Below are 72,089 nucleotides of genomic sequence, written 5' to 3' on the forward strand. Positions count from 1 at the left end.
TTTGAAGTTTTTTAACCTCAAATTCTTTTCAAATAAAATGTATATTCAAACACAATTTCAACTTTCAAAAATTATTTTTCTCCTAACTTTAACAACTCATTTTTTCAAGTTTCAACCAATTCTATCTCTGCTACTTCTAGATACAAAACTTTCTAAGATGGTAAATTGATAATCAAAATCGAAAACGATTCAGTAGAAGAAATTAGCCATACAAATATATTACAATTAGACCACCAAAAAAAAAGGTAAAAGCAACTCTACTTGCAATTTCCCCTCATTCTCCTTTCATCATTTTGAAGTTCAGAGGAGGGGAACAATGCCATTTACTATCTCACAGTAGAAGCAACAGTATGAGCCCAAAACCTAAGCTGATCTTTAATTTCCATTTCATTTCCTAAAACTGGATTAATCTTCCAACTTTTGAGTGGATTTTTCTCCATTTTTTTCTTTTCCTCCCAAACAGCCCATGCTTCAGAAAGATGAGGCCTTGAAACTGAAGCTTCTAATTCCTCAAATCTCATATTCTCTTCATTTTCCCTTCCCAATCTCCTCAATCCAGGAAGTATTGACACCAAACTTGAATCTTTATCTTTATCTGAAAACTCAAAACCAAGATCCATAAACCCTTTTAACTCCTCAAACTCTAACTCTGACAAACTTTTACTATTATTACTCTTCTTTTTTCTCCTTCTATAACTCTCTTTACTCTTAACACCTCCTTCAGCTGCCTCAGAGGAAAATACAGACTCATTATATTCTTTCCCAGAAAGAATTGGCTGAAGTTTAGGCTCAACCAGAACAGATTTTGGTGAGTTTTCTGAATGAAAAGTACTATCTTTAGAGCTCAAACATTGGTCACTTTGAGATCTGACTATAAAAGTTGGAACTTTTGAAAGTTTTGGCTGTTCAAGAATTTGTTTATTGGATTCAAGATTTGGGTTGCTGTTGGTTTTGGAAATTCCTGAAAAGGGTTGTTTGGGTTTGAGTATTTCAGATTCAAACCAGTAAGAATTGAAGAGGTTAAGCAATTCTTCAACGTCCATTAATGTCGGCCAAAAAAAAAAGAGAGGTTTAGAGATAGGTTAGAGGTGTAGAGAGATATTCTGAAATGATAAATTACTAGTAGGGAGCAATATATAGGTCTTATTTCAAACTTTAGCAATTATGTTTATGTTATTAAAGTAATACACGTTTATCTTTTAAACTGTTCTTTTGAAAAGCTCCTCTCACCAAAATAAAGGCATTAGGGGAAAAGAGAAAAAAAAGAAAAACTATTTTTCTTTTATATTTTTATTCATTATTTTCAAACTCTTTAGAGGGAAAGAGGACTGAGGCGTCGGAGCTTTTGTCGTCACTAAGTTTGAGTGTAAAAGATACTTTTTCTTGTACAGTTGTACCTAATAAAAGGTAAAAGAAACCAATGTTGTTCTTAATTATTTTGTTTAATTTAAAGAAGGATTCTAATGTTATTCACTCCTTCATTTCAGAATTTTGTCCCATTTTACTGCTCAGAAGTTAATTTGACCTATTTTTGAATCTATGTCGGACATAAGTTAATTTAGTTTACTTTAAGACAATAGGCAAAAGTACTCAACACAGAGAAAGATCCAGAATTTAAATTTTATAGGTTCCTACAGTAATCTCAAATTAAAATACAATAATAATAGGACCAATGGACTGGATTTAGAGCTAAATATTCTTATGCATTTAATAAAAATTTTAATACAAAAATAAGATTAGGCAAAAATTATAAGGTTCACGTGAACTCCTGAATATTACACTTGATCTGCCCCTAAGGTAATTTTTCTAATTTGTTAAATATTTTGATAAAGAATTTCTTTCTTGACTATGGGAAAAATATTAGCAAAGGATTAAGGATTAATACTTGGTATTATTCCTCATGATATAGGTCATGAGTTCGAGTTATAGAAACAGTAATTAATGCTTGCATTAAGAAATTAAATATTCTTATGCATTTAATAAAAATTTTAATACAAAAATAAGATTAGGCAAAAATTATAAGGTTCACGTGAACTCCTGAATATTACACTTGATCCGCCCCTAAGGTAATTTTTCTAATTTGTTAAATATTTTGATAAAGAATTTCTTTCTTGACTATGGGAAAAATATTAGCAAAGGATTAAGGATTAATACTTGGTATTATTCCTCATGATATAGGTCATGAGTTCGAGTTATAGAAACAGTAATTAATGCTTGCATTAAGAAAGATTATTTATACAGTCAACTCTCTCTATAACAACCTTATTTATTCCGATATTTTTTGGCGTTTACAGTGAATGACTTTTATACACATATAACAATATTTGACGTTTAAATATATTTTGGCTGTTATAGATAAAAATTATTCAAAAATTAATAATATATTATTCCTTTTCTCATATTACATATAAAAGATAAGAAAATTATTCAAATTTAAAATCTCAAAGGATATACATATTTTACTAGTTAAATATTGAAGAAAGTTAATACATTATTAATAAATTCATAACTAAAAGTATAAAGATTTAAACTCTAGGGCAGATATTTTAAAGCTACCTAAAAAAATTCAAGACTGATGGAAGAACTTTATAATTATAGCTTGTTTCTTAGATTTAATTTTCTTACTAGCGATATAATGCTTGAATTGGCGAAGATTCGTGTCCAAATTTTCGGCAAAAAGGTATCCAATAGTTTTTCCTTGAAGACAATCTAACAGCTTAACAGCTAAATTTTCTATCTAAATATTTTTTGGAATTTGTCCAACGGAAAAAGATATTATGTGCAAATCTTCAAGACTTTTATCTTATGCAGGATAGAAACTTTATTTATTTAATGGAAAAGATTATGTGCATATTTTTAGAATTATTATTAGTAATCTTAAAGATTCTATTTGGTTGTTATAGAGGGGAGGAGTAATTTTACAAAGAACGTTCTGCTATAAATATGGTTGTTGTTGTTATAGGTAAAAAGTTGTTATAGAGAGGTAAAATAAAACTTTAAAACTCGGTTCTGAGGAAAATTCGATTTTTATAATGAATAATTAATATATAGAAATATTGTTATAGAGATATTTGACCGTACAACTCTTTCGGATACGATTTTTCAAATCTTGCATGAATACATAATATCTTGTATACCGGAGTGCCTTTAATGCTAACGGTGGTCTTCACGATGGAATATATAGATTTTCAAATGACAAATTGGCTGCTGTGATATGTGAAAAGCGAGATTCCACTCGGTCTTTGAATAATTTGTTAGACTACTACAAGGAGTATTTAAAAACAAGAAATTAAACAACTACTCGTATCAAAATATAATTGTCTTCCTCGCTGCTATCAATGCATGAAAAAACATGTCATTATTGGCATGGAACAACTCTGAGTCTCTAACCACTATATCGATAAACTTAAATTATTGCATTTTGCAATGTCACGGGTAGCATATGACTTCGTATATACATTTGACTGCCTTCTTATGTTCATTGGCTGCTTTCTTTTATATTCATTGGCTGTCTTCTTTTGCAATACATTTTATTTTTATTTTTTATGAGGAACCTTATTTTCTGTTCTTGTATTTAATCAGTCGTGACGTACTCATTTCAATCAATCAAGAACCAGACAAGAAAAGGGGAATAAAAAAAGCAAAACAAACAAACAAACAAACAAACAAATAATAAATACGAATAAGAGTAATTGATATTAATTGTTACGTTGATGTAAACTAAAAGTCTATATATAGAGAATCTGGTTCTCTATCAATTCCATAGAATATACATACACCGGTAAGTAAATGACACAATAGTATTTTACGTGAAAAACTATCACGACCTACACTCGTAGGATTGACCTACACTTATAGGATTTCAACTTCACTAATCGAGCAACTTTAGATTACAACATATTGTAACTTATGAATTAAACTCTTAATCCCTCACCTACTTGCAATAACTGTATTTGCAAGCCTCTTTGTAATAACTCTATTACAAAGCTCACCACTTTGACTAACTCTAAACAAACACAAACACACGGTTTATGGTTTACAAAAGATATCCGATAAGATGCTTCTAACTAAGCTGAGTAGGAATATCAAGTGAATAACATTAACAAAGATACAACAATACTAAGGACATACAATGAATACAGTGCTGGGATCTGGTCCTTTGTTCTGTTGCTACTTTGTTCTTCAAGCCTTAGAGTAAATGAAGGTGGCAATACACTTAAGAGAGACTTAATGATTTAGCGTTTGCAAGTGTGTGTGTTCCCTTGCCTCATGTTGGTAATATATAAGTGAGGTCAATGGGATAATGTAAGCAAGTATCCGGTACACAACATGCTCTATAAAGTGACTATCGCACTATTGTGTGTGCAGTGCAATAGTGTAGCAATTTTAATAGGTGTAAGGAGTTGATGTATACTGTGACCGGAGGAACTGATAGCCATCTATTCCCTCTGTCATTTTTTTGACTGATATTATTAAAACTTGTGCCAGACGTGTGACTTGTTGTTCTGAGTATTTTGAGGCTATGTATCAGGTTCCATATCTAGTTTTCATATGAAATTTGTTAAATCATCAAAATACAAAGGCATATAACTTATTAATTTTCCCCTTTTTGATGATGACAAATTTAGAATTGAAGTTCCCCCTAAGAACCAGATCTCCATACAATTCACCATGCAGATTAGTTATATTCCCCCTGAGAACCTGTTTCTCTTTCTCCCCTTCAATTTTCTTCCCCCTTTTGGCATCATAAAAAGAATATATGCAAGTAAACGCAAAAAGAAGTCCAGCTAAGTTAACTCATGCCTCTTGTGTGCATACATCATAGCTAAAAACAGAGCACAAGAATATAACATGCATAGCAAAAGACTGAGATACTCATTGATTAATTTGAGAAGAAAAACATAGGCAGTAGTACTATTGTTACAAAACAACCACACAAAAAACAAACTTAAAGTACCACACTCATAAAAGTAACAAGCCAAAATAGGACACTGGGGCTAAGACAAGCACAGTTAAACTAGGCACTGACAAGGGGACTGTTCAAGGGGCACTGGAAGAGGGAGGGTTGGATGAAGAGGCAAGGGCTTTGAGAGGAATATCCACTCGAGCATTTGCAGACCGTTGCTCGTTTATCAGTTGCTCTTCCAGGTTCTCAACATGTTCCTCAGATCTGCATTTTCAGCAGGCAACCTCTACATCCTGTGCACTGCTAGAACCAGGTTCCTCTTTTGCTTGACTGAGCTATCCCTCAAGAATGAAATTTCTAGCCTTCAGCCTCCTTATTTCCTCGTTAGCAACAGTCTGAGCATCGATCAGCTCAGAAATCATAGAATTGCTACCAATTCCCCCTCCTTGTCTATACACTCACACTTATCCAAGGTAGTCTTTGAGAAAGTTTGCTTTCGAGTTCCCACCATTGCTCTTCCCAAAGGGACTTTGAAATATTCAAAGTCTTTAGTGAGCAAGAACCCATAAGGCAAACCATGGTTCCCCTCCTTAAAGTCTGCCATTTTTTCATATGTTCAGTCATGATACCAGGAAGGTTGATGGTAGTGTATCCATCCAATGCTTCCATGAGGAATAGGTCCGCCATTAAGAAATGGAACATCTCTCTGTGCGAGGGAGCAGGACCTTGTTCACCATCTCAAACATGAGCTGATATTCTGGAAGTGGGGCCTTCTTGTGTACCTGTTCCCCTCTTTAAACAACCCGAGTCTTTAAAATTATCTTCCTAAAGTCAGGGGAGCAGGTCCCTTCAACAGACGAGAGCCCCTCAGTGGGCACACCCAAGATATTTTCCAGTCCAACTTCATCCATCACAAAATCCACTCCATTAACCTTTAGGCAAATATTGTCGTCTTCCATAGTGAACAGATACGCGTAGAAGTTACGAACCTCCTCTTCATAGACCTTGGGACTCTGAATGGTAAACAGATGAGTCCACTTCTGAAACTCGCAAATTGCAACCAACTATCTCATGCATGACATTTTAAGGATATCAACATCAAACACTCTGCCCCATAGCTCCCTTAGCTTCTTTAGGTTTTCTCTTTTGTCAACTTCAGACACTTCCACTTTGGCTTTCTTGGAGGAACCGGGTTCTTCTTTGTCACTTGCCTTCCTCTTCTAAGATTTCTTCACACTTTCCCCTTCTTTTCAGACGTACTTTTCTCACCAGACTCTTTTCTTCAACACTCTTCTCTTTATCAATCTCCACACCTTTCACAGATGATCCTCTTTTGGGCTTCACAAGCATAGACTTCTTAGAGGATTTACGAACAAGGGAAGCAGGTTCCTCATTTACCTCTTCATCCTCAATATCCTCAATGTTTTCCGGAGGCAGATCCTCCTCATTCACTAATTTTCCTCCTTTCACCAACCTTCTTCTTTTCTTTTTCTTCTTATTTCTCTTCAAAGCTCTCTCAAGTGCTTCTTTCTTCTGCTTCTTAGTAGTGGGTCTTTTAAGAGCAGGCTCTTTGGGGACTATCCTATAACTTCTAGCAATAATAAACTGTGCCACAAGCACATTAAATCCACCGACACTGCGGAACAATATGCTCAATTGTATATCAAAGAAATAGTAAGGCTTCATGGCACTCCAGTTTCCATCATTTTCGATCGAGGGTCCCAGTTCACAGCTAATTTCTGGAAGAAATTTCAGCAAGGTTTGGATACGCAGGTAAATCTTAGCATTACTTTCCAACTATAGACTGACGGGCAAGCAGAGCAGACTATTCAGATGCTTGAGTACATGTTGTGCTTGTGTGCTTGACTTGAAGGGCAGCTGGGACAATCATTTGCCGCTCATAGAATTTGCTTATAACAACAGCTTCCATGCCAGTATTCAGATGGCGCCGTTTGAGGCCTTGTATGGTGAAAGATGTAGATCGCCGATTGTGTGGTTCGAGGTTGGAGAAGCTGAACTAATAGGACCAAACCTTGTGCATCAGGCTATGAAAAAGGTTAAGATCGTAAAGGAGCGGTTGAGAACTGCTCAGAGTCATCAAAAATCCTATTCGGATGTTCGTCGCAGAGACTTAGAGTTCAAGGAAGATAATTGGGTGTTCTTGAAGGTATCTCCCATGAAGGGGATCATGCAGTTTGGAAGGAAAGGAAAATTAAGTCCGAGGTATGTCGGGCCGTATAGAATTACTCAAAGGATAGGTCAGGTGGCGTACAAGCTTAATCTACCACCTGAGATATCATTAGTGCACCCGGTATTCCATGTGTCCATGTTGAAGAAGGTAGTTGGAGATCCGTCCGCTATCGTGCCGGTTGAGACCATCGAGATTAGTGAAAAACTGTCATATGAAGAGATTCTGGTTGCTATTCTTGATAGACATGTCCGAAAGTTGAGGAACAAAGAAATTGCATCCGTAAAAGTATTATGGCGAAACCAACAAGTCGAAGAAGCTACTTGGGAAGCCGAGAGTGAAATGAAAAAGAAGTACCCTCATCTATTTAAATAGCCATGTAATAGCTCTATAAAATTGTCGTCCCCCCCCCCCCCCCCAAAAAAAAAAACAAAACAAAATTTGTATCACTTGTTTGGCTAATAGAAAAGCACTACTTTCTAGTTATATGTCTCCCCCATGAGGCATCGGTTGGTGTTATTTTGCATTCTGTTGGGTCATTTAATTCTATATATGTTGCTAAGGTGTGTTTCGGGGGCTCTTTGATAGGTGGTTAGGCCTAAATACAAAGGAAACTCTGGCGAAATTTTCAGAAAATTAGGAAGTTTGGCAAATTTGGGGTTGATGGTATGTGGTACAAATGAAATTGTGTTAAGCAAACCTTGATCCTCATTCGAGGACGAATGATCTTAAGTGGGGGAGGATGTAAGGACCCGCAAATCGATCGCATAATCCCTCTTGGGTTTTTGCGGAGGGAGTTCTGCGGTGCATTATGCGACCGCAGAACGAGTACGCGGACCGCATACTGGTCGCATACCTGAGCCGTAAGTTCAGGCCTCTGAGGGCCATTTCTGCGGTCACTTTGCGGACCGCATAACCGTTATGCGGTCGCATATGTGACCGCAGACCTGTGTCGGGGCACCCATTTTCTTAATTTAAAACCCGACCCCCATTCCGTTAAAACACCCCCTTTAGTCTATTTTGAGCTTATTTTCTGATACTATAGAGTGAGAGAGAGAGAGAGAGAGAGCCTTAGAGTTAGAAAGTAATCCTCATCAATTATTCTTCAATTATTGCTTGAAACTTTGAAGATTATCAAGGAAAGCAATCTAGTCCTCCATCCTAGAGGTAAGAATCTATACCCTAACCCTAAATTTTAGAAACTTATACTGAAAATGAGTAATTAATAAGATGGTCCATGGGTATGAGGGTTGTTTATCTTGCATGCATGTATGGTAAAAAGAGTGTGGAAAAGGGAACTAGAACCACGAATGTTTTCTTAATTTTGGATTCAATTTGTATATTGCTAAAATAGATTGAGGTTACTAAGGGTTCCGGATAATTGTAGAGTCTAAAGAAGCGCAATTGAGGTATGTATGGCTAACTCTCTTCTTCCTAGAATCAAACTTCTGGTGTCCGAATATTTGGTGTAAGTTCCGACTTGATCATACTAGAATTGTTTGCCTTAGTAGGTTGGGTTGGAAGATTCATGTTCCCTAATTGTTTTAGATGTTTACCATGTCATCCTGCTAACAAATGCCCCGGCAGCTTTCATGGATCTTATGAATCGAGTCTTCAAGCTGTTCCTCGACTCTTTTGTGATAATATTCATTGACGACATCTTTGTGTATTCACGAAGTCGAGAGGATCACGCCGATCGCCTCAAGGTAGTTCTGCAAACTCTTCACCAACACCAATTGTATGCAAAGTTCTCGAAATGTGAATTTTGGCTTAAATGTGTCACATTCATGGGTCATGTCGTCTCCGGAGAAGGAATTAAGGTTGATCCTCAAAATATTGCAGCGGTGAAGGATTGGCCTAGACCTACTACTCCAATAGAGATTCGCAGTTTCTTGGGTTTGGCCGGATATTATAGGAGGTTCGTGGAGGGATTCTCCACTCTTGCATGTCCATTGACTAAATTGACGTAGAAGGCGGTTAAGTTCCAGTGGTCCGATGCTTGTGAAAAGAATTTCCAGGAATTGAAATTAAGATTGACTTCGGCGCCAGTATTGACCCTACCAGAGGGTACCGAGGGGTTTGTGGTGTATTGCAATGCTTCAAGGACCGGTCTTGGGTATTTATTAATGCAACATGGTAAGGTAATAGCATATGCTTCAAGGCAACTTAAGAATCATGAAAAGAACTATCCAACGCATGACTTAGAGTTTGCAGCGGTATTTTTTGCATTAAAAATTTAGCGTCATTATTTGCATGGGGTCCATGTAGATGTATTCACGGACCACAAGAGTCTTCAATACATTTTCAAGCAAAAGGAATTGAACTTAAGGCAGAGAAGGTGGCTTGAGTTGCTTAAAGATTATGACATCGACATTTTTTTTTATCATCCGGGGAAAGCTAATGTGGTGGCGGATGCTCTTAGTCAGAAGTCTATGGGTAGTTTGGCTCACTTGGAGACATGTCAAAGGCCCTTGGCCTAGGAGGTTCACCAGTTGGCCAGTTTGGGAGTTCGTTTTGAGGATTCTAATGAGGGGGGGAGTGATTGTGCGGAATAGGGCAGAGTCATCGCTTGTGACGGAGGTCAAGAAGAAACAATACAATGATCCAGTGTTGGTGCAGCTGAAGGAGGGGATTCATAAACACAAGACTACGACCTTTTCTCTTGGCGTGGATGCCGGTATATTACGGTACCAAGGGCGACTATGTGTTCCAAACGTAGATGGTCTTCGGGAAAGAATCATGGCAGAAGCTCATACTTCTAGATATTCCGTGCACCCAGGTTCTACAAAAATGTATCATGACCTCAAGGAAGTTTACTGGTAGAATAACATGAAGAGGGGTGTGGCGACTTTATGGTAAAATGTTCAAACTGTCAACAAGTGAAGGCCGAGCATCAAAGGCCCGTGGGTTAGCTCAGAGTATAGAAATTCCAATGTGGAAATGGGAAATGATCAACATGAATTTTGTGGTAGGGTTACCACGCACTCCGCGTAAATTTGACTCAATTTGGGTGATCGTGGATCGACTCACAAAATCAGCATACTTTTTGCCGGTTAAATCCACCGACACTGCGGAACAATATGCTCAATTGTATATCAAAGAAATAGTCAGGCTTCATGGCACTCCAGTTTCCATCATTTTCGATCGAGGTTCCCAGTTCACAGCTAATTTCTGGAAGAAATTTCAGCAAGGTTTGGATACACAGGTAAATCTTAGCATTACTTTCCACCCATAGACTGACGGGCAAGCAGAGCAGACTATTCAGACGCTTGAGTACATGTTGTGCTTGTGTGCTTGACTTGAAGGGCAGCTGGGACAATCATTTGCCGCTCATAGAATTTGCTTATTACAACAACTTCCATGCCAGTATTCAGATGGTGCCATTTGAGGCCTTGTTTGGAAGAAGATGTAGATCGCCTATTGGGTGGTTCGAGGTTGGAGAAGCTGAACTAATAGGACTAAACCTTGTGCATCAGGCTATGGAAAAGTATCATAAAGGAGCGGTTGAGAACTGCTCAGAGTCATCAAAAATCCTATTCGGATGTTCGTCGCTGAGACATAGAGTTCAAGGAAGATAATTGGGTGTTCTTGAAGGTATCTCCCATGAAGGGGATCATGCAGTTTGGAAGAAAAGGGAAATTAAGTTCGAGGTATGTCGGGCCGTATAGAATTACTCAAAGGATAGGTCAGGTGGCGTACAAGCTTAATCTACCACATGAGATGTCATTAGTGCACCCGGTATGCCATGTGTCCATGTTGAAGAAGGTAGTTGGAGATCCGTTCGCTATCGTGCCGGTTGAGACCATCGAGATTAGTGAAGAACTATCATATGAAGAGATTCCAGTTGCTATTCTTGATAGACATGTCCGAAAGTTGAGAAACAAAGAAATTGCATCCGTAAAAGTATTATGGCGAAACCAGCAAGTCGAAGAAGCTACTTGGGAAGCCGAGAATGAAATGAAAAATAAGTACCCTCATTTATTTGAATAGCCATGTAATAGCTCTATAAAGTTGCCCCCCCCCCCCCCCCCAAAATTTTGTATCACTTGTTTGGCTAATATAAAGGCACTACTTTCTAGTTATATGCCCCCCTATGAGGCTTCGGTTGGTGTTATTTTGCATTCTGTTGTGTTATTTAATTCTATATATGTTGCTAAGGTGTGTTTCGGGGGATCTCTGAGAGGTGGTTAGGCCTAAATACAAAGGAAACTCTGGCGAAATATTTAGAAAATTAGGAAGTTTGGCAAATTTGGGGCTGATGGTATGTGGTACAAATGAAATTGTGTTAAGCAAACCTTGATCCTCATTCGAGGATGAATGATCTTAAGTGGGGGAGGATGTAAGGACCCGCAAAAATTTAAAATAAAAACTTGGGGTTTCGTGGTGCCAAACAAAAACTCGCAAGCTCGCCGCAGTTTGGACTTTTTGGATTGAACAGTACCTTACGGACTTAGAGAAAAATGTATCACAGAAGGACGTGTTTCTGCTACCCATTATGCGGCCACATAATCACTCTGCGGACCGCATATGGCCACAGAGTGAAGCAGTACGTTGGCTAGTTTGAGGTCAGCTTTGCGGTCAATTATGCGACCGCATAACAACTATGCGGACCGCATATCGATTGCATAATCCTTCTTGGGTTTTTGCGGAGGGAGTTCTGCGGTGCATTATGCGGCCGCAGAACGAGTATGCGGACCGCATAATGGTCGCATACCTGAGCCATAAGTTCAGGCCCCTGAGGGCCATTTCTGCGGTCACTTTGCGGACCGCATAACCGTTATGCGGTCGCATATGCGACCGCAGACCTGTGTCGGGGTACCCATTTTCTTAATTTAAAACCTGACCCCCATTCCGTTAAAACACCCCCTTTAGTCTATTTTGAGCTCATTTTCTAATACTATAGAGTGAGAGAGAGAGCTTTAGAGTGAGAAAGTAATCCTCATCAATTATTCTTCAATTCTTGCTTGAAACTTTGAAGATTATCAAGGAAAGCAATCTAGGCCTCCATCCTAGAGGTAAGAATCTATACCCTAGCCCTAAATTTTAGAAACTTATACTGAAAATGAGTAATTAATAAGATGGTCCATGGGTATGAGGGTTGTTTATCTTGCATGCTTGTGTGGTAAAAAGAGTGTGGAAAAGGGAACTAGAACCATGAATATTTTCCTAATTTTGGATTCAATTTATATATTGCTAAAATAAATTAAGGTTGCTAAGGGTTCCGGATAATTGTAGAGTCTAAAGAAGCGCAATTGAGGTATGTATGGCTAACTCTCTTCTTCCTAGAATCGAACTCCTGGTGTCCGAATATTTGGTGTAAGTTCCGACTTGATCATACTAGAATTGTTTGACTTAGTGTGTTGGGTTAGAAGATTCATGTTCCCTAATTGTTTTAGATGTTTACCATGTCATCATGCTAACAAATGCCCCGGCATCTTTCATGGATCTTATGAATCGAGTCTTCAAGCCGTTCCTCGACTCCTTTTTGATAATATTCATCGACGACATCCTTGTGTATTCACGAAGTCGAGAGGATCACGCCGATCACCTCAAGGCAGTTCTACAAACTCTTCACCAACACCAATTGTATGCAAAGTTCTCGAAATGAGAATTTTGGCTTAAATTTATCACATTTCTGGGTCATGTCGTCTCCGGAGAAGGAATTAAGGTTGATCCTCAAAAGATTGCAGCAGTGAAGGATTGGCCTAGACCTACTACTCCAACAGAGATTCGTAATTTTTTGGGTTTGACCGGGTATTATAGGAGGTTCGTGGAGGGGTTATCCACTCTTGCCTCTCTATTGACTAAATTGACGTAGAAGGCGGTTAAGTTCCATTGGTCCGATGCTTGTGAAAGGAATTTCCAGGAATTGAAATTAAGATTGACTTCGACGCCAATATTGACCCTACCATAGGGTACCGAGGGGTTTGTGGTGTATTGCGATGCTTCAAGGACCAGTCTTGCGTGTGTATTAATGTAACATGGTAAGGTAATAACATATGCTTCAAGGCAACTTAAGAATCATGAAAAGAATTATCCAACGCATGACTTAGAGCTTGCGGCGGAGCTTTTTGCATTAAAAATTTGGCGTCATTATTTGTATGGGGTCCATGTAGATGTATTCACGGACCACAAGAGTCTTCAATACATTTTCAAGCAAAAGGAATTGAATTTAAGGCAGAGAAGGTGGCTTGAGTTGCTCAAAGATTATGACATCGACATTTTTTTTAATCATCCGGGGAAAGCTAATGTGGTGGCGGATGCTCTTAGTCGGAAGTCTACGGGTAGTTTGGCTCACTTGGAGGCATGTCAAAGGCCCTTGGCCCGGGAGGTTCACCAGTTGGCCAGTTTGGGAGTTCGTTTTGAGGACTCTAATGAGGGGGGAGTGATTGTGCGGAATAGGGCAGAGTCATCGCTTGTGACGGAGGTCAAGGAGAAGCAATACAATGATCCAGTGTTGGTGCAACTGAAGGAGGGGATTCATAAACACAAGACTACGGTCTTTTCTCTTGGCTTGGATGACGGTACATTACGGTACCAAGGGCTACTATGTGTTCCAAACATAGCTGGTCTTTGGGAAAGAATCATGGCCGAAGCTCATACTTCTAGATATTCCGTGCACCTAGGTTCTACAAAAATGTATCATGACCTCAAGGAAGTTTACTGGTGGAATATCATGAAGAGGGTTGTGGTGGACTTTGTGGCAAAATGTTCAAACTGTCAACAAGTGAAGGCCGCGCATCAAAGGCCCGATGGGTTAGCTCAGAGTATAGAAATTCCAATGTCGAAATGGGTAATGATCAACATGGATTTTGTGGTAGGGTTACCATGCACTCCGCATAAATTTGACTCAATTTGGGTGATCGTGGATCAACTCATGAAATCAGCATACTTCTTGTCGGTTAAATCCACCGACACTGCGGAACAATATGCTCAATTGTATATCAAAGAAATAGCCAAGCTTCATGGCACTCCAGTTTACATCATATCCGATCGAGGGGACCAGTTCACAGCTAATTTCTGGAAGAAATTTCAGCAAGGTTTGGATACGCACGTAAATCTTAGCACGACTTTCCTCCCATCAACTGACGGGCAAGCATATCGGACTATTCAGACGCTTGAGGACATGTTGCGTGCTTGTGTGCTTGACTTGAAGGGCAGCTGGGACAATCATTTTCCGCTCATAGAATGTGCTTATAACAACAGCTTTCATGCCAGTATTCAGATGGAGCCGTTTGAGGCCTTGTTTAGTAGAAGATGTAGATCACCGATTGGGTGGTTCGAGGTTGGAGAAGCAGAACTAATAGGACCAAACCTTGTGCATCAGGCTATGAAAAAGGTTAAGATCATAAAGGAGTGGTTGAGAACTGCTCAGAGTCGTCAAAAATCCTATTCGAATGTTCGTCGCTGAGACTTAGAGTTCAAGGAAGATAATTGGGTGTTCTTGAAGGTATCTCCCATGAAGGGGATCATGCAGTTTGGAAGAAAAGGGAAATTAAGTCCGAGGTATGTCGGGCCGTATAGAATTACTCAAAGGATAGGTCATGTGGCGTACAAGAGTAATCTACCACCTCAGATGTCATTAGTGTACCCGGTATGCCATGTGTCCATGTTGAAGAAGGTAGTTGGAGATCCGTCCGCTATCGTGCCGGTTGAGACCATCAAGATTAGTGAAGAACTGTCATATGAAGAGATTCCGGTTGCTATTCTTGATAGACAGGTCCGAAAGTTGAGGAGCAAAGAAATTACATCCGTAAAAGTATTATGGCGAAACTAATAAGTCGAAGAAGCTACTTGGGAAGCCGAGAATGAAATGAAAAAGAAGTACCCTCATTTATTTGAATAGCCATGTAATAGCTCTATAAAATTGTTCCCCTTAAGTTTTGTATCACTTGCTCGGCTAATATAAAGACACTACTTTCTAGTTATATGCCCCCCATGAGGCTTCGGTTGGTGTTATTTTGCATTCTGTTGTGTCATTTAATTATATATATGTTGCTAAGGTGTGTTTCGGGGGCTCTCTGACAGGTGGTTAGGTCTAAATACAAAGGAAACTATGGCAAAATTTTCAGAAAATTAGGAAGTTAGGCAAATTTTGGGCTGATGGTATGTGGTACAAATGAAATTATGTTAAGCAAACCTTGATCCTCATTCGAGGACGAATAATCTTAAGTGGGGGAGGATGTAAGGACCCACAAAAATTTAAAACAAAAACTCGAGGTTTCGTGGTGCCATACAAAAACTCGCAAGCTTGCCGCGGTTCAGACTTTTTGGATTAAACAGTATCCTACGGACTTAGAGAAAAATATTTCGCAGAAGGACGTGTTTCTGCAGCCCATTATGCGGCCGCATAATCGTTCTGCGGACCGCATAATGGCCGCAGAGTGAAGCAGTACGTTGGCTAGTTTGAGGTCAGCTTTGCGGTCGATTATGCGACCGCATAACCACTATGCAGGCCGCATATCGATCGCATAATCCCTCTTGGGTTTTTACGGAGGGAGTTCTACGGTGCATTATGCGACTGCAGAACGAGTATGCGGACCGCATACTGGTCGCATACCTGAGCCGTAAGTTTAGGACCCTGAGGGCCATTTCTGCGGTGACTTTGCGGACCGCATAACCATTATGCGACCGTAAACCTGTGTCGGGGAACCCATTTTTTTAATTTAAAATCCGACCCCCATTTCGTTAAAACACCCCCTTTTTCTATTTTGAGCTCATTTTCTGATACTAAAGAGTGAGAGAGGGAGCCTTAGAGTGAGAAAATAATCCTCATCAATTATTCTTCAATTCTTGCTTGAAACTTTGAAGATTATCAAGGAAAGCAATCTAGGCCTCCATCCTAGAGGTAAGAATATATACCCTAGCCCTAAATTTTTGAAACTTATACTGAAAATGAGTAATTAATAAGATGGTCCATGGGTATGAGGGTTATTTATCTTGCATGCATGTGTGGTAAAAAGAGTGTAGAAAAGGGAACTAGAACCATGAATGTTTTCCTAATTTTGGGTTCAATTTATATATTGCTAAAATAGATTGAGGTTGCTAAGGGTTCTGGATAATTGTAGAGTCTAAAGAAGCGCAATTGAGGTATGTATGGTTAACTCTCTTCTTCCTAGAATCGAACTCCTGGTGTCCAAATATTTGGTGTAAGTTCCGACTTGATCATACTAGAATTGTTAGCCTTAGTGTGTTGGGTTGGAAGATTCATGTTCCCTACTTGTTTTAGATGTTTACCATGTCATCATGCTATTTGAGAACGTAACTATGATTTTTCAAGTTCCTTCACTTATGTGTGAAATGCCTTATGTGATGGTACTTATCGACATGAATGATGACGTTAGTTGAACGAATAAAAAGGGAATGACTTGAATTGTAAAATGTGCCAAAGTGCCAAGAACTATTTAATAAATGAGGTTGTTTGTGCCATGTAATGAAAGATGGGAAAGAGATGTGAATTGAGTGAATACTTGAAAGAGGTTATGTCTCAAGTGAGATGGCTTAGCTGATCGGGCCGAGATCGGACGTCATGCCGTACACATGGTGGCATTTGTGTTGGAATTATTGATTTACATTGTGGACATGGATATGTCTCACTTGGGATGACTTAGCCGGTCGGGCCAAGACTGGACTCCGTGTAAAAATACGGTGGCATTGTGAGTTATGGCTTTGGCACTAAATATCATTAACCTAAAAAGATGGAAAGATTGAATTGGAAATTATGTGATCATTATTTGGTGATTCTTTGTATTTATGTGAAGTACTTATTGATCGTTATGACTGCCTTCTCTTTGTTTCATTGTTCATTCTACTAAGATTAGTTTTTTCCTTACATACTAGTATTATTCGACAGTGCTAACGTCCCTTTTGCCGGGGTCACTACATCTTTGAATGGATGTAGGTAGTTCCATCGCAGATAGCGCTGATTGCAGATAGTGGTGCTCTCCCTCTCACTCATCACAGCAGTCTTGGTGAGCCCCATTTCTTCCTGGGGTCATGTGGTCCTTCTTCTGTATAAGTTTTTTTAAAATATTTTGAGGTATAGCCGGGGCCTTATTGCCGGCATTGTCATGTTGCTCTTTTGTACCCTTAGAGGCTCCGTAGACGTTTATGTGGGTCATGTATGTATGTTGGGATGGTCGTTGGACTGAGTTGTATTTTGAAAATTTAACTATGGCATAATGCATAAAATGAAAAAAATGAACTAGCAACGTTTATATACTTATATGACTGATCTCTCCCCTGTTTTACAAATGGTGACGCATTCCCTTTTTGGATCATGAATGAGTCGGATAGAAAAGGTTTACTAGGCTTGCTCGACCGGGTTCACTCAGTTGAGCATCGATCGTGCTTCTCGAGGTTGGGGCATGACAGAGTAGGTCCCTCTGTTGGCTCCACTGTAGTACTAACTAGCACTAAGTCACCGTGAGGCACCAGTTCCCCACTTCCATCCCCATCCCCTTTTCCTTTCCCTTGAGACCCAACAGTCACATCATCACACACATACTCCCCACTAACCCTCCTTCGGTAGCAATGAACAATGTAGAATCAGTAAAGGTAAGAATGGCATTACCTGATGGAGAAACAATATTCAGATCAAACGTTGGAGCAAGAAAAGTAATAGGCACTTCAGATGCTTCACCACAACTAGCAACACCCACTTGGGCTACAAATACCTCCCCAACTTGCTCACTCAAAACCTCTATTCCCTCTTTTTCGTCTATCATTTTGTCTTCAGCCATTTTTTCCAGTGAAGCAGAGGGAGAGGTTGTAGCGACAAACTTTTTGGGTGTTTGATTTTTTCGGCTATGGTGAGAACCAGAACTCGATGGGGTCGGAGAGGAGACATTTGGTGGTTGTTGGTCGGAGATTGGATTTTCATTGGGTGAAGGTTGAGACTCAGGGTCGTTCTGTTGTGCTTCGTGAGACAAAGACATAGTGGGAGTGACAATGGTGGACTTTGGAGACTTTGGATTCTAGGAAGACATTATGATTTTTGAGAGCAAAGACACAAGAGGGAGGGTTTTCTGAGAGAGGAAAAGAGTTTGATGGCTTTGATGTAGACAGTTGTGAGAAAGACATGTCTTTTGGAGTTATTTAGAGGGGATGAGGGATCAGTTATAATTGGGTGCAAGGTAATAGGTAGACGGGTCAGTTTGTAACGGGTGTGACGTTTGGCTTAAAAAGGTGTGAGAGAAAAGACGGACATATTTTAATGACGTGGATCTACTAACCTGAGTCAAGGGAACTAGGCACCCTGGCTGGTTTTTTATAAATATGAGCCTCATCCTTCTACCAAATTGCAATATCATTAGCTGCTTGTTCGCTCTGTAATTGTCATACGTGTTTACCTGTAACGGTATAAAATTGAATTACAAATTAACAGAAAATACTTTTTAGCAGTTTACCTTTCATTCCTTCATAGCTAATCATTGAGGGACATGGTACTTAGTTAAATTTTATTAGTCCCAACTCCAGTCGATTCTTTTTAAAATACTCTCTACTCAATATTATGGTGAAGATATCAGCTACCTGGTCCTCTATTTTGCAAAATTTTATGCAGATGAGACCCTTTTCAACATTCTTCCTGAGAAAATAATGTCGCACATCAATGTGCTTTGTCCTTTTATGCTGAATCGGGTTTCTTGCCATGCTGAGAGCATTTGTGTTATCACACAATAATGGCACACAATCAGAAAATACACCAAAATCTTTCAGTTGTTGCTTGATCCACAACAGTTGAGCACAACAGGAAGCAGCTGGCTCATATTCAACTTTTGCAGTAGAGAGAGCTACTGACTTTTTGTTTTCTTGTACCCCATGAAATCAAGTATGATCCTAGAAACTGTGTCATCCCAGATGTACTCTTTCTATCCATCAAATAACTAGCATAATCAGCATCAGCATACCCAATTAAGTCAAAATTGTCTCTTGAGGGATAGTAGAAGACCAGGTCATGTGTTCGTTTGAGATACCTCAGAATTCTCTTAGCAGCTTTCAATAAGATTCTTTTGGACTTGATTGAAATCTAGCACATAATCCCACACTGAATACAATGTCAGGTCTGTTGGCTGTGAGACACAAGAGTGAACCATTGATACCGTGATACATGGTTTCATTCATAGGGGAACTAATTCATCCATGTACAGAAGAGTGGTAGTGGCAATAGGAGTATCAATAATTGTCACACCTCCTTTTTCCCGAGGGTGATAGGGGACAGAGAATTTTTTTAATTAAAGTGACATTGTTCGAAATTGTATTATTTATTCATTTTTCAGAGTCGTCACTTGGAATATTTATGGTGTCCCAAGTCATCGGTTTATTTTAAATCCAAAATCGAGGAAATTGACTCTTATTTATGGTCCGCAAACACAAAAGACCGAGTAAGAAATTCTGTTAACTCAGAAGAAGGTATGAGGCACTCCCGAGTTCCGTGGTTTTAGCATGTCGCTAAACAATTAATACTTGGCCTAATTATCTGATTTATTATATATTTGGAACCTATTGTGCATTACCACTTTCAATTATTTTTAAAAAATTATGGAGTTTATTTAAACAAGTCGCAGTGTCGCGCACTTGTTATTTTTATACACATCGCAAATTACGCCACGTGAAACGTACCCGTGATTCACAACATGCTTATTTTAATTATTGTTTGAAGTTATGATCGGGTCATATAAAATGCGCACCCGAATTGGGGATTATGTATCAAGACTATGTCACGGGAACCGTACCCATAGTCACGATGATTTATTTAATCATACCTAAAGCAAGCTACGATATTTGTGATTTATTTCCTAATATAATTTGAGATTATTGTAAGGCATGATTTATGGATATAACACTATGGACAGAAATGGATGCAGCTTGTGATATCAAAATTAAAACAATACAAATAAATGTTTTTTTAAAAAAAAGTCCAACACTTTCCAATGTCAAAATTACTACTCGCGTATGCTAATTTTATCTAAAGCCGCAATTCTCTTAATTCGAGTTTACCAACAAAGGCCAACACTTAACCCAACAAAACCAAACTTTATACAAACACACACATGCCATTTAAATGCAAAATTGTTTGATCAATTCTATCTATGAGTCTAACTAAGACAAAAATTTAACCAAAAATCCATACAGCTCAATATTCTCTACTGTTGACATTACTGGTTTTATTCAATATAAGATCCCATTTGAGATTTCATCAAACTAAAATAAGATTAACTTCAAACATTAACCCAGAAAATAAAGAAATAATCAGATTAAACGACCAAGGATCAATAAAAATGAAATAAAGCTTTATGTCGTCTATTCATTTATAAAAGAATTGTGGGTTAGGGAATGGGTAAATGGGCTGAGGGGAGGAGTGGGCTCAGGTCCGAAAATGGGCTTCACCAGTAAATTATTTTGGCCCAAATTCAATTCTTTCTCGTTGAACAAAAATAAGAATACTACCAAAATAAACTAATTAATCTTAGTTAATAAGAATAAATTATTTTTGTGTTTTTAAACTTATGTTTTAAAATAAAATTAAAAGTTGACTGAAATCCTATAAAAATAAAAAATAAGAAAATATTTTTAAAATGCTTCTTTTAAATGTTGCGCGGGTCAAAGATTACATGCTTACGCCTGCCCCTCTTTGCTTGAAAACACGAAGAGTTTTCGGAGCAAAGAACAATAATCAACGTAATTGATTTATGACCCGACGCTTATTGAAAACAAAACAAAGATGGACAAAAGATTGTGACCGAGCCCTGGTATCTGAGCTACCTACATATCCTTGGCTATAAAGTAATCATGCCACGTGTAGTTCAGAAGTGAATGAAGTGATGGAGTGTGTGGAGAGGATGAGAGTGTTGAGTGAGGTACCGTTCCGTCGAGGTTCCAGTCCGCAGTCCTATTATTACATTAAAATCAAAAACAGAAAAGACTAACTAATCCTTCCAGCTATGAGTTATAAGATTCTTATCTATAAGTCTTCTCAAGCTTGATCTTGAGTCTTGAATGGTTCTTCATTCAGACTTTTGATTTGAACATTGATACTTGCTAGCTGCAGGTGCAGATTCATCTTCTTCTGCTTCTTCGGATCAAGACCGGACATGCAGTGCTCGTGATTTCAGCCATGTCTTGAGAAATTCACATCTTTCATCGGCTTCTGTATTTTGGATTCACTTCTCTCTCTTTTTTTTTATTTTCTTTTATTCTGGATTGAGACTTCTTCCTTTGGTCATCTCAGACTGTCGACTCGCATTCTTGAGGTGAGCTTCTGCTACTTCTAACTTAAATTAAATTCTAAAATGACTTCCCTTGTTCTTCAGGTGGATACCTGCAACTGACTTGAAACTTGAAATGAATTCCCTCGTTCTCCAGGTGGGCGCCTGCCAATGACTTGAAAATTGAAATAAATTCTCTCATTCTCCAGGTGGGCGCCTGCCAATGACTTTAAAATTAAAATAAATTCCCTCATTCTTCAGGTGGGTGCCTGCCACCGACTTAATACTTGCAATAAATTTTTTCATTCTCCAGGTGGGCGCATGCTACTATAACAAAACGGAAACAACAAGAGAAACTTTTTCTGCCCCAGTTTACACTAGGAAGATTTGTGAGTTATTAGCAGAACTATAAATCACCTATGTTATTGATGAATGATGTAATGATGAGAGTAAAATTGAAGACTTGACTAGGATGTGTGTCTCCTGTGAGTAAAACCAAAAAAAATTGACTAGCAAATGCGTCTGCTAACAAAAAACCTGAATAAACTAGACTAGGAAGTGCATCTCCTAGGGGTGAAACTTGAATGAACCAAATTAGGAAGTGCGTCTCCTAGGGGTGAAATCTCAATTTAGGAAGTGTGTCTCCTAAAAGTATATCCTGAAAGACCTAGAATAGGAAGTGCGTCTCCTAGGGGTGAAACCTTTAACCTAAAATTAGGAAGTGCGTCTCCTAAAGAAATAAAAATCTGAAAAAACCAAAACTAGGAAGTGTGTCTCCTAAATTTGAGATTGAGCTTGCGGAAAACTATAAACTAAGCTTGACTAAACTAAAAACTGACCCTATTCTCCACGCGGGACCCCTGATTTCAAGAAAACTAAAGATTGATAACTTAAAAAAACTAAAAAGTGACATTTTTTTTATAAAAAAAATCCAAACTTCCCTTTTTTAAAAAAAAATTTATTATCCTAGGAGAAAATTCATCAGACCAGGTTTTTATCTTAGGAGAAAGATTCATCAGACTAAGACTTTGTATCCTAGGAGAAAGTTCATCATACTAGTTTTTTTTGGTTATCTTAGGAGAAAGTTCATCAGACCAAGACTTTGATCCTAGGAGAAAGTTCATCAGACTAGCTTTTCTAATTTATTATCTTAGAAGAAAGATTCATCAGACTAAGATTTCTATCCTAGGAGAAAATTCATCATACTAGGTTTTATTATCTTAGGAGAAAGATTCATCAGACTAATATTTCTATCCTAGGAGAAAGATTCATCTGACTAGGTTTTCTAATTTATTATCTTAGGAGAAAGATTTATCAGACTAAGATTTCTATCCTAGGAGAAAATTCATCAGACTAGGCTTTCTATCTTAGGAGAAAGATTCATCAGACTAAGATTTCTATCCTAAGAGAAAGTTCATCAGACTAGGTATTTTTTTTTGTTATCTTAGGAGAATGATTCATCAGATTAAGACTTCGATCCTAGGAGAAAGTTCATCAGACTAGGGCGTTTTATCTTAGGTAAAAGATTCATCAGACTAAGACGTTTATCTTAGGAGAAAATTCATCATACTAGGTTGTTTTATCTTAGGCGAAAGATTCATCAGACTAAGATTTCTATCCTAGGAGAAAATTCATCAGACTAGGGTTTTTTATCTTAGGAAAAAGATTCATCAAACTAAGAGGGAAAATGTGAATAGCAATGGCAAAATTTTATGCACACTAGAAAGACCAATAAAGGAAAAAAATTGAGAAACTTCCCTTTGTCTACTCTTTTTCTCTATTTTTTTTTTTTTTTTGGTCTTTTTCTCTCTTTTTTTTGAACCACTTTCCTTGCTCTGCTTTTTTCCTATTTCAAACAAAGAAAATATTGTCAATTTTGAAAGTGGTGGTCAGTTTGTGGCCTTGATGTTTTTGGCAGATTGGTTTTGGGATCATCCAACTTTGAAAGACCGACTGTGTTGGTAATTGGTTGCAATACTAGGAGGCTCTGTTATTGCTTACAAGGGATTTTTACTTTCTGTCTCAACCCTGATAGTTTCGCTCCCAATGCCATTGGTGTCTTGTGACTCAATCAGCCTTATCCCAATCAGAGATCTTTGCTTAGGTGACCTTTTCTGATATCTTGAATGACTTCCTTCTTTTGAGCAATTTGTTTGTCAAAGAGAATCACAAGTTATCTTTGCTTGCGCCAAGTAAGCTGACAAGAGTCTTTTGGGGGAGCCTTTACATGAATTCTCAAGGGATGTTGACAGTAACAACTGAGTGTGCTGGCCAAATTTGCTTTGTGCAACTGAAAAGCTGGTAGCAGGTTTGAAACCTTTTCTTGCTTATTTTGACAAGGACTGACTCAGAGTGAAGGACACAATGATGCAAAGAAACAAGTAATAACAAGAAATGCCCCTGTCGGAAGTACAGATGGAAGAGTTTTTTTTTCTTTTTATATTGCGGTAACTAGCCTTAATGATCATGACATGCATTTTGGACTTAACGGTCCTATCTATCAAACTGATCAAATCTTCCCTTTTATCATTCCTCCGGGCTTTGAAACCAAACTTCTTTGTGCCGATTATTTGTATCAGCCTCACGACTCACTATCGACTAATGGTGCCCCGAAGGGTTTTCACCAACAAGTCTCTCTCATTTATTCATCTCTGCTTACCGTCGTCTTACAGTGCCCGTGAGGGTTTTCACGAGTAAGACTCTCTCATTTTTTCTTCTTTATTTTTCTTTTTCTTTTGCTTTCTAGTGTGAGCAACTGACAGTGTTCTACGTTACATGGCAACCATTGCTCATTGCATGCTTCTCTTGGCATTCTTGAAGGCATATTGGGAGATCTTTATTCGGAAGATTTTTGGATAGGGTTGGAAAGAAAGGACGACATAAGGCTCAAAGTACAATCAAAATGAGGGGTTGTAGACTTAGAACTCTTGGAATCGACTCTTTCAAAAGTGGAATAAAATCTTTGTCCCAGTTTCTCGTACTGGAATTTTTGGATTTTTTTTTGAATTCTTATTTGGTTGGACCGAACCGTGTAAGGCTGCATACGTATCTTTTTTTTTTTTAAGGAATCAGGTCTAACATAGTTCAAACATCTGACCTAACTAATTTTTTCATCTTTCTTTCTGTTTCATTTTTTTTTCTTTTATTTTTTCAAAACAATTTGCCCCATCTTTTATTTTCTGGGGGCATGGACCATTGACTCATTTTTTTTTTTACTTGAACTTTCTAAGAGTTGCCCTAGTTTGTACTTTTGGGGCATGGACTTTCTTATTCATTTTTTATTCTATTCTTTTTGGACTTTTGACTCTAAACTTGATTCCAAAATAGGGTGGTCAAAGAAAATAATACAGGCTCAAAAGGGGTAACGAAGGGTATAAAGTGTTGGGATAGCAGAAAAAGGGCCTCCCAGCCTCGAGAACGCCAAACATAGTATCCTTTCGTGATCACAACATTGATGAACATGTTTGTCTTCTTGGTGTGTCGTGGTCCAAGAATACTTTCCATCTATTAATCTCAAACTTTCCACCAAACTTCAATTGGTTCTTCCTCAAACCTGATCTTCACAATGATTTGAAGGTAAATTTTATTCGAGCTTAATTCCAAAGTGTTTCAACTCTTTATTCATCCTCAAAAATATCTTTTTCTCAGTTATCCAATTCAAGACTAAATCGGTTTTCTAAGATCTGACCAGAAATTTCACATGCATGTCATGTCACTAGAACTAGCGGCGAAAGAACTAAGCATAGAATGACACAAAAGGACAAACTGTATTTCATTGAATAACAGATGAAAGGATTTGACAACAAGACAAACAAACTGAAATCTGGGTTACAACCCTGAATAACCTAGATAGCTAGAAAAGATGACAAAATAAGCTACCAAGACTCCTCCCTGACTAAAAGAGGAGTGACTTTCTAGTTGCTAAGCGACATCTTAGCCACAAATTTGCACATCAGTACTACTACAACATTCAATTCTCATGTATCCCCATCATCAAATCATCCCGAGCAGGCCATCTTCTATTGCTCAAATCTGGTAAAGTCAACCCCACATTTGCCTCCATTTTTTATTTTTAACCGCCAACTTGCCTGGTTGCCTTTTCGTGACCTTAGTTGGATCAACAATAGTGGTTCTTGTTCCTTCGGTTGAGAAGGTACTTTTATTTCTGAGTGATCCTGGACTCGCCATTGCAAACCAACAAACCGACCACCTAATACCAGATTTTATTTTAAAACATCAAGCATGTTGGAATGAGAACTCTTTTTTTTTACTCTTTTTTTTTTTCAAAATCATTCGATCAAACCTGATGTGGGTTGCCTACGTATCATGTGAGAACATGAATAAGATTTTGCGTAGTTCGGGAAGATAAGAAATAAGGTAAATAAACTAACTCTTTTTGGATTTTGATTTTAATTTTTTTTTAATTTTCGAAAGAAAGACTTATAAAGAAGAAAGAAAAAATATTTTTGGAATTTGATTTATTTTTTTAATATTTTTTCGAAAGAAGGACTTCTACATAAGAAAGAAAAATATTTTTTGGCTTTTGATTTTATTTTTTTGTTTTGTTTTTGGACTTTTGGGAGAAAGACTTCCAAAAAAGAAAAAGAAAATATTTTTGAATTTTGGTTGATTGTTTTTGAATGAAAGACTTCTATAAAGGAAGAAAATATTTTTAGTTTTAAATTATTTGTTTTTTGTATTTAAAATTTTCTAACGAAAGACTTCTAAAGAAGGAATTAAAAAAAATATTTTTGGATTTTTAAAAATTGGGGGTCGGAACCGATGAGGTTTGCCTATGTATCTCACATCCGGTGAGAATTAGACCCGCGTAGTTCGGTCAGTTTTGAGCCAATAGGAAAAAAATGATTTTGAAGATATTGACTCATTTTGAAATGACTTGTGCTTTTTTTTTTCTTTTTTTTCGACAGAGTTTCATGATCTTAGTTTTCTTTTTTTTTTTCAAATGCCGTGATTTTCAGGAACCGGGTCAATTTTCTCTCTCTTGTTTTTCTTGATTTTCTTTCCCTATTCTAGAAGCGAGTCAACATGCAAATCAGAACAAACAAATGCAACAAGTAGCACGTAAGATGCATCAGGATGGTCTTTTTATTTTGGGTACACCTGTCGTAGACGGACCCAACCCCTGTGTTGAGTCCCAAAAGTCAAATGCATGTGATGCAAATAAACATTCCTACTAGGTATCCGGCATGAGGCTATGTTATTCTAAGTTTAAATCCTAGGTGTATTGTTCTAGACCTAGCTTACCCGAGCGGACAACTCGAGCCGGAGGGGGGCAACGTACCGGGAATACAGAAGCTTCACTGACTTTGCAACTTGTCTGATACTCATTCTAAAATTAGGATATAACTCTAACAGAAAAGAAGCCACGCGAAGCGCACGCTTCCCAGAAGATTTAGAAGACTTAGAGAGAAGAAAGGTTTGTAATAATTTATATACAGTTCACACAATATCAATGAGGTAAAAAGCGACATTTAGCACATTATGCCCAAACGGGTAATATCAGACAATCAACAAAAGCCAAGTATAACAGTCATCTAAGCTCGAATTCTGGTCTGCGAGACCAGAGATTCTAGGTTCGATCCCCAGCATAGTCGCCAGAGCTGTCACACCTCCTTTTTCCCGAGGAGGATATGGAGTTTTTCCAATTAAAGTGACATTTTTCGAAATGCGATTATTTATTGATTTTTCAAAGTCACCACTTGGAATATTTATGGTGTCCCTAGTCACCGGTTTATTTTAAATCCCAAATCAAAAAAAATTGACTCTAATTTATGGTCCGCAAACACAAAAGACCGTGTAAGTAATTCTGTTAACTCGGGAGAAGGTGTGAGGCACTACCGAGTTCTGTGATTTTAGCACAGTCGCTTAAAAATTAATACTTGGCCTAATTATCTGATTTATTACATATTTGAAACCTATTGTGCATTACCGCTTCTATACCGCTTTAAATTATTTTTAAACAATTATGGAGTTTATTTAAACAAGTCGTAGTGTCGCGCACTTATTATTTTTGTACACATCGCAAATCATGCCACGTGAAACGTACCCATGATTCACAACATATTTATTTTAATTATTATTTGAAGTTATGGTCGGGTCACATGAAATGTGCATCCGAATTGGGGATTATGTATCAAGACTATGCCACGGAAACCGTACTCATAATCACGATGATTTATTTAATCGCGCCTAAAGCAAGCTACGATGTTTGTGATTTATTTCCTAATCTAATTTGAGATTATTGTAAGGCATAATTTATGGATATAATATTGTGGACAGAAATGGATGCAGCTTGTGATGTCAAAATTAAAAAAATACAAATAAAATTTTAAAAAAAAAAGTCCAACACTTTCCAATGTCAAAATTACTACTCGCGTATGCTAATTTTATCTAAAGCCGCAATTCTCTTAATTCGAGTTTACCACCAAAGACCAACGCCTAACCCAACAAAACCAAAGTTTATACAAACACACACAGACCATTTAAATGCAAAATTGTTTGATCAACAACTAAGATAAAAGTTTAACCAAAAATCCATACAGCTCAATATTCTCTACTGTGGACATTACTGGTTTTATTCAATATAACATCCCATTTGAGATTTCATCAAACTAAAATAATATTAACTTCAAATATTAACCCAGGAAACAAAGAAATAATCAGATTAAACGACTAAGCATCAATAAAAATAAATTAAAGCTTTATGTCGTTTATTCATTTATGCCGACAAATAAGGAGACACATGGATGAAATAACTAGTGAAAAAGATGGAAGAACATACCTTCTATTGCTGAAATTTTAGAGCGGATACAATGGAAATAGAATCTCTAGAACAGTAATCCTCAAGCGAGCTATGGACTAGAACCTTGGACCGAAGTCGACGTCGCCGAATAGACTCATCTCTACCGGGTTTGGATGGTGGTTTCAAGCTGATTTTTGCACTGGGTTGGGGCATTTTTGTGATGATATAAGGCTGATTTTACGTGACTGAAACAGAGGATTGTTAACCGGCAATTTTCGATCAAAGAAGGAGTGGTTTTGGGGTTGGTTTTGTGATTGTTTTACGGTTGCATTTTGGGTGAATTTGAGATCCGTTTTTGGGGATCTTTAAATGGTACTTTGGAGCTAGAGAAGGTGCTTTCTCTTTTTTCTCTCTCTCTCTCTCTCTTTTTTTTTTTTTTTTAGTTCAGAGAAAGAGATGATAGAGGGTTCTCTTATGAGGGGTGCCGGCTGAGTCTTTCTAAGGTGCTCCCTTAGCTTAGGAGGAATCTAGGAGATTCAAAGGTAGAGGAATTAGGTTTAATTTAGGGATTATAAAAGGGTTGTGGTTTAGGGAATGTATAAATGGGCTAAGAAAAGGAGTGGGCTCAGGTCCGAAAATAAGCTTCACTAGTAAATTGTTTTGGCCCAAATTCAATTCTTTCTCGTTGAACAAAAATAAGAATACTACCAAAATAAACTAATTAATCTTAGTGAATAAGAATAAATTATTTATGTATTTTTAAACTTATGTTTTAAAATAAAAATTAAAAGTTGACTGAAATCCTATAAAAATAAAAAATAAGTAAATATTTTTAAAATGCTACTTTTAAATGTTGCGCGGGTCAAAAATTACGTGCTTATAATAATATTTGAGCTTTCCATCTCAAACCTCTTCAGAAGTCTTTAATGTATTTTTGTTGACTTATCATCGTTCCCTTAGAGGTTTGCTTAACTTGCAGACCTAGGAAGAATATATTCTTGTTGATTAGAACCTTGAACCACCATCCGTGCAACTGGAGCAAAAATCTAATCATAGTCAATATATTCTTCTTGATTATAACCTTGAACCACCATCCTCGCATTGTTTCTTGTTGTATTTCCAAACTCATCAAGCTTATTTTTTAACACCCATGTGGTTCCAATAACAGTTCTATTTGAAGGTCGAGGAATCATGCCACACGTTGTTCCTCTCAAGTTAATGGAGTTCATCTTGCATAACAGCAATCCAGTCAGCATCTTTTAATGCTTCCTTGATATTATTGGACTCAATTTGAGATAGGTTGGCTGAGAAGGCAAACATGCTTCTTGACTTTGATCTAGTTTGAATCCATGAATCAAGAGGAGTGATCACATTTTAGAGCGGATATGAGCTTTTGTGCATCCAACTGTACACCTGAATCTTATTATGAGAATATCCAGGTTCCTCTAAGTGGGATCCATCGTTAATATCCATGGAAGAGTGAGTGCCACTTCTCTACTCAACATCAGGAGTTCCTTGCACCGCATCAACAACTTTATTTTCTGCTTCAGTTGTTGTAATGAAGGAACCAGGTTCCTCTGAATCAGCTAGAGGTTCTGCAGCATCTTCTTCATTAGTCTCCTTGACCTGACTCATCAGATCAGCCTTCCCGTTTGCCATATCAATTACTTCTCAAGGAACCTTTGACTGCTCTTCGTCTTGATCATTCTTATCATGTGAATCTTTCCTACATAAGTGGTGTGATTCATCAAAGATTACATGTACGCTTTCTTCAACACATTGAGTCCTTTTGTTGTAGACCTTGTATGCTTTGCTTTGTGAATAATATCCAAGAAAGATCCCTTCATCACTTTTGGCATCAAATTTTCCCAGTGTTTCCTTACCATTATTGAGAACAAAGCATTTACAACTAAATGTTCTCAGGTAAGTCAACTTGGGTTTTCTCCCATTTAGCAATTCATACAGTGTCTTGTTTTTGAGGGACCTGATCATGCACTTGTTTATCAAATTGCAGGCAGTGTTCACCGCCTCAGCCCAAAAGCTCTTTGGTACACCACTGTCAATTAGTATCGTCCTTGCCATGTCTTCAAGAGTCCTATTTTTCCTCTACACAACACCATTTGTTGGAGTGTTCTTAAAGATGAAAAAATTATACCATTTTCAGCACAGGATTCGTCAAATTTTGCATTGTCGAGCTCTGTACCATGCTCATATCTTATGCTTACAACATTATGGCTCATTTTTACTTGAATGTGCTTCACAAAAGCAATAAAGACTAGAAAAGTTTTATCCTTGGTTCTGAGGAACAAAGTCCATGTGAATCTGGAGTAGTCATCTACAATGACAAAAATGTATTTCTTTCCTCCTATGTTGGGCACCCTCATAGGTCCACACAGATCCATATGGAGAAGATCCAGTGGCCTTGAGGTACTTACTTCCTTTTTTGGCTTGAAGGAGGACCTGACTTGCTTTCCTTTCACACATGCATCACACACTTTGTGATCCTTGAACCTTGACTTTGGCAGCCCACAGACCAGGTCCTTCTTAACTAGCTTGTTCAGTAAGGAGAAGCTTGCATGTCTTAATATTCTGTGCCACAGTTCAGCATCATTATCAACAACACTCAAACATATAAGATCCCCACTGTTTAAGGACTCAAAGTCAGCAGCGTAGATGTTTTCGAATCTTTTTGCCATCAGAACCACTTCACCAGTCACAAGATTGGTGATATTGCAAGACTTTGATAAAAACTCCACTTTGTTTCCTTTGTCGCAGATTTGAGATACACTCAGCAGACTGTATTTCAGGCCATTCACATAATACATGTTCTCAATTGAGTGAGTGAGTGTCTTCCCAACTCTTCCAACTCCCAGAATGTATCCCTTTTTGCCATTTCCAAAGAACACACTCCCACATTACAGGGCTTTGAGTGAAAGGCAATCATTAGTACTTCCAGTCATATGTTTAGAGCAGTTGCTATCCTTATACCATCTTTGTCTACTTCCTTTCACTGCTCCCTGCACATGGAAGTTAGAGATTAGACTTAAGAACCCAAACAAGTTTTGGTCCCTTGTAGTAAGGAAAAGGGCGAATTAAACTCCTTCTTGTCCAAGAAGGCATCACACATTTTTTTATTGTAGGGACCAAGTTCCCTAGCAGTAGATACCTTTTCAACAAAAAAACTTTATTTTTCTGTTGGGACAGAACTCTAGCTTTACAGTAATCTTTAAAATGCCCAGTGTTACCATAATGAGTTTAAAACCAGTTATTAGGGATAGTAACATACTTGTTATGTGGGTTGTAAGGAGCCTTTTCCTTTTGGAACCCCATTCTCTGCATGTCCTCCCCATTACTTTTATACATGGAAGTGATTGTATTAGAAGACCAGGTCTACTTTAGAGATTTATCTAGGTCATTTTTAATCCTGCTTAGATCTTCCTGAAGTTGTCTATTTCTTTCAAGTTCAGCACACAGACTCAATTTTACCATTTTGAGTTCATTTTTCAAGTTTAAGGTTTGCCTCACTCGCCACTTCTTTACCTTTTGAAGAGTTCATGCCATTTTCAATTGAAGCTTTCACAGAAATATTTTCCTTTTTTAATTCCTCTACTGTCATCTCTTTCATGCTCTACCTTTTCAATTTTCTCAGTTAGAACATCCTTTTCATTCTTTAAATCCTCAATGATTTCTTTTAAATCAACAACTACGATTAGTAAATCATCCCTCTCATGCTCTACCTCTCCTAATTTCATAGTTAAAATATTTTTATCATTGATAAAGTTATGGTAAGCATCAATCAGAACATTTGATAAGGATACAAGCTTCTTTTGAGAGCAAGACTTCAAATTTCTTTGAACGTCTAGAAAGTTTACCTCATCGTCATCATCAACTTCATCCTCATCAAATTTTGCCATCAGGGCAAAGATGGAGTCATATTCAGCGGCTTCGCTTTCAACGGCCATCATGGAGGTGTTACCTTGTTCATCATCTCCATCAGATTCACTAGAGGAGTCTCCCCATGCTGCAAGAGCTTGTTTCACAACATTGTCGGCGATATCTTTTCTCTTAAATTTCCTGTCAGGAATCGGGTTCTTCTTGGTCGTTTTGTGTGTGTTGTACTTGTACTGGTCTTGCTTGTGGAGAATACAATCTTTGATGAAATGTCCTAGCTTCCCGCGTTTGTGACAGCAATCATATCCTTTTGGTCTGGTGGAGCTACCCTTTTTCGGAATACCCCCATTTATGCGAACCATTTTCTGAAATCTCCGTGTCAAATATGCCATGTCAGCATCATCACCACTTGATTCACCATTGTCTGCCTTGAGAACCTGGTTCTTCTCCTTTTTAGGTTATCTTCTGTCATGGTCCTTCTTCTTCTTCATTTCGTAAGTCTTCAGATTTTCAATGAGTTCGTCAATCGTTAGCTTTTGCAGATCTTTTGCTTCCGTGACAACATTGACTTTAGCCTCCCAAGAACCAAGTAGCACAATGAGTATTTCCTTACCAATGTTTTCCTTGGAATGATCTCTCCTAGAGAATTGAGTTCATTGATGATGAAAGTGAAGTGAGTATGCATGTCCTGAATGGACTCATCTTCCTTCATCTTGAAGAGTCCGTACTCAGTAGTGAGCATGTCGATCTTTGACTGCTTGACTTGGGTTATTCCTTCATATGCGGTTTGGACAGCCTCCCAGATCTCCTTGGCAGATCTATAGCTTTGCGGTCGACATTATTGTACTCCTTCCCTGTCTTTGGGACTGTCACTGCTGTCTCGCTAATGGTCTTCATGGGAACGAAGGGTCCATCATAAATGACATCCCAAAGCTCCGAATCTTTAGCCATGATAAAATCATACATTCTTGTATTCCACCAGCTGTAGTATTGTCCATTGAATCTTAGTGGTATGTAGGTTAATTGACCTTCTTCAAAATTTAGTGGAGCATCCATGTAGATCCTTTGAGGGTGTTAGCTAGCCTAATAGAAAAAAACCTACTATGATACCAATTGGTGTAAGTTAAGAGTCTACCAAACTATATAGAGAACCTGGTTCTCTATCAGTTCCCACATAACACACACACACACACACACACACACACACACACACACACACATACACACACACACACACACACAGTAGTAAGTAAATGACACAATAATATTTTACGTGAAAATCTCCCAACTTACGGGATTAAAAACCATGACCTACACTCTAGGATTTCAACTTCACTAATCGAGCAACTTTAGATTACAACCTATTGCAACGTAGGAATTAAACTCTTAATCCCTTACCTACTTGCAATAACTCTATTGCAAGCCTCTTTGTAATAACTCTATTACAAAGCTCACCACTTTGACTAACTCTATCCAAACACAAACACACGATTTATATTTTACAAAAGATATCCTACAAGATGCTTCTAACTAAGTTGAGTAGGAATTACAAGTGAATAGCATTAACAAAGATACAACAATACTAAGGACATACAATGAACACAGTACTGGGATCTGGTCCTTTGTTCTGTTGCTACTTTGTTCTTCAAGCCTTAGAATGAATGAAGGCGACAACACATTTGAGAGAGACTTAACGATTTAGGGTTTGCAAGTGCGTGTGTTCCCTTGCGTCATGTTGGTAATATATAAGTGAGGTCATTGGGATGATGTAAGCAAGTATTCGATACACAACATGCTCCATAAAGTGACTGCTGCACTGTTGCATGTGCAGTACAACAATGTAGCAGCTTTAGCAATTATAAGGAGTTGACTTGTACTATGACCGGAGGAACTAATAGATATTTATTCCCTCTGCCGTTTCTTTGACTGATATTATTGAAACTTGTGCCAGACGTGTGACTTGTTGTCTGAGCACTTTGAGGTTGTGTATCAGGTTCCCTATCTGGTTCTCCTATGAAGTTTATTAAATCATCAAAATATAAAGTCACATAACATATCATACCAGTAACAGGGTATAGTGCATTTGTTACTCCTATTATTTTTCTTTGTCGAGAAGTACCCGATCTGATCCAAAATATTGTAGTAGTTGTTGACAAACTAATTTTTGTTCCATAGTATTTGACGTTTTAGAAAAAACAAAATGACATTTAATCTTTTTTTTAAAAATGTGCCCTTACTTTTTCAAGTAGTGGAGTATTTAATTAAGTAAGTAACAGTAAACAATAGTTTAGAAAATTCTTATAATTAAAGCTATTAATTAATTGTATTTTTAATTATCAAAAAGAATTAATTGTATCTTTCTAAGGGATGTACAACAATCTTAAAAGCAGTTACTATGGATCAAAAATAAATTACTAATACCACATGCGCACGCATACAGAGAAATTAAATGACATAGTATAATAATAAGTGTATTTTAAATTGTATGTAAGTTTCTTATGTAAGGAAAATGATGTGAAATTGAACGTTTTTGACGATGGATAATAACGAAATTAATCACATGTAACATGCATTTAAAGTATCACTTGAATTTACGCGTTGCTCTAATCTCTAAACAGAAATTTATTCGAGTCAAAGAAACCCATCCTCCTTAGAAATAGAGAATCACACGTGAGATAAATGTCATTAGCAAAACGTGTATGTATTTGAAAATTTGACTAAAACTTTAATCAAACTAATTAATGTAGGTTCACCTTCCACATTATGTACACTTTAGTTTTCGTTGCGTCTTTGATTGGTTATACTCTAGGCTATACTTCAGGTACCAAAAGTAGACAAACATTACATATTATACTAGTAGTAGTATTTAAAATACAACGTTCACGTGGACAGGACAGGTACATAAATAAACATATCATACACATGCATGTTTCAATCTACAATGATTCTTTCTGTTTTTTCTTTTTTTTCCATTATTTTGGAATATCGAATGTGAAAGCCAAGATAAAGTCTGAGGTAAAAATTCACAGGTAGCATCTGAAAAAGAAGTTAAGCACGTGATGATAGTAACTTTTCCTCCCTGTCCATCTTATTTTTATCATTTTTTCTAGGAGGGGTTGAATACGATCCGATTTAGTCCAACGGTCAAATTAAAGCAATGTACCTGAATTTAGAATTCTAAATTTAACTTTCAGTGAAATTCCAATTATAGAATTATAATTATTCTATTTATTGCTAAAGATTATAATAGAACACTTACATCCTTAATCAAAAGTAGCAGACTGAAGCCATGAGAAAAAAATTATTTTTAGTAGGGAGCGCTCTACTTCACAAAGTGATACTTCCCGACACGAATCCGGATTAGTTGAATCCAGAAGCAGGTGCTAAACATAGGATGGGAAATTAAAAAAATAAATATGTTTGATCTGTATTATTCATTAATTACTAAGATTAAAAAAAAAAAAACAAGATTTGCATAACAATAAATCTAGTAACATTTGATCTTTTCATGAATTTTACGCACACAGAAAGTTATGTATAGCAAATGCGCTTTTATATTTAGCTACTTGGACAAAATTTGATTAAATTTTCACTTTTTAAAGGAACCTGATGGCGTGGAAAAGGAATTTGGAGAATATGTAGAACAAATTTTAGCATCAGAATTACTCCACAACAGTAGATAATCAGCATCAGTTTTAAATCAGGCTTCAACAGAGTTTTATACTATACTTTAACTAATGGAAAAGTAAGTTCGTTTCTGTTGTGCAGTTATACTAAACTTGTTAAACGGGTCGGGCCAGCCCATTGCCAACCCGGTTCGATCCGATTCAGCCCGGATCAGCCCGGTCCGCTAAGGGGGTGGGACGGGTTGGTGAGGGTTAGGGGTTTAACCGGACGGGGCGGGTCTTTTTTGGTAACCGGTGCCCCGGAATCCGGTAAGCCCAACAACTTACTACCGGATTTTTACCGGGCTACAACCCGATATCCGTTATGCAATTGTTTTTTGACCGTTGCCAACGGTTAAATTCAAAAATGACCGTTGGGCAACGGCCATTTTTTGTATTTTTGGCCATTTCAGCCTACCCCTTAAGAAAATAGTCCCCCACCCCTAATAATTGATAAGTTATATTTTTAATCTTTTAAAACTATAAATAGCCCCCATCTTCTTCATTTTTTCTCACAATTTGCTCTTTTGCTACTCTAATTCTCTCTTGATAATATTGCTTATTGATCTCAAGTTCTCAATTACTTATTATTTCAAGTTTCATCAAATATTTACTTTAGCCACTACAAAATTATAATTATCAAATATCAAGTATTCAAGTGAAGTGTGGTATCAATATCATCAAATATCAATTGAAGTGTGATATCAAATTTAGTGCAGCATCCGGACTCCCGGTACACTCGTTCCAACTCTTTCTCTTCTTTGATGTTTATTTTAATTTATTTTTTAGAATTATTAATTTAATTTAATTTACATAATGGATATATTTAGAGCGGCTAGAAGAATTGGAACTATAGAAAATGGCAATATGAACGGATTGATGGAGAATTTGGCGGGGCATAACTATCCAATTTGGAATATTTTGCTCTACTTCCCATGTTTTATGTGTTTGATTTGATTTGGCTACTTGAAAAGTCACATAGTCAATTTATTTTTTAAGCAATTATTCTAAGTTTAGTGATATTCAAATAATTTGCCAAGTCCATCCCTCATCTCTCACGCCACCCGCAACGGTCGAAAACCAGACCAGGTAGTCGGCGACCACCCCCACCAGCAGGTAAGCCCCCCCCCCCATCTCTCGCACCTCCCCCTTCGTGTCTCTCCTTTTTCTTCTTTCCCTCTTCCCCACTCCAATATTTACTAGAGCAACAACACTGCCGACTGCTGTTTCGCCGGGCAGCAACATCGGCCCTTTTTCCTCTAACTTTTCTTCTTCATTTTTAATCCTTAGTTGCGGGTAAACCCCCCTCCCCCCACCCCATTTTTCTCTGCTCCTTTCTTCTTCGTTCACTCTTTCTCCTCGTTTTCCTTCTCTTTGTGCTTTTTTTCCTACGGCTGAGACTTCGCCAGTGGTAGCGGTGACAACCCCCCCCCCCCCCCTTGTTTGGCTTCGTAGTATTTTGTGTGTATTTCAGGTTAGGGTCGGTGGCTTTTGTCGGCGAGCGGGATGTGTGTGTGCAAACAGTGAAGAACAGTCTGGGCGACTGTCAACAAGGGGTGACGCGGGAGTTGGACGTGCAAAGAGGTCGCAATACTGCCGTGCATACCAAGACAATTCCCAGGTTCTAATTACGGGAGTTGGTACCTCTCGTTTTCCTGTTTTCCTTCGTTGTATTAGTTAAATTGCTGCCATCTTAGTTCGTATTAGTTTAATCACCATATTGGCGTGCCTGTAGTTACAATATATCTTCCTCTACTCTGATCTGTTGTCTAGTGTGTGTTAGTGATTTCCTTTAGTCTGTCGTAGGTATAGTGACTGTGGACTGGGATGGCCGAGTGAGGTCATGTCCTCCGGAGAAACAGGGGGTGGGGCGGGAGGTGGGGCAAGGGTTAGGGGGTGGGAAGGCAAGCAAGGGAGGTAAGGGGAACAAGGGTGCCTATAGGTTGAGAATTGGGTCGTGGAACATAGGTACATTGAAGGGTAAGTCTATAGAGTTGTCAAAGATCCTCCGAAAGAGGAGGGTCAATATAGCGTGTGTCCAGGAAACTAGGCGGGTAGGGTATAGGGCAAGGGATGCGGACGGGTATAAGCTTTGGTACTCCAGAGTCCGCAAGAGTAAGAATGGAGTGAGTATCTTGGTGGATGGGGAATTTAGAGAGTTGGTGGTTGAGGTTAGATGGGTGAATGATAGATTGATGACTATTAAGTTGGTGGTTGGAGAGTGCACCCTAAACATCGTTAGCGCCTACGCCCCACATACGGGCCTGGATGAGGAGGTTAAATGACAATTCTGGGAGGGGTTAGATGAGATTGTGCATCAAGTCCCGCCTACTAAGAGGCTATTTATAGGAGGGGATTTCAATGGTCATATTGGTTCGACCGCAGACGGCTATGGTGAGGTGCATGGAGGCTTCGATTTTGGGGAGAGGAACGGAGGAGGTACTTCGCTGTTGGACTTCGCTAAGGCTTTTGGGTTGGTGATTGCGAACTCTAGCTTTCCTAAGAGGGATGAGCATTTGGTTACTTTCCAAAACGCTCATACGACGACTCAGATTGACTATCTCCTTCTCAGGAGGTGTGACATAGGGTTGTGCAAGGATTGTAAGGTTATTCCGGGTGAGATACTCACGACACAACATAGGCTCTTGGTGATGGATGTTGGTATTATGTTAAAGAGAAGGAAAAGGTCCGACCGAGGACGACCGAGAATCAGGTGGGGTACCTTGACCAAGGATAAAGTCAAGGAGTTGGAGGGGCGGTTGTCGGCTATGGGAGCATGGAGGAACAGTGGTGACGCGAGCATCATGTGGTTGACAACAACATACTATATAAGGGAGGCTGCAAGAGAGGTGTTAGGGACCTCAACTGGCATCTCTAGCAGGCACAAAAGAGACTGGTGGTGGAATGAAGTGGTCCAAGGTAAAGTGAAAGCGAAGAAGGCAGCATACCTAAAATTAGTAGGGAACACAAGTGAGGAGGAGAGGAGAGCGTGCATGGAGTGGTATAAGGTAGCTAGGAAGGAAGCTAAGCTGGCGGTCATAGAGGCTAAGACTGCAGCCTATGGCCGTATGTACAAGGAACTAGAGGAAAAAGGCGGAGAAAAGAAGTTATTCCGGCTGGCGAAGACGAGAAAGAGGAAGGCCCGGGATTTGGACCAAGTGAGATGCATCAAGGACGATGATGGTAGAGTATTGACGGAAGATGCACAGATTAAGAGAAGATGGCAGACTTACTTTCATGAACTTCTGAATGAAAAAAGGGATCGGGACATTGTGTTAGGTAAACTGGAGTATCCCGAGAGTCAACGTGACTTTGGGGACTGCAGGCGCATCGAGGTTGAGGAGGTCGTAGGAGTTATGCGTAAGATAAGTAGGGGCAGAGCTACCGAGCCAGATGAAATTTCGATAGAATTTTGGAAGTATGTGGGCCGAGCAGGCTTGGAGTGGCTGACTGGGCTATTTAATGTTATTTTTAGGATGAAGAGGATGTCGGAAGAGTGGAGGTGGAGTACGGTGGTTCCATTGTATAAGAACAAAGGTGATATCCAGAGTTGTAACAATTATAGGGGTATCAAATTTCTGAGTCATACCATGAAAGTATGGGAGAGGGTAGTTAAAGTGAGAGTGATGAGGACAGTGTCTATATCTGATAACCAATTCGGGTTCATGCCGGGTCGTTCTACTACAGAAGCTATACACCTTATTAGGAGGTTAGTGGAACGGTACAGGGAGAGGAAGAAGGATCTGCACATGGTGTTTATTGACTTAGAGAAAGCGTATGACAAGGTTCCTAGAGAAGTTCTCTGGAGATGCTTAGAGGCAAAAGGCATGCCGGCTGCCCACATTTGGGAAATTAAGGACATGTATGATGGGGCTAAGACTCGGGTTAGGATCGTAGGAGGCGACTCTGAGTAGTTTCCAGTTATTATGGGTTTACACCAAGGTTTTGCGCTCAGCCCGATCTTATTTGCCCCGGTGATGGACGTGTTAGTATACCATATTCAAGGGGAGGTGCCATGGTATATGTTATTCGCCGATGACATAATTCTGATTGATGAGTCGCGAACCAGTGTTAGCGAGAGGTTGGAGGTGTGAAGACAGGCCCTTGAGTCTAAGGGTTTCAAGCTGAGCAGGATGAAGATAGAATACATGGAGTGTAAGTTCAGCACTGAGCCGAGGGAAGTGGGTGTGGAAGTGAGGCTTGAATCACAGGTCATACCAAGTAGTGGCAATTTCAAGTATCATGGATCGGTTATTCAGAGGGAAGGGGAGATCGACAAGGATGTCACACACTGTATTGGGGTAGGGTGGATGAAGTGGAGGTTAGCATTTGGAGTCTTGTGTGATAAGAGAGTGCCACCGATACTCAAAGGTAAGTTTTACAAAGCGGTGGTTAGACCGGTCTTTATGTATGGGGTTGAGTGTTAGCCTGTTAAGAACTCACATATCCAGAAGATAAAAGTAGCAGAAATGAGGATGTTGAAGTGGATGTGCGGACACACTATGATGGATAAGATCAGGAATGAAGATATTCGGGAGAAGGTGGGCGTGGCTCCCATTGATGACAAGATGCGGGAAGCGAGGCTCAGATGGTTCGGACACGTACAAAGGATAAGCCCAGATGCTCCTGAGGTGTGAACGGTTGTCTTTGGAGGGCATGAGAAGAGGTAGATGACGACCTAAGAAGTATTGGGGAGAGGTGATCAGGCAGGACATGGCGAGGCTTCAGATTTTCGAGGACATGACTCTTGATAGGAAGGTATGGAGGTCGAGTATTAGGGTTGTAGTTTAGGAGGTAGTTGAGTCTACCTTACTTCGTACCTTTGTAAGGCTAGTATGGTAGGGTTTTTGCCGATGTCAGCTAGTGAAAATGTTGTGTCTTACTACTCTTTTGTTTTCCATAGTGTCGCGTCTATGTACTCTCTATCACGTTTGCTTTGCATCTACTTTCTCATTTACATGATGTTATTTTTCCTATGGTTTCTATTGGTGATACTGATATTGTCTCTTTTCGTCTTCTTGAGCCGAGGGTCTTTCGAAAACAACCTCTCTACTCCCTCGGGGTAGGGGTAAGGTCTGCGTACATATTACCCTTCCCAGACCCCACTAGTGGGATTTCACTGGGTCATTGTCGTTGTTGTCGATATATTTAGAGCAGCCAAAAAAGCGTGTACTAGTAGGAGTGGTAGTAGTAAGAGTAAAGATCCTAAAAGATCAAGAGGTAGTACTGGTTCTTCTAGTAGCTTTACACATATTTCTGAAAGTTCACCTGAAAATTTAAATGTAGATTATGAGCAACTTCAAAAAGATTATGGTATAGATGACAATTTAGATGATATTCAATCACATGATAATTTTGAAACACTACCACCTACACCTGGTACTGCTAGTCAAAATACTAGGGGTAGAGATGGTGGTAATACAGGTAGGCCTCCCCTTCCTATTAAGAAGAATCGAAGATTAAGAAGTAAGTGTTAGTAATTTTTTGAAAGACTAGAAGAAGATAAAAATTATCTAAGATGTCAAATTTGTAAGAAAGTTTATAAACATGAGAACGGAGGTAAACAAGGGGGAACGGGTCCACTTCGTAGGCACATGGTTGATAATTACCCTATTGCATGGGGTACTGATGAAGAATCTGGCCAACAAAAACTTAACCCAGGTACTGGCGGTTGAATGGGTAAATAGATATAATGAAAGATCGGGAAGAATTAACTAGAATGATTGTTTTAGGTTGTTTACCTTTTAGTTTTGCTGCTTCACCATATCTTGTTACTTATATTCTAAGAATTTATAACCATTTGTTTAAAGGTATTCCTAGAAGTACTTGTAGAGCTAATATCTTTAGGCTTTTTGAACAATATCAGACATATATCCGTTATTTGTTCGCTAGTCTTTCTTGTAGGATTTCTCTTACTTCTGATATTTATCATGTTGTTAATGGAAATGATTATTTGATTGTTACATGCCATTGGATAGATGATAATTTTTGTATGCAAAAACGTATTATTGCTTTTAAATATGATGAAGATCAAAGTCATAATGATGCATTTATAAGTAATACTATCCATGAAGTTGCTATATTTTACAATCTTTCAGAAAAAGTTTTGTATATGTCATTTGATAATGCTTCTAACAACAATTCTGCTATTACACTATTAAAATTGCATTTACACCCACCACTTCCTGAAATATTTTATGTAAGGTGTGCATGTCATATTTATAATTTAATTGTTAAGAATGACCTTGAATTATTTAGAAATGAGATCACTTTAGTTAGAAGAGTTGTTGGTGTAATTCAAGGAAATAATAGAAGTTCTAGATTAAATGTATTTAAGGATAAATGTGTACAATATGGACTAAAACCAAGACTCATGCCTGAAGAAATAGTTAGTAGGTGGAATTATACTTATTTATTCTTAAGATGTCGTTATAAATATAAAATACCTACAACTGAAGTTGCTAATTCTCATTGTATTGATCCTAACCGTTTGTTAGCTACACTTGAGTTTTTTGGAGCTTACTATCCTACTTTTGCAAATGGTTTAGTACATATAGCTGAAATTTGTCTTTTACTCCATAATTTCAAGAAGAAAGAAGGATATAGTTGTGTTGTTGAATCTATGCTAGATAAATTTAAGAAATATTTCTATCATATTCCCCCTATTTACCTAACTGGTGCTATTTTAAATCCTTCTATCAAAATGGCCACTTGTCGCCAATTAATCACTGCTTTATATGTTTATATGGATATTGGACCAACTGAACCCCCTGATGTTGGAACTTGTATTTCTGATCTACACAAACACTTACAAATTTTATATAATTATTATGCTAACATTGTTGATGCTTCTGTTGTTGTATCTGGTGCTTTGTAGGATAATGATGGTGTTAAAGACTATTTGATTTGGTATACACTAAGAGAACATCAACAAACCAGTAGCAGGAATATTGATGAACTTCAATTCTACTTGCAAAAGTCACTAGAGCCCCGCGCAAAGGAATTTATACCATTGAGTTGGTGGAGGAGCAACTCAAATCAATTTCTTGTTCTTTCGGCCATGGCTCGAGACGTGCTAAATGTGTCAATTTCAACAGTTGCATCAGAGAGCGCATTTAGCCAAGCAAGGCAGCAACTACGAGATACCTGTCATTCATTGGGTAGCAACGCTTTAGAAGTTCTAGTGTGCTTCAGAGATTGGATAAGATCAGAACGCGAAATCAAGGGCGTGAAGAGGTAGATGAAACAGAGGACCAAGAAATTGGGGATATAAGGGTTTATGGTTCCAATTCAAGCAATGCCGAAAATTAAGAACCTCATGTTGACATGGATGAACTTACAATAATGATGCAAAGCATGTGATGTACCCTTTCTTATTTTTTTATAATTGTTGAAAACTTTTAATTTGAAAGTTAAAAATAAAAAATTCAAAATAGAACTTGTAAATTAATTTGAAGTATTATTTATTATTCAATGAAAATATGAAACGAAAGTCTTCGGAGTTTGATCCTTACATATTGGTCTTATTAAATAATTTTTTGTAGCCACTTACTTTCAATTTTAAAATTTTAAAATTCAAATTTCAAATTTAAAACTTTAAACTTTAAAGTTTAAAAGTGTAATTTTATGCCTTAAAATACATATTTCCTTAATTAAAAGTTTACTAATACTTAAGTATCAATTAGATTGAATAAGAAAAATATAATACACTGGTCCGTTGGACCCGCTAAGCCCGAACCCGTACGGGCCTAATTTAACTCGGATATTCCCAACCCGCTAACAACCCGGTAAGCTAGCCCACTACCCAGGCGCCCCACTAACCAGACGGGCTATTTTTTTTCCACGTCCAGCCCGAGCCAGCTTGGTTGATAAACATGTATAAGTTATTGATCACGCCCAATTCTAGTCCTAAAAATAATAAGCGGTCGCTGCAAATATAATTCGGTCTAAAATTCCGGAGTCGAATCTCATAGAGAACTAAGGTTTCACTATAACTGTTCAATATCACTAAAAAGACAAGTTCGAATAATTTTAAAGTTATAATATTAAGATTCTTATGTCTAACTAATTAACTAACGTATTAAAGTAGTAAATTAATAAATATGGATACTAAGGGTTGGAGACAAAATTGGGAAAGCGTAGAGTTATCATTTTCCCAATTATCGGAATCCTTCCCGCTACGTCTCCTACAATTTCGCCTAAGTATTCTTTACTGATCATGAGCACTCGACTTATCGTAATTCTCTCTCTAGAAACTACAATAATTTACTAGTCATATTCTCTCGAATTACGCTAGCTCGCACTTTGTCATCGTTCACTGTGATCACGTCAAAGCTTCGTTATCTCTAATCCCGCTTTTAAACCCGACGTTTGATCTCTCATATACCTTGGTAGTGACTTTGTTCGACAACAACCTAAATGTGTACTATTTATCAAGCAATACATAATAAATAGGCACTGTCAATTGATGACCATTCAATCAACAACAATAAACACGTAGATGAACAAGTAGGGATATTCAAAGGCAAAACTATATTAAACGTAACAAGAATTCATCCTCCAAAAGGTTCCATCCAACCCTAGATTAGAGAGTTTAGCTACTCATAATTGTATAAACAATCATAGTAATATTCAAAAGCATTAAACTACAGATTAAAGAAGAACGAAGAGAAAAACTCGTGTGATTCGTGCTCAAGAGTATTCCGTAGTCTTTTGCCTCTCCAATAATGTCCTCTCCTTCAAAAACTAACTTTAAGATATATTTATAGGGTATGGTCCGAAATTCAATGTCCAAAACTAGTAAGGAATTAAAATTTGCTCGGATGACATCGTCGGCGCAAGGTACTGTCTGGGACACCAATATTTATGTGCGAGGCACTATCTATGGCGCCATAGTTTCTGCGTGAGGCACTGTCTAGGGCGCTAATGATAGTGCCATGGACAATGCCTTGCACGTCTTCTTTTATTGCTCCATTTTGTAGCTCTGAGATACCATTTCGTGCAACTTTTCTCCAATTCATATCCAAGCATTCCTACACGTGAAGTAAACTCTATTAAGCGCAATTGTCGCACAAATTAGCATCCAAACAACAAGCAAGTAGGGTAAATAACATCAAAATATATGAAATTATAGCACGACATCAGTTACACCCAGATAGCTTGGGTCAATGAGTCTCCACTACGATGGGCTTTGTACACGAGGGAAAGATCTTTACACAAATAGTCTGCCATATTTATTATTTACCTTTTTTAGCCATTTACATTGATTACATAATTATATACAAATAATACGTATATTATACATCCACTAGCTATTTTTACTTTAAGAGATTGAGTGAACGGCTATTTGGGTTAATTCTTCAAGATGAATCATGAGATTTTTTCCTTCCTATACAATATTTAAAACTTATTTACCAAAATTGTCCTAATTTTTTATATTACCCTCCCTAAACAAGGATTACTTACAAATTATATACAATCTATTATTAATGCCTTAAATTATGAAATTCAATTATACCCTTTTTCTTTTTTCTCTTCTCGACTCTTTTCCTATTCTCTGCCGCCTCTCTCCATATACAATTAATTATTAGTGCCTTCAATTAGGGATTCAGTTATACATTTTTCCTTTTTTTTTCTCCTCTCTCCTTACCCTATTCTCTGCCGCCTCTCTCCACCCAAATATTAAATCCTGGTTCGAATTGTCTTGTACCAAAGATAATATTACTCAATTCATGCTTCAGTTTCCATTGCAGACATCTACCAACAACATTGACATTCCAATATCAACTAATGTTTATGTTCAGGAAATTGATTATAAGTCACAGACAATAAGATTATCAGAACTCAATGCTTCGTGTCTTTCCGGGCAGATTTCAAACACAAACTCGACTGCTTCGCTATTTACTTATTATCAGAACTCAGATGGTGGCTATTCAGTTGCTCCTCAAACAAAAAGTACATGACGTCTTCTTAGCGGATCAACTGCCTTAGCAGCCCTCAATATGACATTCTTGCCTTTCGATCTTACAACAGTATCTCTCAGTTCTATCTCCGTGAAACTCGAAATTTAAGTAAAATATTCAACGTATCCACCTCTTTTGATATAGCACCAGCAACAACAACAATAGAAACTTGACGATATAAATGTGCATGGTACAACAACGTACAAATTAAAAATAAATTTCTTACAAATTTGATATATCTACAACAACATATAAACTAAAAATAAATTTTATACAACTAATTATATAGTATACAACATATTTACAACTTATCTATAACTTTCATACATTATTTTCACCCGGGTAAATACATCTACAACATCATATAACTTAAATACAATTTTCATACAAATTTTATACAATATGTCTTTTCTATATATTTTGTATCTGATTTGTATATATTTTGTATGTGGTTTGTTCTTCTTCCTTTCTAAGATTCCAATCAAAACTTCTTCTCTTAATATAATTTTGATACATATCAACAACTTTATGTAAAAAGATAGTATTTATAACTTAAATATAAATTTCTTATAATGATTCATACATTATACAACTATTTTTCAACTTTCATACAACATTCAAATAAAAAAATATATAACTACAACATAATATAACTTAAATGCAATTTATATACAACTTTAATATAATTTCGTAAGTATATTGTATGTCATGTGTTCTTCTTCTTCTTCGATTTTCAATCTGAAATTCGACCAAAATCACATCTAATCTTCACCAAACACCCTAAAAATTGAGATATAAACTCCAAAAAATATTCTCAATTATTTGCAACAACACTCAATCCAAACAAATAATAGTTTTTGAAAACCCAAATTCGAATTCAAAGCCTCGAAGCTTTTTAATGACTGTCAATAGCGCAGAATCAAACACCTTCAAAATTTATTGATTGGCAATTTTAATTCGAACATCAATCGTGCAACATGAAAGAAAATTACTAAGTTAAAACTCTATAGTAAAACGATTGAAATCCATTGATGAATTCCATTAAAACTCTATACAACAAGAAAGCAGAAAAAACATAGAACATCAAAGGAAGAAAAATTATGGGAAAAAAGAGAGAGAGAGAGAGAGAGAGAGAGAGAGAGAGAGAGAGAGAGAGAGAGAGACGAGGGGAGAGAGGGGGGCAGGTATAAAGGGATGGGGAAACAACTGATATTCCTTATCCAAGATTCCTAATATAAAGGGATACTCATTTAAAACTAATTTGTATATAATTGATAAATTGTATATGACAGTGTAATTAAGTTAAAACTTGATTAGAGAGGGTAATAAAGTTTCATATGTAGTATAGGAAGGTAAAAATCTCATGAATCGTCCCATTGTCGGCCCAAACCAAACCTTATGGCCCCCGAATTGTCATCCCATTTCAACTATGTGATACAGAGGCTAACCAAGCTATTTTTCAATTACAGAGGCTGAACAATGGCTATTTCCGAATTTTAACCCCAAATCTATTTATTGATAGAATCCTTACGGCCATAAAAACTGGGTTGAGACTTAAGAGGGAGTGAGAGAGTCCAGTTTCTGATTGTTTTGGACGAGAAGAAATGCTTCGGCCCATTAGCCATTCTTTGTCTATTTTTTAAAAAAAATTAATACAAATATTCGTACATCCAACCACTTAAATTAAAAATTACCGGTGAATATATGATATATGAATAATCCATATATAATATGTGTATAACAGTATATGATCTATATATATCGGCTAAAAAAAATAAATAGTAAATCCAGTCGGCTATTTATACGAAGATCCTTCTCCTTTCATTTCAACCTTTTTTCTTCTTCGTGGTACACAATTTTCTCTATGCAGTTCAAGTAATCAATTTTGAACTGTTAAATTTCTCAAAAAACAGCAATTATTTTTATTACTTAGGTCTGTTAAATAAATCCTTTTTCCAGAGTAGGAAAACGACTACATAATATTTCTACTGAAAAACAAAATCAGAATAAGAATAGGGGTATTGATAATTTCTTTTTGTGGAAAATTAGTTATAGCTTACAGACTAAGACTTGAATGTTGAATGTATCGAATTATACTATCGCTATTGATGATGGTATTACTTTGATATAGAAATATCATATAATAAAATAGTAGCAGATCAGATCCTTCACTCATTCTTCTATTAGAGGAATAATACAATATGAAAAATAATTAGCCAATGAGAGAATTTTGACGTCTTTTCTCTGCTAGAGAGCGTCAAGCGGAGCAAGAACCGGTCTTTCTGACTTTTAGCAAAAACATTATTGTCATTTCAACTTAAAAAATACAAGTATAACTTGTTTATTTATCATCCTGATTTTGCCACAATAAAAAAAAATCGTACCACAATATTTTATGCTTTCGCTTCTAACATCAAACAACAGTTATTTCTAAAATCACATTTTTGTTCTACATGATACTTTTTGTGTGTGTGTGTGTGGAGATTTTCATCTAAAATCTGTTGTTTAAAGATATTAATTAACAGAGAAGTAATCCATCTTATTGAGTTACATTGAACTCCTTATGGTTAATCCCCTTGAGAAAAGATTTGGATCATAAGGAATTTGCCAAGCTTATTCAAGGCTAAAAACACTTTTTTTTATTTAGAAGTTCACTTATTTTCAAAATTGAAGTGTTTGGCCAAGCTTTTAGAAGAAAAAAATAATTTTGAGTAGAAGCAGAATAAGTTTCAGAGAAACAGAAAAAAGTAATTTCTCCCTAAAATCATTTTTGAAATTCACTTTTGAGAAAAATACATTTACAAACACTTTTTAAAAGCTTGGCCAAACAGTAATTGTTGTTCAGGAGTTCTTTTCAAATTAATTAGCCAAACACAAACAACTCTCATCAAAAGTACTTTTGAGAGAAAAAAAAAACACTTCTCAAAATAAGCTGATTTTTGAATCTTGGCCAAACAGGCTATTAGAATCGCTTTTTAAAAGGTTGGCCAAATACTAATTGCTGCTCAAAAGTGTTTTTAAAATTAATTAATCAAACATAAACTGATTATCATCAAAAGACAAAAATACTTTTGAGAAAAGTATTTTTGAGAAAAAAAATACTTCTCAAAATAAGCTATTTTGGAAACTTGGCCAAACAAACTATTAGGTGTTAGAAGTGTTCCAAACTACTTATGATCCAAATCTTTTCTCGAGGGGATTAACCCTAAAGAGTTCAGTGTAACTCATTTGAGGAAAAGTCCAAAACCATATATAATCTTTGGTTTTAAACTCAAAGTCATACATATTCTTTCACATGTAGCACTAATAATATATTTACTTTAACAAAGTTGTGCACTTTTAGTCATTACACTAAGAAAAAGCCCAAAAACATACATTATCTTTGGCTTTAGACTCAAAGTCATACATATTCTTCCACATGGAACACTAATAGTCCATTTATTTTAACAAAGTGGCGCACTTTAAGTCATAACACTAAACATATTTTAATTTTTAACAGAAATCTAAGATCTGACAAAATATTTGGTCCCTTTATTTTCTTATTTACCGAAAGAAATAAAGATGACAGATTTATCTAGATAGCAAACAGTAAATATACATAGAATTTATTTACTATTTCTCTATTTACTATACGTAAAATATACATTTTCCTAAGAAATGTTAAACACCGTTAATTTTTATTTGCAATAATTTTTATCTAGATAACCTCAAATGTTATCTAGATTTTTTATTATATACATAATATTTACTATACGTTGACATAAAATAAATATACGTAAAATCATTACTGAGGGTAAATAAATATTTACTATACGTTTTACATAAAATAAATATATATTTATTAGATTTTTTTATTTACTTTTATATATATTTACTATACGTTGACTCCCATGAAATAATTCATCCGTTCACTTTTACTTGTCACGTTTCGCTTTTCGAATATTTAAATTTTAATTTTAAAATATTTAAAAAATCTAATCCAATTTGACTTTAAAGATTAGTTAAATTGACTCTAGAAAAATAAAACTTGATAAGAAAAAGTGAACGAATGGAGTAAATAAAAAAGAAACAATCCAGCTACAATAGTTTTAGCAACCAACTTTATTCTTTTCATCCTTTGTTATGATGTTTTTAATTGTAGCTTTTTTCGTTTTATTAAAAGCAATTAACATGTGTTAAGTACTGAGTCACCGGCTGCCAACTCACTTGTATTGTAATGATCAGAAATCAAAATTGTAACCTTTTTTTGGAGGTTTAAGCGTCTCAGTGGCCTTTAAAATAATTGGACCACTGCATTTTACTTATCAGATGTTGCACGAGTCAAATTATATAATTTTCTACAGTTGTTTGCATTTCAGAATTTAAAAGTAAAATAACTACTAATATTTCAATGTTTTGTTTAAGCCAAGCTTTTGGACATAGATTTGATTGAAACTTGGAAAAAAAAATTCATGTTGTGTGAAAAATAATTTTTGAAAGTTAAAGTTGTGTTTGGACATGCATTTTATTTGAAAGCTGAAGTTTTGTGAGTGAAATAAAAAAATTCATCCAAAAACTACCCTAAACCAGTTTTTGGGAATTTAAAATTTTTTGAAATTTTTCCCCCAAAACATGATCATATTTCATAAATAAAAAATATTTTCAATGACCAAATGGGAGCTAAGTAGTCGCAAAATTTTGAAATAGCGTATACTCTTTTAGGTTTCATACTTTTCCCAACATCTTAAAGAATGTTGAGGCAGGTCTAGGAGAGATAAAAATATTCATATTGTCTAAACACCTGGAAAATCAAGATGTTTCTTAAACAATTGCCTAGGAATTAAATTGATTTTTAAAGCAAAATGATTACAGAAAGGTTATGACTTTTGTGTCATTTTGCTACTTCATTTTGGCAGGATTTAAAGCTATATTTGGGAAATTTCTCCATATTTACTAGTCACAAAATGAAAAAATAGAGCCATTTCGCATCCTTACAACGCAAGTATTTATCTTACCCAAAGAAAGAAAACTAAGGATTTTTTAATCTTAATTTTAAAAGGGAAAATTTACATAAAAAGAAAAGCTAAGGTTTTTCTTTTTAAAATAAATTCGCTGGACAAATACCTTATTAAACATAATTTATTTGCTGTACAATAGGTTTCACTTCTCGTCTCTCGAATAGGACAAACTAAAGATATGTCCAACTCTCGAGTCATTTTTATATGATGAATACTCTTCAAAATGTTGTAAATTTACAAATAAAAATGTTATATATCGAAGAATTAAAATCTCACGCTAACTTGAGATCTGAATTGCAAGAGAGTATCATCAAGCTACAAGTCCATTAATTTACCATTTGAATAAACCGATTATTTATTCGATACTTAACAATAATTTTTTTGTTTCCTATCCGGTGTAACATCGGCTTTCAAACTCGATTGCATAAGGTTCATTAAAGGGAGATGCTCCCCATCAATTTTTTTTACAATCCAGGACTCGAGTCGCAGACCTCTAGTTATTGATGGAGGATCATATCCATCCTATTACAATCCTTAATAGTGCAACCTTGCAATTGTACCTTTCTTTAATAAAGACTATACATTATGCAGGTGTTAATAATTTATTGAAAGTCATCTTGTCAAAATCATGAACTGTTCATTTCATTTTTTTTCTTTTAGTTATTTTTCTCTCACTTCAATCTTTATTTTTTTTTTCTTTTTCTGATTCTACGGTATTAGACTGTTCCAATCCAAATCTGTAATAATAAAGAAATCAGCGCATGTTATAAGCAGTTGACTTTTAAATGTAGGTAGGTTTAAAATCAAGAACATGGATGAATAAAATTTGTTATCTTAGCTAAGCAGTTGATTAGATCTGCGGAAATATTGGAAAAATATGCGAAACTTGCTTTAAAAAAAGACTTAAGCAAAGAATAGAGGTGAACATAGAAATTAATTAAGGTCACTATTAATAAGTCGCTGTTTGTCATTCATTTGCAAAAATAGTCCTTTCTAACACGTAAACGATGACACACATATTACACACGGTTTGAAGCATGATTCACCTTTTATCTTTAATCAATCTTCTTCTTCTTCTTTTTTTCTTGAACTCGAGGTAATATACTATTGAAAACACTGTTGATTCTTTATGTGGGATAGGGGAAAAGATAATGTATATTTGCTAGTGCTAGGTTTATTAAATTTTGTAGCATTTGATATCTGATCCCGTTAGAAATCTTTTATTTTAATAGAGGACTAATAGGTTTTTTAAAGAGTGTGAATTGAAAATAAAAGAAATTAGATTGCGCATCTCTATCTCACCCTTTCATTTTCTATAAATTCAAACTTTTTTACCCAATGAAATTTCTTCCCTCTTCTCTTCTTTGCATGGTTATTTCAAAACAAACAAAAGTATCAATTATGATTTCATCCGCGGAAGTTTTGTAATTTGTTGTGCCGCTATTATAGAATAGCGTTGCGTTCTATTTTGGGAGGAATTAATCTAAATAACTTAGGCAACAATAAGGAGATAAATAAGTTCCTAAAAAACACACAACAAAAAATTTGTCAGCTCGAAATATTTTTACATTTCAGTTCTAAGTTTGGCTTTTTCTGATTTTCTATTTTGAACAGAGTTATACTAACTAGGACTGCTATGGAGAAACCTAAATGTGAATATACAATTTCATGATTGATGATTCACTAGGATTCCTATGACTTGTAATAAGAAAGTACATATGGAATGGTCTTTTCTTTAATTTCTTAAACAAATCTCTATTAGCTGGGGCATGCCTGGTAGGTTAGGTTGTCATTTATTTAAGCCACTAATGATTAAAACCAAAAACGTTAATTATCTGTTATAACAACCTTATACATTCAACTGTTGCTCCAGCAAAGATAAATAAATAAACTAGTAACACGACTTTTAACAACAAGATCTAAATGTAATTAAGCAAATCAACAAATAACTACGCATATTTTTAGCTATAGTAGCGACTGGTCCACTAAGTAATAGAAATGTTTCAAAAGCTAAAACAACAAGATTGTAATGAGTAGAGCTTTACAAAACGACCTGCAGAAGAGTAGTTCACACCTTACTAATGGTAATTAAGAAAACTAGCTTCAAATATCTTACACAATACTCCATTTTTTTTCAATTTATATGTCAGTCTTTCTATTTGAGATTATTCATAAATCATTAACACTGTTACTAATCTCAACAATTCAAATTCATTTAACTATTCATCTTTTATACTTTATGTTTAAAGTGGACTCAGTTTTAGTTTTTACCTTCTAATTTGAAAAAAAAAGAAGAAAAGAATTACCTACAAAATTTCTGTATACTTTTAGTGAAAAAGGAACAATTTGGATATCCAATTTGTTTTGGACTAAAGAAGATATATCCAGCGGCAGAGTTACAGTTTCTGGAGCGGATTCGGCCTAACACAAATTACTGTTTACATTTTAAACTTTTTTAAAAAAACAATTATTGAATATATATATATAAAAATATAACAGAAACAAGCGACAAACTTGTTGGAAGTACATTTGCCGTATGATTTGGGATGGACAAAATGGTTCACAGCCATCCTACCATATAAGTACAAAATATTCCATTATCGCAACTTAATTAACCTCTCACCCTCACAAAAAGGCTAAGCAGAAGCCAATAGTTGAGCCAAAGTCCAATTTGCTGATGACATTTATTTTAGGAATTAAATTTTGTGCAATGATAATATGTACGTAAACTTTTACACGATCAAATTAAATTAACTTATACTATTATCAGACAAATTAGCAATCCTGATATGACAGTTCAAAAAATAATGTATAACATACTATAATTGGTTGTAAAAGTTCCCTTTATTTTACATATATTTTTTAGAATTTTACATTAAGTATTGATAAGAAAAAAATATCAATGGCCAACTTGGATAAATGAATAAAGAAATGTGGACGGGGCTCAACTATATTTAAGACAAGGGGCCCCTTAATTAGAAAAATAATAGTTAATCAACATATGAACATGTCACCTTATGTCACATTATCATGTTTAATTGCTTGCACGTCCTTAATAAACTATATTTTTGCCAATCTGTCAATTTGGACTGCCCCCATATTAAAACCCAAAACTTCACAAATTATTTTCCACTACCTTCCCCCACTTCATACCAACTCTTTCCGGCAACCCCATTTACAAACTTTTCTTTTCTTCTTACAAACACTTTTTTCTTTCTTTTATAAATGATAAACTAAAAAGATTTTTGCCCAAGTTATAATTAATAAGCTTTAGCTAGTTTTTGGTCATGGAAGATAGACTAAACAGAAGAAGTCCATTTTTTATCAAACAAGAAGATTCCACCGGAACTCCGCCGGATAATGCCGCTGATTCTCCTTTTTCCGGCAATGAAACTGCTGAAGTTAACATGCCATCTCCTAGAAAAAGGTTTGTAAATTAATCCCTTTTTTTTGTTGTTGTTGAGAAAATGAATCTTAAAATATTTTATGGTTAGTTTTATTATATTTTTTTTTACGGAATTCGAGAAAAATGAAAATTTGGATATTTTTCTTATATTAGTATTGGTTTGATTGTATATGTAGTAGGAGAGGAGCAAAAAAGAAAGTAATTACAGTGCCAATTATTGATGCTGATGGATCACGAAGTAAAGGAGAAGTTTATCCACCGCCAGATTCTTGGTCATGGAGGAAATATGGACAAAAGCCAATTAAAGGGTCACCTTATCCCAGGTAATTAAATCAAATTTTCATTATTTTTTAGATTTTTCACAGAGATGAAGTGCATATATAGTTAGTAAGAAAGTTCAAAATTCAAAGAATTAGTAATTTAAGTAACAAATATTAGTAATTAAAAAGTTGTTTTGAAATAATGACAGAATTATTGTTCTAAACAGTCATTGTAGTTGCCGCCGGGGGGTAGTTGGTAAAGGTTTTGATTCTTATCCGTAAGGCTGATGACTATCTTATAATTATGGACCAATTAAACTTTGCATTAAATTAATGTAGTAGTTTGAATTATGCATTGCTAGTAGTACTTCACTCGCCTTCTTACATCTTGCTAATCACGCTCTTTTTCTGGTAAATCAAAGCGTCGTAAATACAGTTGAGATTTATATTTACTGACTTAAAATGTTGAATTATCCATTAATTACACCTTTTAGCGTATTAGCCATATAAGGGTAAGCACAAAGGATCATGTATTGTACTTGCTTCTTCTTGTAGTATTGGAGCATTTATACTATTAAGAAAGGTTTCAATTCTAAAGGACAACAAACATTCTGTATTCACGTAACAAAAATAATTTTACCGTTGTTCAACAGCTTCCCTTTAGAGGGTTCAATTTTACATAACATTAATGTGGTTGTCCCTTACAATGGACGCTTTCAAAGACATTGTTCCATAATTTAATAGCCATTGGTATTATTGCTTTCAATGGTAGTATGGCCAGATTGATAACATTACAACCCCAGAAAATATAAATTAGATAAGATTGGAACGGTGTGGCATTTAAAATTTTAATTTTTTTCATACATTTAATGAACTTCTACACTTTGATCTAACCTCGGGTTCCACGACTTACAAGTGTTTTCATAGCCCACTCTCTACTCCATTGATGTGTATTCCTCCACAAATGATGGTAAATGCAAAAACACTCATTGTTTTCGGACTTGACTTCTATTAAGGTAGTCAAAAATATGTTAAAAATTACTTATATACTTGTGCCAATTTAGCGTTCAATATACTTCCTCAAAATCATTTTTTATAACTTTTTTTCGTTTTTATCTATTTAGAAAACAATGATGCATTTTTACATTTTTAGAAAAACTCTTCAACATTTAAATTTCTTATGGAATATTTTGGAGCACAAACTCTAAAAGATCTTTTGGTACGTGTAAAAAGTCTTTAAATATGAACATACAACAAAAACGAAGACAATAGTAACTTTTAGTGTACGGGTCACTTGGTAAGGTGTATAACAGTAATACTGAATATAGTGTATTAATAGTGTTGAAATTAATAATATTGGAATTAGTTATGTTGAGATTATTTCTTATCGACTGTTTGGTTTGGTGTATTAAATATTTTGAAAGGATTGTTCCGTCGTTATATATGCTTATCATGTATTAAAAACTATAGTATTGTTAATGTCATGATTTGCTATAGATTTGAAAAACACTATCAAACAAAATATTAATAATACCAAAGTTAATACATATATTATTTCCTAATACATCCTATCAAACGATCCAGTAATTGGTTTGATTATTCACTCACTATCTTTGGATTTGTAGAAGAAAATGTAATTTGTGAAAAGAGCCAACTTTTAAGTTTTATGGGTATTTTCAAGATTTTTTACTATAGAGTTTTGGTGGGCTATTTGTACTCTATTTAATATTTCTATTGGAGTATATTTTAAAATGGTGCATGTGTTTCATGCGCAGGGGATATTATCGATGTAGTAGTTCCAAAGGCTGTCCTGCCAGAAAACAAGTAGAGCGTAGCCGCCTGGACCCCACCACTCTTCTCATTACCTACTGTTCTGAACACAACCACCAATTCCCCGTCGCCACCACCAAACACCACCACCACCACCCTCTTGCCGCCAGTACACCGACCACCTCTACCAATACCGCCGGAGACAACAATGCGGCGGCTGCGGCCACTGACGTTACGATGACAGACAAATCATCTCCTGAAGAATGTGACGTCTTTGCTTATCAACATGACAATGGCTTCTCGGAGATGGCCGGCGAATTGGGTTGGTTCTCCGATGTGGGAACTCCTACATTTATGGAGAACACGTCATCGGTGCTGGGGTCCACGTGGAGTGATGCTGACGTGGCTTTAATGTTGCCTATTCGGGAGGAGGACCAATCTTTGTTTGGTGATTTGGGGGAGTTGCCGGAGTGTTCGGTTGTTTTCCGGCGATATAGTGTGGAAGCACCGTGCTGCGGCGGTACAGGATAACAATCCACGTAAAGAGCTGAAAAACTGAAATTACATGTAGATGGGCCTGAGTTTGCCACACGAGATACCAAAATTTTTTTTTTTTTTTTTTTTTTTTTTTTTTTTTCACGACCTTTTTTTTTTTTTTTTTCTTCTTTATGTAAAGAGCTGGTAGATTGGAAAACAAAGAAAAAAAAGAAGAAACATACTTTTATTTGATTTTACTTGATTGAGCTCCTTTTGATAAAATTCACATTTTGGATTATTAAACATGAGCCTACCTCTGCTTTATAATGTGGACAGGGGTTTAATGTTAACCTCACAATCAAAATCTGTACCTTAGTACTGCACCTTCTTTTCCTTTTTTTGACGAGACAGATTGGATTACGTTTAGGCTATACCTTCATCTATGGCCATAAAAAAATCGAGAAATATACTCCTATATATTTATATATAAAAACAAAACAAAAATCACGCTATTAAACATGAGGTAATAAACAATACTAGTCCCGTTTCAATTTATATAAATTTATTTTTTATGTCCGTGCAAAAAAGAATGATGCATTTTTATATTTAAAAATAATTTATATTTATGCAATAATTTATAACCACACAAAATATATGCGTCTCATTTCCAAATTCAAAAGTCTCTCTTTTTTCTTAAATTTCGTCGTCAGTTAAATAGATTCACATAAATTGAAACGGATAAAGTATATGTTAAAATGGTAACAGAAGATCTTAACATTTCTTTATTATTAAAATGCTATGATTACAGGAAATAAATATATAATTATATGTAATGGTTAGTTCCTTAATCTTATGCCCAACATCATGAACAAAAAGAGGCTACAAAGATTGCAATGATGGGTTCAAAGCAATAATGGCGCAATGGAGAATTTCTCAGCCTGTTTCGATGGTTGTTACCTTTGTGTCGTATTATTACTTTAAATAAAATATTTGTTTTGATTGTTACTTGAATTTTATTGTATCGCTTTGTTAAATCCGTCATTATGTAACAATAAAAAGTGTTACTTTATAGAATGATCAATTTGGTGTAGTCGCATAATTACCTTATTTTTTCACTCATCTTGCCTTCCTTATTGTTAAATAATTCTATTTTATCCTTTATCTACCTTTCTATATAACAATTATACCCCATACCTTACTTTTTTATTATAATATTACAAATTTATTCTTCATATTATTGGTGCATGACATCATAAAACGATAAACAATTCAATCTATACAAACATTGTATACATCAAAATGAAAGTACAATACATTATGAAACGATACATAACAACCATCCAAATTACTATGAAAGCGTTTTAGCTCCATAATGAGTCTATCCCCTGCAAATTCAAACTAAAAGGAATGGAGAATTTAACTCGACTTACATGCTAGATAATGATTACAGAACATCTCGTCTGAGAAAAATAATTAAACAATACATTTGCTCTCAACCCAGAAACCAACATTGAAGCAAAAGCAAGTCAGCGGGCTGTTAAAAGAAATTCACATGATAAACCTGCAGATTATCAACAGTTTGATCTTGCCCTATTAATGGACAACAATTTCTACTCAAGAGATAGATATATAAAAAAATCTAATTAAAATCAAAGGGACAATTGAGACGAAAGATGATATACTGGTAACATGTTATTGGAAAGATCTTGCCACTGTCTCATTTTTTCAAGCCATCATCCAGAACACATAAAACTAAGACCTTGTTTGCACATTCTGTAATTAGAAACTAACAGTACCTGCTCCTTCAGAGCTTTTCATGAGAACACTGCTTCGTGTATTCTCATGGCTAGCTTAAATCTTATATCCCACAACCGAGATAACCAAAAAAGAAAAATCCAGGGAAGTAAAATCATTGATTTAATGACGATTTACAGCTGAAAAAGCTTGAGGTATTGTCGTGCACATTTTTCTTGTACCCTAGCTTGAACAGCATCTGAACTTTTTCCAAGTAGATCCTTCATCTTTGATGTTAATCGTCTCTCCTTTAGGTGGCGCAGATGAAGTAGCACCTTCATCGCCTGCTTCAACTGCTTTTTTACTGACGATCCGGTATATCTGCGTGAGAACTTCAGTGAACGCATTTTCCACATTGGTTGCTTCTAATGCAGAAGTCTCCATAAAGTAAAGGGCTTCCCTCTCTGCCAAAGATTTAGCCTCATCAGTTGAAACAGCGACGAGATGGCGGAGATCTGACTTGTTGCCTATGAGCATTACTACAATGTTAGGATCAGTGTGGTCTCTCAACTCCTTCAACCACCTTGTGACATTCTCATAGGTAACATGTCGAGTGACGTCATATACGAGCAAAGCGCCTACAGCTCCCCGATAATAAGCACTAGTAATGGCACGATATCTGGTAGGGAAGAAGAAAAAGTTGAAGCAGTAGTATAACACCTTAAGATGATAACATCTAATTGACATGAGTTCTCAAAGGACCAAGGATGTGTCCAATTCGTTACCTTTCTATACGACAGTTAGCAACAAATCACATACAAGCAACTACACATTCACTCATAAGAAAAGAACATCAATAATGGGGGAAAAAGCGGCACCAAGAGGGAAAAAGAAAATGAAGGGAAAAGAAAACATAGTATCCAAAGAATCTGCATACATGATTGAGCTTCAATATACGAATATTATATTTACTAATCAAGAAAAATATTGAAAGATATAGTTTACCGGCAATAGTAATACATGGCCTATTTTATTGCTAACAAAACTTTTTGATTGTTTTTTATTACTAACAAAGTTGAAATTCACTAGGTTAACTTTGTGTGAAAGATGCAATTAATTCAGCTCCTATAGAGACACCTAAATCAAAGGTTACTAAACACTTAAAGTGGGACCAAGATGCAACTTAAATGTGTTCTAAACACTAACCTAAATACATTATACAATTATTTCTCAAACTATTCTGCCTACACAAAGAAATAAGTCCACAACTCCCACTGTAAGAGAGGACCTAACATGATCTGCACAATAATTGGAAAAACAACAGGAGAAGAAACCACAAGCCAGAAGATAAAGGACCAGAAAGATGAGGTCTACTCCATCTTTCCTCCACTGCTCTATTTTAGAGTTAAGTTGGAAAGTTTGGGGTAAATATATCAGGCTTAAACTTAAATTGCACCATATGCAAATAGCTAGAAAAGAAAGTAACAACCACCCCCACCCAAAAAAAAAAAGAGAGATGAAATTGTTCAAAGATCGCCTTTAAAGTATTACTATCATTCATCTCAGAATAAGGTGTCGCATGCAACCACCAATAGGGAATATATCAAAACATGGGCATTGCAATAAGCAGGAATTATGATCAATATTTCGTCCAGACTGGATCACATCCTTGACATTGAGAAATGCAATAGATGTTAATAACAAATTAGGCACTCAAAAGCCATGAACCAGCGGCTAAACTGTGCCAACAAAAGCACCGCCATGAACTAACACGCACGCTGCACAAGTTCACAAGAAATGGGTAGGATAAAGGCAAAGCAACATATCAGAAAGCCACCCAAGGGCATTCAAGCAGGGCTAACTAAATTTCATCTTCCTCTTAATTCAGTTCTCATGTTTTATCATGCCAGCTCCATACACAATTATGTAACATGCTTTATCACCCAATCATTAACACCTCCCCGTGTTTGCACCCAATTATTATGTACTTTTTTGTAAGAAACATGAGCATATAACATCTGGAAGAACAACTATGATGTGATACCATTGCTAATGACATGTAAAACACACTTATGATTCATAAGCCTTGTAGCAAATTACGTCAACCACATCCAAAATTGAAAAAATCAGAGGCAATGATTACTGTATTTGCAAGAAGAAAGAGACCAATCCTTCAATTCACCACGATCATGCCAACTCAATAATCTAATACAAACTATCCTTGGGCATTCTCGTCTCTTACTCCCTTGATAACTTGATCTCAAGAATTTTTTCATTTGGCAAAAACGATGTTGTTTTCTGAAGTTCAACTCCAAGCATGTTCTTTACTTTGTGCCTACTTTCTTAGTTTTCACAGGGCATTCTGTAGATATACCAATCTCTTAACAGTAGAAAATCGAGGTACCGAATCTCAGAATAGAAACTTGACGAAGTGAAATTTGTTATACCAACAAAGTACTGAACTTTTTCATGGCCATAAGTTCTGAAGTAGTCATAGTTTTCACACCTAACAGTCACCAAGAAGCACACAGCCTTTAAGAAGGATTTTTCTAGAGTGAGACACAGAAAAGAGATTCTACATCGTTGTTAACTTCTGGCTAGAAGCTTTGACCAAATACAATTAAATTGGAGTTGCACCAGTGCCAGTGTAGAAATTCATTTTTATAATTGGTGGCAGTGCAACTTCCATGTCCCTCAAATTTCAGATAGTAATACATATACTACACAGGACTTCAAGCAACAAAACCACATCTACACACTCTTTTACAATATCAATAAACACAAACAATATTCAATAATCCTACAAAAAAGAAGATTAACACAACAACGCGACAAGCAACTTTCACTTGACTAAAGCGCAAAACATGTAAAAGCAAGCACTTACTACTACTCTTGAACCCCACAACTTAAAAATATTAGAGATTTCAAATAAAATTAACAAATAAATAAAAGCTCACGCACCAATATAGACGGTTATTTAGAGTTCAACAAAGATCATGTAACCAATTAACAAAAGCACTATAACTAAAGCCACAAAAGCATAAATAAACAAACCCCAAATACACCAACACAAAAAGAGACATATATATCTAAAGTATACTACCAGAATACTTAAAAAAATTATTAAAAAAAGATTTATATCAGGGATTTTTTCTTTGTTTTTCAAAAAAGGAAGAAACTTTACCTTTCTTGGCCAGCAGTATCCCAAATCTGAGCTTTAATAACTTTGTTATCAATATTGAGACTTTTGGTAGCAAACTCAACACCAATTGTAGACTTAGACTCCAAATTGAATTCATTTTTAGTGAACCGTGAAAGCAGATTTGATTTACCCACACCTGAATCTCCTATCAAAACTAGCTTGAATAGGTAATCGTACTCATCATCTGCTCTATAACCGGCCATATTTGAAAACAATTACTTTGTTCTGTGTTTTTTGGTTAGGCAAAAAGTAAGTAAATCACAGAACTGTGCTTCAATTTTTTTTCTTAAAGGCGGAGAAATGGGATTGGGACTCTTGTCTGAGGTTGGCTATATTCTAGGAACAGCTTAAAATATAAACGAATTTCATATGGTGAAATGACGTAACTACCCTTTCAGGTTCTAGTTTGATTTTTTCTTTTTTTTTTGTTGATATTTTTGATAAAAATGAAAACGAAAACATATTGGTAGAGAGTAGAAATTACATCAAATTTCCACTTAAGCAAAAAAGGAATTGAAATATGTATATAGGAAAATAGCAGAATTACAAGCAACTTAGGAAAATTAATTGAAGATTGAAAAATTAATGGTCAAAATGTGCTCCAGAATGATTGATAATTATCATTTGCCCGAAAAAAAGCATTATTCCATATGAGAAAATTCTCTTTCATTTTTCCTCTGTACGTTCTTCCTCCTCTTTGTACATATAATAATAGACTCAGCATTTTGGGAATATGTATATTCACACTCCTTGTTTGGCTTGAATCACATAAATAATTGAACATTTTCTTAAAATTATATTTATAATTAATTCGTACCAAACAACAGGAATAATAATCTGATTGGCCAAGCTTTTTTGGGACTAAAAGTATTTTTTTTGGGCCAAATTGAGGTGTTTGGGCAAGCTTTTAGATAGAAAAAAGTATTTTTGAGGAGAAGTGATAAGCAAAAAAAAAGTAATTTCTCTTCAAAAGCATTTTTCTGAAAAACACTTTTGAGAAAAATACACTTAGAATCAGTTTTTAAAAGTTTGCTCAAAAGTGTTTTTCAAATTAATTAGCCAAACACAAACGGTTTCTCACCAAAAATACTTTTTTAAAAAATACTTATCAAAATAAGCTGATTTTAGAAGGTCGGCTAAACAGGTTATAAATCCAGCAAGTTTCCACAAATGTAATCTTGGAAAGATAATATATATACAGACTTTACTCTTATCCTTAGGACAAAAGAAATATTTCCGAAACAAGGTAGAGGCATAATAAACAGGCACCGGTTGTCACATAATAGTGATAAGTACAGTAATATTTGTCACCTACTAAATTATATTTATGGGTGTCTTAATGGTAATCAATATTAATACCGTAATCCTATTAGTCGCAATCTATCAAAGGGGAAGGATAAATTAGGAATGACAACGATTTGATATTTAAATGTTAGTACAACTTTACTTTAGTCGTATAATTAGAACCACACATATCAATATAGGGAAGTTGCGTTAGGCATGTGGCGGGTCAGTGTCCAAGGGCATTTAGCATAACTAGTGTGAGGAGCCGGGATTTTAAGGGAATCAAAATATAAAAAAAACTCACCAACATAAGAGGTGTCATTATATAATATATATATATAACAATAATCACAATTTAATAAAATTTTATTAATGAGTTCTGAGAAGGATAGTATATAATATATACTATATATTATATACTTCTTCCATTTCAATTTATTTGAACTCATTTGACTGGATACGAAGTTTAAGAAAAGAGAGAAGACTTTTAAACTTGTGGTGTAAAATGAGGCACATATATTTTGTGTGGTTATAAATCATTGCATAAAGGTAAATTGTTTCCAAATAAGGAAAACAGTCATTCTTTTTTGCACTGACTAAAAAGGAAATAAGTTCACATAAATTGAAACGGAGGGAGTATATTATATATATATAGTATATATATTTTTTTTTTAAAATACCAAGATATACAATATAATTTTTCGGAAAGGATCTCGATTGACATTCCTTTGGTGCATGCGGCCCCGCCACCGAGCATAACTAATCTTATAGTAATTGTTTAAGAATTATCGTTGTCTAATAATTGGTCGATAAGTGTATTCTAAAAAAAATATGTATTCAAGAAAAGCCAGTGGTACAACACGAAACATCAGTAGCAGATAGAGCATAATGACAGGTTTAGTGGGGTCAACATAACAAAATTATTGTACTCTCTATTTTAAGATTAACAAAATCAAGTGACGATAATTAATTATAGTTCAGTAATAAAAATGTATATGTAAGATATATATATATATATATATATATATATATATATATATATATATATATATATATATATAAATTCTTTTTAAGGTAAACATTATACTCGAAAAATACTTTTGGGATTAACTTTTATTCCATCATTACCGGATAATCAATTGTATATTTACACATTCTCCGCGATTTGATATCTTAAGCGTATTGGTGGATCAAGAATTTCGCTATTTTTTATGTTTTCCTATTATTGGCACTTGATATTAATTGTAATCCACTGCTTCTTTTTGTTTTGAAAATTGTCATTTGCCACTACAAATGAACCAGAATTTTTTTTGGCAATTAGTGCAACCAATAATAGTCTTATATAATGCGTTAATACACATAATTATACGGTCAGATTTCTCTATAACAGTATCCTTATATAACAACACTTCACTATAAAAGTCAAGCTTTTTCGGAACCAATTTTTATGTTATGTTATAATATATGTTCTCTATAACAACACTTCGTTATAACATCCAAAAATATTCGGAATAAACGACGCTGTTATAGAGAATTTTGACTGTAGTAACGTCTGTCGTCTATTTAATTAGCAGATAAGAATACCATATGATAGACACCACTTTTAAGAAACAAGATTGTAAAGTCAGTTTTAATTCTTCACAGACTTATTTTCCAAACAATTTTTTCAAAATGTTACCCCGGTGGTACTTATTGAGAACCGATACTTTTCGTGTTTTTAAGCTTATGCTAGGCTTATGATACAATAGAATTCTACTAACTATACCCCCTCTTTTTATTAAGCCACAAACTTAACTTTTATACATAATGATTTTAAATATAATTTCTTTCTCCTCAGGAAAATATAGATTGTGTCCACAGTTCGATTATAAGATTAATATTTTGAGAATATTACTCATTCTTGGCAAAATATAAAATTGGCTGATCGGCTAAAACTAATTGCATTCGCTAGCCGAAAAGTATAATATATATGGTATATAATGCACATATAAAAAAAATATATTTTCTCAGCAATTATTTCTGGAATCGGCTAAATAACCCAGTCATGGAAACTTGTCCTGAAATTCATTGCAACTCCTGTTTTTCTGTCTTTTATCCCTGAACTCTTGTCATTCTCAATTTGAAATTGGCTCCAAACAACCAAACATGCAAATTTCTCGTCGGAGCAAGAATGAAAACGTGATCTTAGTACATAAATGCTCTCGAAACAAAAAGACAAAATGATAAAAATTAATATTTCGACATGGGAGTGGGGTGGTTGTTTTCTTTTAATTTTTTGTGGATTTTAATTTCGAAAATATTTGGGGAAAGTTTTGAAATCATAAGATTTTAAGAATAAGTTTTGTTAGATTTTTTTTTATTTATCTTTTCTGGAATTTCATATCTAATCAGTTAAGGATTATAGTGTATATTCTACTATCTTATAAGAGGGAGTTAGCAAGCACCTGAACAACATATTTGCATGGCATCTAAGGGTACTTCTGACATTTCATAAGTTTAGCATGCTTAAGAGAGTTGTTCTCACTGCCTAAATATTTGGACCTTATTAATTGCTGAAAAGGAATCGCCGCTTTTTATTTGAGGGCCCATGTTCATTGATTATGGTGGGGTCAGTGAGTTTTTTATTTGACACCACTGCTCTTCTGAAAAATTGTACAGCTGATGATGATGATGATGTCATAATAGTGGCATATTGCTTCTCTGTATTTGTCCAGCGCCCCCTTTTTTTTCAATTTAAAAATTCCTGAATCTAAAACTCAACAATCACGTACAATTATTTATAAAAAAAATGGTACACAAATTTTTGTGATCTAATCGTTGTGCTTGAATTATCATTAATCGCCAGATTTAACAAGTAGCTTAAACTTATACCTCCAAGTCAAAATGAATTTATTAGTATGGAACTCAAATAAGAATTATTTTTGTTTTATAAAAATTGAAAAAGATTAAAATACAATTAAGACCTATTTATTTTTTGAAATAACTAAAATTATTTATTAGTAAAGACATAATTATGATAGTGAAAGTAAAAATAATGACAGAAAGAGATGTATGCATACTATAGGCATATAAATTTTATTGGAATTAAATTCATAAAATAATTTGGACTATATTTTAAATTCAAGATATATTATTTCAAATAAATTTATTGGGCTAATATAATTGGATTAATTGTATAAGTCAAATATAAATGGATTAAATAAATAAGTCTTAATCCATTGGGCTAAAGTGATGAGCCCACTTTGTTAGGCCCAAGATGTCATCTTCCTAGATGTGCAGTTTGGTGCCACGTGCCAAATGACGTGGCACACCACGTCAAATGGAAGAGCCAATAGGACCATGCCACGTGTCAAAATGACAAGGCATGCCAAGTCACATTAAAAGGCTAATGAAATCGCGCCACGTGTGCAAGTGATATGTTCTGGCTAATCAAATGCGGCCATGTGACACTTTAATCTGATTGGTCGGAAAGAGTTTGTTCTTATCACAACTCCTCCCTTCCACAACTATAAATAGGGGTCTCCATAACCCAGAAAAGACACCAGAAGTCATAACAAGAAGCAAGAGAGAGCTCGTGGATCAAACGCCGCAAATTTCTCTACAAGTTTCAAGCTTCAAGCAATCAAGTTCAAATTCAAGAAATCAAGTTCAAGCTCAAGAACGAAGAACTTCAAGCTCAAGATATCAAGTTCAAGCTCAAGAATGAAGAACAAGTCAAGATTCAAGGAGTACGAGTTCAGATCAAAGTTCGTGCTAGTTGAATTCAAGATCATCATTCGTGGAAACAAATATAGATTCAAGATCAAACTCAAAGGCCCTTGAATTTATTTACTATTGGAAAGAAGAATAAGAGAATTCATAGAGATTGTACACTCAAATATTTAAAATCAAATACTATGATTGTTGCGATATTTTTCGGTCTACAAATTCTGGCATGCCCAGTGGGACAATCTCTACCTCTCATCTCAACTTTTCAATCATTAAAGTTCAAGAACATTGAAATGGCTTCAAAGAAAATCAACTCCAGTTCAACTTCCGCCAAGACCGCTAATTCCAAGGTTCTATGCTGATGTGGAAAGCATCCCCGATATTACCTTTGGAAGCTTTGGACCAGTTACGAAAAGCAAAGCAAGCTCGTTAGGACAACAAGCACCCCAAGTGTTGTCCGCATCAATCCCTGTTTTTGGATCTTCATCCTCAAAAGGAGCAAGATCTTCCACAAACATACCCAAAGGAGGAAGCGATGTTGCTGAAAAGATCAAGAAAACTCTTGCTCTGCTTGACCTCTTCAGATCCAAGCACTCTGCTGAGAAGGAAGATGATGATACTTCAAGTGATGGATCCTCCCCACTTACACCACATAGCGTGATCCAATCAAGGATCAATCTGTGAGAAAATCCATGCTACTCTCCATCGTCCATGACAATCATGCAAGCCATAGTGACAAACACTTCATCTGTGGAGGAGCAGTTAGCAAACTTGACGGAAGCAATCGCTGGCTTAACCAATTGCATGCAAAATCAAGATGCTAGAATCGACAAGCTAACAGATAGGGTGGGAATCTTGATGGAAGAAGAATCCACCCGTGCACCTGGCAAACTCCCAGAAGTTCAAGAGATTGATCCTCCCCCACGACAAGTAGCATCCGCTAAGGCTATCCCTGTCTCATCTGAAGGGATGATTCCAATCGATCAACTGAAGGAGTTCATTGAAGGAACCATTAAGAACAAGTATGAAGTTGCTACCAAGTCCTCCATTACATATACAAAGTCACACACTGCAAGGGTCGATATGTTGAAGATGACTGCTGGCTATCAACCTCTAAAGTTTCAACATTTTGATGGTAAAGGTAATCCAAAGCAACATATGGCGCACTTCGTTGAGACGTGCAACAATGCTGGGACTTATGGAGATTACCGCGTCAAGCAGTTTGTCCACTCGCTAAAAGGAAATGCTTTTGACTTGTACACAGATCTCGAGGCTAGATCTATTGATAGCTGGGATCAACTACAACAAGAGTTCCTCAATCGCTTTTATAGCACGAAACGTACTGTGAGTATGATAGAACTTACAAATACTCGTCAACAAAAGAGTGAACCAGTTATCGACTTTATCAATCGTTAGAGGAATGCAAGCCTCAACTGCAAAGAGAGGCTTAGTGAAGCTTCTGGCATAGAGATGTGCATCCAAGGCATGCATTGGGGACTCCGCTACATCTTGCAAGGTATCAAGCCTAGCACATTTGAAGAACTCGCGACTCGTGCCCACGATATGGAGTTAAGCATGGCCTCCGCTGGAAACGAAAGGCTGCCTATCTATGAGCCCTGCAAAGGAAACGACAAGCAAGAAGTCAGAAAATGGAGCAAGTTTGTACCCAGGTCTGAAAACAAAGAAGCTATGAATGTCAACACATCACCTGTGAAGTTCACAACAAAGGTGAGCAAGAAGCAGAGTACGAAATCCACTTCTTTTCAAGATAAACTAAGTGGGAAGTTGACTCTACAAGAAATACAAGAGAAGGAGTACCCATTTCTGGATTCTGATGTGCCAGCAATTTTTGAAGAACTCCTCGAGTTAAATCTCATTGAGCTTCCGGAGATGAAGCGGCCAAATAAAGCTGGTAAAACGAATGACCCAAATTACTGCAAATACCATCGACTCGTGAGCCACCATCTGGAGAAGTGCTTTGTCTTCAAGGACAAAGTTATGGACTTGGCCCGTGAAAAGAAGATCATGCTTGAAGATGAGAAAGTAAGTGCAAACCACGTCTCTATCACCTTTGGCTCATTTTGTCCGAATGAATTATATGGTTGTAAAGAAAGTAAAGATGGAGAATTACTGGAGAACAATAAAGTTGAAGTCAATCAACCTGATGACGATGAAGGTTGGACGTTGATGACTCGTCGTAAGCGCCACAAAAGGAGCCCACGAAAAGAATCAATAGAACAATCAACAAGAAAAATGATGGTAACAAGACGAAGAAAATAGAATCCAGTTAGGCGTTTGCGGAAAGCAAAAGTGGAGGTGTACCACTCTCAAAAGCTACGAAATCCAGTGACCTTGGAGGAGTTTCTACCAAGTTAGTTTCGCATGAAGATTTTCCATATGGGTATCGATACCTCTTGTTGTCATGCTAACGAAGGGAAAGAAAAGAGTGATGACCTACCGTTGGCACCATCTTCGGAAAAGCTCATCGAGTCCACTCCTCAAGAAGTTAATGCTTGTGAAAAAAAAGTCACGTTCACAAATGGCGATCTTCTGCTAGGTGACACTTTTCATAACCGCCCGTTGTACCTGGTTGGATATATGCGTGATGAAAGGGTAAATCGAATTTTGGTTGATGGAGGATCCCTAGTGAACATTTTGCCAATTCGCACTGTGAAAGAACTTGGTATTCCCATGAATGAACTCTCAGAAAGTCGCGTGATGATCCAAGGATTCAACCAAGGGGGGCAAAGAGCCATAGGCGCGATCAGGTTGGAAATCATCATTGAAGATATGCAATCAAGTGCATGGCTGCATGTGATCGATGCAAAGACTTCATACAACGTCTTGCTTGGAAGGCCTTGGATACATGATAATAAAGTGGTTCCATCTACCTACCATTAATGTTTGAAATACTACGAAGGTGAAGTCGAGAAGAAGATAATTGCTGATGACGAGCCATTCACTGAGGCTGAGTCACACTTCGCAGATGCAAAGTTCTACTTGAAGAACCGCATTGTGAAGGAGCTAAAAGTTGATGATGTCATGAATGACAATGATGACGAGTCCACAGATAAGAGAGCTGAGGTGGTTGCTGACAAAACCAAAGTTGTTGCTGAGAAGGTGCACCCCAACCCAAATAAGTCTCATAAAGGGAACATTGTGTCTCACGGTAAGAAAGTAACTCCCCCGCTCCAATATGTCCCTAAAAAGAAGAAAGATGAAGGTGAATCATCCAATCTCCTAACTAACATGCTAAAGGGGTTAACTCTTCCGATCAAATTGAGGCAGTAAAGTCGTCCTCAATGCCGCTTGCAAGGTTTGTGGCCCAAAATTGTTTGCAGAATGTGGCACTTCCTACAAAGCGAACAGATGAAGGTTTTGATCCTAACGCTTACAGGCTATTTGCAAAAGTTTGATACAATCCTAATGAGCCATCAAAGTTAGGGAAGCTACCATCAGAAGCTGCGACGAGACAACTACGTGAAGGTTTAGGATACAAGCAACTGTCACCAGTGTGTATCTCCATAAGAAGGGCGAGCAACAATTATATCACTGCAGAAGATGAATCTGCCGCTTCTAACAAGCCTTTTGTCTTTGATCTACTTGGAAAATCAACTGTGAGGACTTCCGTGTTTGAGAGATTGGGTCCATTAAAGAAGGGGAACAAGTTCCAGAGAAATTTTCAAAGCATAAGAACACCCGTTTCGCCCAAAATCCAGAAGATCTCTAAGGATTTCCAAAGTTTGATTCCTTCTAGAATGAGGCGACAAACAAAACTTTTGGTTTCATGTAAAGAAGTATTGAAGGTAAATCCATATACTGTCGCCCACACTAAGGAACATGACGAAGATAAAGAAAGTGTGGGTTCTTCGTATCATGTTACTGTACAAGGCGAGAATGGTGTTCCATCTTCAATGGAAGATAATGCAGAATTGGAGGATGTTTCACTATGTTATCACATATCCTTCAACGATGGGGACCCTCAAGAAGATGAAGATGCAAAAGATGCTCCACCGAAACTTGAAGAAGGAGTGAAAGCAACGATTGATGCCTTAAAAGAAGTTAACCTTAGCACCGATGAAGAACCAAGACCCACCTACCTAAGTGCTTCACTAGAAGTTGATGAAGAAAGCACTTATATAGAGTTACTCAAGGAGTTTAGGGATGTCTTTGCTTGGAGTTACAAAGAAATGCCTGGCTTGGACCCTAAAGTAGCAGTCCATCACCTTGCAGTTAAGAATGGTACTCGTCCTGTTAAGCAAGCTCAAAGGCATTTTAGGCCGGACTTGGTTCCCCTGATCGAAACTGAAATTAACAAACTCATTGAAGCTAGATTTATTCGATAAGTTAAATACCCAACATGGGTTTTAAGTATTATCCCTATAAGGAAGAAGAATGGCCAGATTCGAGTATGCGTTCACTTCAGGGATCTCAACAATGCGTGTCCCAAAGATGAATTCCCGCTCCCTATTCCAGAGTTGATGATTGATGATACTACTGGTTACGAGGCAATGTCTTTCATGGACGGTTCGTCGGGCTATAACCAAATTCGCATGGCACCTAAAGATGAAGAGCTTACTGCATTCCATACCCCCAAGGGCATTTATTGCTACAAGGTAATGCCTTTTGGCTTGAAGAACGCTGGTGCTACTTACCAAAGGGCTATGCAGAATATTTTTGATGATTTTCTCCACAAGAATGTCGAATGCTATGTTGACGACTTGGTGGTAAAATCAAGAGAGAAGAGCGACCACTTGAAAGACTTGAGAATGGTGTTCGAGTTGCTTCAGAGGTACCAACTTAGGATGAATCCATTGAAATGTGCCTTTGGAGTTACTTATGGAAAGTTCCTTGGTTTCATTGTCCGACATAGAGGGATCGAAATTGATCAAGCCAAAGTAGATGCAATCTTGAAAATGCCCGAGCCTCGGGATATTCACGAATTGAAAAGTCTGCAAGGAAAGTTAGCGTATCTTAGGAGATTCATCTCAAACCTAGCTGGGAGGTGCCAACCATTTAGTCACCTTATGAAGAAAGGTGTCCCCTTTTAAATGGGACCAAGCGTGTAGCAATGCCTTTGAGAGCATTAAATCCTACTTGATGAAGCTTCCGATTTTAGCAGCCCCTATACTTGGAAAGCCGTTGATACTATATATTTCAGCACAAGAAAGGTATGTTGGAGCGTTGTTGGCCCAAGAAAATAGTGAGGGGAAAGAAAACTCTCTTTACTACTTGAGCAGGAGGATGACACCAAACGAGATGAATTATTCGCCAATTGAAAAGTTGTGTTTGGCGCTAGTCTTCTCAATTCAAAAGTTGAAGCACTACTTTCAAGCTCATGTTGTCCGTCTTGTTTCTAAAGTAAATCCCATCAAGTTCGTGATGTCAAAACCTATTTTTAGTGATCGACTAGTGAGATGGTACCTCCAATTTCAACAATTCGAGATTTTGTACATCTCTCAAAAGGCTGTAAAAGGACAAGCATTGGCAGACTTATTGGCATATCATCCGATACCTGATGACTGGGAGCTAACTGACGAACTACCTTATGAGGACACAATGGTCGTTGAAGTTCAACCTCTATGAAAGATGTACTTTGATGGTGTTGAGCATCGTGGAGGAGCTTGTATTGGCGTAGTATTTGTCACTTTCCAAGGTAAAGTCTTGCC

General features: G+C 36.3%; 4 protein-coding genes and 1 long non-coding RNA gene across 6 annotated transcripts; 2 read left to right on the forward strand and 3 right to left on the reverse strand.

The window, feature by feature from the left end:
- Window positions 1-326: 326 nt before the first annotated feature.
- Window positions 327-1,043, reverse strand: LOC138895406 (uncharacterized). The gene has a single exon (XM_070180092.1). The coding sequence runs from the start codon at window positions 1,041-1,043 to the stop codon at window positions 327-329; it is 717 nt and encodes a 238-aa protein (XP_070036193.1).
- A 19,802-nt stretch (window positions 1,044-20,845) lies between these two features.
- On the reverse strand, window positions 20,846-28,556 carry LOC108944121 (uncharacterized). Its single transcript, XR_011409606.1, has 2 exons — window positions 28,104-28,556; window positions 20,846-21,518 (listed from the first exon to the last, which is right to left on the reverse strand). It is a non-coding gene; the product is annotated as an uncharacterized lncRNA (long non-coding RNA).
- Window positions 28,557-53,695: 25,139 nt separating this feature from the next.
- Window positions 53,696-56,682, forward strand: LOC104090390 (probable WRKY transcription factor 69). 2 transcript variants are annotated; one of them, XM_009595467.4, is made up of 3 exons: window positions 53,696-54,006; window positions 54,165-54,308; window positions 56,021-56,682. In XM_009595467.4, exons 1-3 carry the CDS (start codon window positions 53,867-53,869, stop codon window positions 56,544-56,546), a joined length of 810 nt encoding a protein of 269 aa, XP_009593762.1. In that variant the 5' UTR covers window positions 53,696-53,866; the 3' UTR covers window positions 56,547-56,682. The 2 variants fall into 2 exon arrangements, with proteins under 2 accessions (XP_009593762.1, XP_009593761.1); XM_009595466.4 differs by having other exon boundaries at window positions 53,698-54,006; window positions 54,162-54,308.
- A 1,471-nt stretch (window positions 56,683-58,153) lies between these two features.
- Window positions 58,154-61,756, reverse strand: LOC104090389 (ras-related protein YPT3). The gene is made up of 2 exons (XM_009595465.4): window positions 61,411-61,756; window positions 58,154-58,905 (listed from the first exon to the last, which is right to left on the reverse strand). The coding sequence occupies exons 1-2, from the start codon at window positions 61,629-61,631 to the stop codon at window positions 58,470-58,472; spliced, it is 657 nt and encodes a 218-aa protein (XP_009593760.1). The 5' UTR covers window positions 61,632-61,756; the 3' UTR covers window positions 58,154-58,469.
- Window positions 61,757-68,817: 7,061 nt separating this feature from the next.
- On the forward strand, window positions 68,818-72,006 carry LOC138895407 (uncharacterized). The gene is made up of 7 exons (XM_070180093.1): window positions 68,818-69,220; window positions 69,341-69,589; window positions 69,679-69,795; window positions 69,865-70,524; window positions 70,609-70,690; window positions 70,808-71,036; window positions 71,527-72,006. Exons 1-7 carry the CDS (start codon window positions 68,818-68,820, stop codon window positions 72,004-72,006), a joined length of 2,220 nt encoding a protein of 739 aa, XP_070036194.1.
- The last annotated feature ends 83 nt before the right edge of the window (window positions 72,007-72,089 follow it).

This window comes from Nicotiana tomentosiformis, chromosome 7 (genome assembly GCF_000390325.3).
Source record: "Nicotiana tomentosiformis chromosome 7, ASM39032v3, whole genome shotgun sequence".
Taxonomy (NCBI): Eukaryota; Viridiplantae; Streptophyta; class Magnoliopsida; order Solanales; family Solanaceae; genus Nicotiana; species Nicotiana tomentosiformis.

What these genes read in the sequence shown, in the direction of transcription:
- LOC138895406 (XM_070180092.1), bottom strand. Translation starts at nt 1,043, where the DNA reads ATGGACGTTGAAGAATTGCTTAACCTCTTCAATTCTTACTGGTTTGAA.
- LOC104090390 (XM_009595466.4), top strand. Translation starts at nt 53,867, where the DNA reads ATGGAAGATAGACTAAACAGAAGAAGTCCATTTTTTATCAAACAAGAA. An exon ending in ATGCCATCTCCTAGAAAAAG is followed by an intron (nt 54,007 to 54,161) that starts GTTTGTAAATTA and finishes TTGTATATGTAG; the next exon opens with TAGGAGAGGAGCAAAAAAGA. An exon ending in AAAGGGTCACCTTATCCCAG is followed by an intron (nt 54,309 to 56,020) that starts GTAATTAAATCA and finishes TTTCATGCGCAG; the next exon opens with GGGATATTATCGATGTAGTA.
- LOC104090389 (XM_009595465.4), bottom strand. Translation starts at nt 61,631, where the DNA reads ATGGCCGGTTATAGAGCAGATGATGAGTACGATTACCTATTCAAGCTA. An exon ending in GATACTGCTGGCCAAGAAAG is followed by an intron (nt 58,906 to 61,410) that starts GTAAAGTTTCTT and finishes CTTCCCTACCAG; the next exon opens with ATATCGTGCCATTACTAGTG.
- LOC138895407 (XM_070180093.1), top strand. Translation starts at nt 68,818, where the DNA reads ATGGGTATCGATACCTCTTGTTGTCATGCTAACGAAGGGAAAGAAAAG. An exon ending in AGGGAACATTGTGTCTCACG is followed by an intron (nt 69,590 to 69,678) that starts GTAAGAAAGTAA and finishes AACATGCTAAAG; the next exon opens with GGGTTAACTCTTCCGATCAA. An exon ending in TACAAAGCGAACAGATGAAG is followed by an intron (nt 69,796 to 69,864) that starts GTTTTGATCCTA and finishes CATCAAAGTTAG; the next exon opens with GGAAGCTACCATCAGAAGCT.